Source organism: Eschscholzia californica, unplaced genomic scaffold (assembly GCF_041429995.1).
Source record: "Eschscholzia californica isolate CP2 unplaced genomic scaffold, dmEscCali1.0.p SCAF_4, whole genome shotgun sequence".
Taxonomy (NCBI): domain Eukaryota; kingdom Viridiplantae; phylum Streptophyta; class Magnoliopsida; order Ranunculales; family Papaveraceae; genus Eschscholzia; species Eschscholzia californica.
Genome location: NW_028238461.1, coordinates 20,469,148 through 20,541,236, shown reverse-complemented (window position 1 = coordinate 20,541,236; position 72,089 = coordinate 20,469,148). Strand labels below are relative to the sequence as shown.

Below are 72,089 nucleotides of genomic sequence, written 5' to 3'. Positions count from 1 at the left end.
GATTTCAGTATGAAAGGTCAGCTGCACAACATGCAAATGAAGGCAGCTCATGAAAAGGCTCAAGAATCCATTTACAACCAAAGGTCTGTTTATACATTTCTTTGTTCTCTCCTATTGGCATCTAGCTACTTTTTCATGGATCCAGTAAATGGAAATCTGATTTCGGAGGGGACTCAAAAGTATTCATAGTTTTGATTCTTCAAATCTTCCCATTCTTTCTCTTAATCTAAAATTTTGAGCTATGACTGACCGATGTTACCTGGTAGACGAATCACTTTGGTACGTGGTACGGGTACCGCTACATGGAACGCCACCATGTGAGACTGTGAGTATTAGGTACGCTAGGGGTTTACCTCTTCGGCACGCTAGAGGTATACCTCTTCGCTACGCTACTTTCTGTTGCTATACATTTTGGAATATTTTGCTACCCAAATTATGCTCTCTATGATGCATATACTACTTTCAAACATAATTTCTCTATAAAACTTAAATCTTAACTGGCTAAAAATGAAACTCTTGTTGTTAATGCTCAAACTTATAGATTCTTATAAAGAAATTGGGCTAATTAAGACAGAGAATCCCAGTACACCAAAATTTGGAGTACTGGAACACGAACCTACCCAAAAAGGGTACTCGGAATCAGGTAAGCGGTACGCGATGGGGGATAGAGTATCTGGTAACATAGCCTATAACATACCACATTTTATGTAAATAGTTGCCGCAATCTACGGTTTGATATCGTGTTGTTTATACAATGATCTTATTATTGTCCTCGCTGATTGGTTTTTCCTTAGTAGGCCACTGTGTAATAGTGGCCCACTAAGGGGACCTCTGCGGTCCATTTCGATCCAGTTGAATGATTGGACTCCCAAATTCTCAATTATTGTGCGTATGGTTCCTCCATTGAGGAGGTGATAGATTGGATGTTTAGAATTTAGATGCTTCAACCAGACCAGATTAGGTTTAAAGGTCTCCTCGCTTGACTCTCTCCTTGCTTGACCATCAATGGAACAATGCGAGGTTTGTATGTACTGTTTTCTAGCCACTCAACAAGGTCATTGTTACCCAAGGTCTGGGTTCGGCCCCACCTCCACCAAAACTTCCTCCACAATAGATCATGTTGAGGGATAATCTACTATAATCTACTATAAACCTGAGGCTCGCTTCAGGGTTTAAACTCAGTACCTAGTCTGGGACAGGTTTTGGGAACCTAAACAATGTTACCTATCAAAAGAAGGTAGTTTAGAGGTAGAATTTCTTGATATTTGCTTTCGATCTAATCTTTTGTTAAAAAATGTACTTAGAATTGGATGAACTTCTATATGTAGGAACTCGGTTGCCTTGGAGCAAGGGAGAGGGCAAGAGAGGATAATCGACCTCCATGGGTTGCACCTGAATGAAGCCATTCAGAGGCTGAGAACAGAGATGAATGTGCTGAGAAGTGCAGCAAGGAACTTCAACCAGCGGCTCGAGTTATACATCTGTGTTGGTACAGGTCATCATACCCAAGGATCTCGAACTCCAGCAAGATTGCCAGTTGCAGTAGAACAATACTTGCTTCAAGAGGAAGGACTCGACTACACCGAACCACAACCTGGGCTTCTTCGAGTTTTGATATATTGAACAAAATTAAACAAAAGAAAAGGAACCTCTGTATAAGGTACAGGAAGATTTTCCAACACAATCAAAACCCATCTATTATCACCATCACCACCCCCACCAATTAAAAGAACTGGGGAAAAAGTCGAAAAAGAGACATCTGAGGCGTGGCAGAGGATAAGCCGTTGGAAGTCAGCATCAGGTAGATTTTTGAAGCAGTTCATTTCTTTTTCGTTGTCATTTTTATGTAAGTTCTCTGTTATATTCTCTTTTCCTTAGAATGTGATCTGTTCTTTATTTCTTTCTTTTTTGAGGTAAAGTGTAAAACTAGGTATACATGATAGGGCAATTAAGAAATTCCTCTCTCAAATCAAAGGTTTAATACTTCGACCAGAAAAAGATGGCTGGTTTACAGGATACAAGAGAAGAAAGCCCTTTGTTTGATTCCTATGGTGTTTACTTTAGTGGTTCATTCTCATGGCTTGTATCTGTTTGAGTCAAACCGATCCAAAATCATTCAAATCATCAATCCTGGCAAAGCGAATTAAACATCACAAGTAGAACAAAAATAAAGTTTGATATTCAACTAGAACGGAAGTATCTCATCGAAAAACTAGAACGGAAGTATCCAGTGCTTGTGGCTGTGATGCTTTTACCTTGTGAAGCACAAAGAGCACAATGGTCACACACCTTTGCAAAGAAGAGGGACGGTAATTATAAAACCCAAAATTTTGGGGATAAAAGGAAGAAAAGGAAATTAGGCCCAAACCTGAATAATATTGTAAAAGAACTCATGTTGTAAAAGTAAAATTTTACGCTCGAAATGAAATTTTCCGTCCAAATCAACGTGAAAAAATTTTTGAAAATTTTTAAGCAAATCTCAGTTTGCTCTCAACAATTTTATAAACTTTTGAGGAAATTCGTTTTTGCTCAAAAATTGTTTTGCAAAAATGTTTCACACTTTGTCTTTTGCATTTGATTAAAACAAATTAACAGTAAATTTTGGCTAAACATTTTTCAATTTTTCTTGTGAAGAAAGAAATGGTTTCGGCATGTTTTGTTTTGCTTTCAACAGAAACTTTAAGACTAAAACATTTTTTGATTTGCCTTTTGCAAAATTCAAAATGTTATGCATATTATCGTTTGTATTTTGACAAACCCATCAACGGACAAATAATATTTTGGCTAATGCATTATATATGTTGTCAACATTGTATAACAAACTAAGGTAACTCTATATGTCGTCAACATTTTATAACAAGTCGGGACATTATTACACAAGTTATCAACATATTATAACAATACAATTATATATGTTGTGAACAATTTATAACAACATATTTATATAGTATGTTTTTAACATATAGGGGTAAAAATGAACTTATGGAAAAAATATCTTGTTAACAACATAATTATGTATGTTGTCAACATCTTGAAAATAAACTATGTAAGAAAAGGGCCCAAATACGAAAAAAACCCACTCGGGAATAATAATGTAAAAAAAAACCCAATTTTTGAACTGTTGGCAATACTTTTGAAACTGTTACAACACTATTGAAACTGTGACAACATATATAATTATGTGTGAACAAAAACAAATTTGTTCATACATTTAAAAATTGTCGAGAACAAATACAAAATTGTTGAGAGCAATCTGTGTTTTGTTCAGAAATTTTAATGAATGTTTTGTAATTTTAAATTTTGGGTTTTTTTTGCATTATTATTCCGGGTTGGGCTTCATTTGATATTTTGACCCGAATTTTGGGCCTTATAATTTTCCTCTCTTTTGAAAAGTGTTCAAAAAAGAGTCCATGGGTATAAGATCCAAAATAATGTTCAAAAAGGGTTTAATCTCCAATCTTCCAAAAACTGGGTTTTTAGTCTTTTTGCATTTTGGACCTACAAACTGGGGTTTAATAAACATTTCCGTTCGTGTCCCCCTAGATTTCCCGCTAATTTAAAATTGGGGTCAGACCAAATTTGAAACAACAACATTCTAGCGTGACTTTGGAGAATTAAATAGGAAAAACGGATATTTTCCAAAACAGATTTTTTCTCTCATCCTTTCAGATTTGGAAACCAAATCGAATCTCCCTCTTTCCGAATCAGATCAATGACCAAATTTTTCTGGGATCAATTTAACGTGATTTGGGGGTTAATATACAAAACGTATATATCACTTTCTCTCACTTAACTTTCAGATTCGAAAGAGTACATTTTCGAGATCAATTAGCGTAATTCGGGGGTTCATATACAAAACGTATATATCACTTTCTCTCACTTAACTTTCAGATTTGGAAAGAGTATATTTTCTAGGATCAAATTAGCGTGATTTGGGGGTTCATATACAAAACGTATATATCACTTTCTCTAACTTAACTTTCAGATTTGGAAAGAGTATATTTTCTAGGATCAATTTAGCGTGATTGGGGGTTAATATACAAAACGTATATATCACTTTCCCTCACTTAACTTTCAGATTTGGAAAGAGTACATTATCGAGATCAATTAGCGTGATTCGGGGGTTCATATACAAAATGTACATAACACTTTCTCTCACTTAACTTTCAGATTTGGAAAGAGTATATTTTCTAGGATCAATTTAGCGTGATTTGGGGGTTAATATACAAAACGTATATATCACTTTCTCTCACTTAACTTTCAGATTTGGAAAGAGTATATATTTTTTAGAACATTACAGCAACATTTGTTTTCGGTTTTACTCATACATAACCACACATCGAATACAAATTATGAAACAAGTTCGTACATTATGTGTTATTTATGACGAGGAAACCATCATTTGTCATGTATACAACGTAATTTATCAAATGTATATGTGTCATGTCCAATAGATTACGCATAATTTCTTTTAAATTACACATAGTTTACATTCTGTTACAAAAAAAAAACGTACAGAATCTTCTCTGGTTCAGAAATGGTGCCCATCCATTTACTCTCCATTTGCAGTCTTGAACAGGACAAACAATAGTTACACGTTTTAAATCATTTTTGATGAATTTGAAATCATGCCCTGTGTTTATACTATATTGTCGAAGAGCATATCGAAATACTTTTGCACCACCAGGAAACAACTGACCAACTTCAGTAAATATTTTAGTTTTGTGGTCTTACTTAGATTGGATGATTCTGTAGGAAATTTCATAAGTAACAGTAAAACTACAAAAAGAAAAACATTTACATTTGTCAACAAAACATATAATTTACTAGAAACGACATGTATAATGGAGTAAATTATGCATACTGTTTGTTAAACTTCATAATGTGTTGGGAGACAAACAGAACTTTAGTTTAAATCACAAAGCCATTGTTATGTGAAAAAATATGTATAATGTACAATCAATTACATATAATTTTTGGAACATTACACAATGTTTACATTCTGTTACAGTATAATTGTACGAAATCTTCAGTGGTTCAAATGTGTAAAGCGCAATAAAGTACATGCAATTTTTTGCACAATACACATTGTTTACATTCTGTTATAGTAACATTGTACGGAATCTTCTATGGTACAAATGTGTAATGTTCAATAAATGCACATACTTGCGTGTAAAGTACACATCGTTTACATTCTGTTATAAAAAAAACGTACGGAATCATCTCTGCTTCAAAAATGGTACGGTTACCGGATCCGATATCAACAAATCTTCTAAAAATCAACATCTGTAGCCTAAAACTACTGAAAAGTGACATAGTACATGGAGACAAACATAATATAATCTAAGAAAATGAATTTGTAAACACGAATTAAACATTAATTCGATAAATCGGTTATGAAGATCTTAGAGAGAGAAAATCATGAATAATGATGAACAGCAACAAGAGATTATACAGAGATGAAACCGATTCATAAATAACTTTAAAGATGATGATAAAATACATTAAAAAGAAAGATTAAACTTGTTGATCTTAACAAAGGTACGAGCCTGAATCTTTGATGATGGAAATCGAAATAAACAATGGAGTTTTCAGCTGGTCTAATGAAGATGAAGCAGATTTCGAGACTCAATAATGGAGGTTGAAAAGATGATTCGATTTTAGAGAGAGAACATTAATAGTTTCCGTTTTGGAGAAGAATGAAGACAAAATTTTTGTTAATATGATTGTGATTGGAGAGAGAAAGTAGGAGATAAAATGGAAAACGGATATTTGGAGATTTTGAAGGGTTTTTGTTTATATAGAAGGTCGATTAGGTATTATGATTTAATATTGATTCTAGTGATTTGTGTTTTCTCTAGAGATGGATACATATGGATTAGATATCCGTTTATGTTAATATTTTGGTTTATAAACCTATTTTAGGATTAGAGAGGATTAAATCTGAGTTTAAGTGCAGATTTTTGAACAATAAGCCCAAAATTTCTTCAAAAAATGAGTTTTTTTTGCATTATATTTTTTGAGTTGGTTTTTTTCCTATTAGGGTTGGGTTTTTTATGCATTCTTTCCAAAGAAAAACACATGTGCACATTTCATGACCAATATACAATAATTACTTTCAGAAATTTATCATCAATCAAACTGATAACAATTTATATAACTGATGAAAAATGAAGACGTATAAAGGTGGAACTTGATATTGTTGTCTGGTACGTCATTGCTGAGAAAACACATCAAGAATAAAAATCAAACTGTCTTTCTGCATATACTGGAACTAGTTTACACACGACAGAAGTTGGTCTTTTCAACATCTTTAAGAGAAGAACTCAATCAAAGCCGAGAAACCACTAACAGTAGTTTTACAGAGTAGAGTTCAATCTCATTTTCTAAATAAGGAAAAGTCATGGAATCTTGAAAAGAACAGGGAAGTTGATACTTTGTTTAATCACGTTCACTTATCGCGGTCAAGTGTTCGTCAATCTCATCTGTTGTTAATACTCGGAATTCTGGACTTTCTTTTCGTACAACTCCCACCTATACAATTATAAACATCATAACACATCGAGTTCATGACTGAATAATTGACCAAAAGTAACTGATAAGTAAAACAATGAATAGCTACTCACTCTTCGATTTTATTTTTAGGATAACAATACATTCTCCTAGCAAAATAAGTGGTGAGATCCAACAATTCGACAAATTTAAGTAACTAGACGTGTAAGATCATATTCGGCCTCTTAAAAGTATTCATCACATTCTAGTCTCTTTATATGAATTTCATATTCAGCCTTTTGAAAGTGATCATCCCATTCTAGCATATATATGTTTACAAACATCACAACATATCGAGTTCATGACTGATAATTAAGTAAAATAACTGATAAGTTGAACAAGAGATATATATTGTTCGATTTTATTGAGGAAAAAATCAATTCTCCGAGCAAAATATGTGGTGTGATCCAACACTTCAACACATTCCAGCAACTAGATGTGTAACGTGATCATATTCGGCCTTTTGAAAGTACATTCTAGTTCTAATAATTGCATCACTCTACCAAAAGGATTCGTATTTGACTATCGAGTTGACAAATTTTTTTTACAATTAAGCACTCAAAATCCAAGGATAGAAACAATACCTCAATTTCAGTGGCCTTGAAGTCCTCTTGTAGCACAGATTGCAGAGCTGAAATTGCAGTCTGAACAAAAAGGCGGAAATTTTAGACCATCGAATAAAAATTACCTGTTATGTGGTTGTATCGTAATAGTGTGACCAAAAATTTTGTGGACGGAGTGACAGCAATTGCTAAGAAAATATGTAATTATGTGGTTCAAGAAATCGAAGCTCACTGGAATATAGTATTGAAAAGAGATATCTACCTGTACTGTTTCTGCGTAAGAGAACTGAGGATCATTCTTCATTTTCTTCTCCAAGAAATTAATTGCCTCTTGTTCTTTCAAGCCAGCACTAGTTGCCTGTGTACAAGAGTAAGTAATTATATTGCATAATTGAATTTTTAATATAGAGAAAATTTAATTTTTTGAGTGCGGAATGATCGAGAAAGTGAAAGGGAACAGGAGGATATTAGTACTTTCCCTTTACAAAGTGTAATCATAATGCAGTACTCATTTATACAGACTACACTGCTTATAGGAGTTCAAGACTCAAGAGGAAACTTTGTGGTGATAATTCGTCTTTTAAGCTGCTCTTAGGCGAGGTGATGTACCGTGTATTCTAAGTAGACAGTGGGCTAATAAACATATTGATTCAAGAGTACAATAGAGAATGGAAATCAACGATGCAGTTCTTCTAGTGATAGATAGAAGGTTTATTATACTAAAAAACACAGAGATGAACTTCCACAACCAACCGAACTGTATTATACTGAATAAGTACCTTGTGACCGAAGAAATGGCCAGCAGGGTCGCACTTGAAAAGTTGAGGTCCATTCTCTTCATCAATTCCCAAAACCATAGCAGCTACAAAATGCCAAAATTCGACGAAAAGGAAAAATATTTGGTAAAACAATCAAATGGAAAACATGAAAAAAGAAATCATAAGTATGTGTTATCTAACAGCAACGTACCAACTCCAAGAGGTCTCATATAGGCATGCTGGGTATAGACCTGAGATTTGTCTGCAAGCCTGTATACAACAAGAATGTAAGGGTAATTTAATGGAATAGGCTTGGTAAGACATATGAAGAGCAACCAAATTACATCAAGGAGCATTGCAAACAAAATTCCTTAAGCATCTGTGTAACGAAAGATTCAAACTGACGGCTGCAAAGATGATTAAATGAGAAAGTTCACCATACCACTTGGCTAAAACATCAACAGGCATCTCGTATCCCCATTTAAACCGAAACTCGGCTGCTTGATTCCTCGCTTGTTGGACCAATGACCTTGCATCAGCTAGATATCACATGAGACGTCAGCTTTAGATATTCAACAACATTGTACATAGATGCACTCACACAAATGAACACTCTGACTTCTTCTCTTTCTTTACGGAATTTAAAAAAGAAAATGAACCTTTAATTAATTCAAACTGAAAACGGACCATTATGGACATGATTTGCTTGGTTTATGTCGAATCCTAGATATCAACTTTATAGGTGTCCAAGTATTGTTCAGAAATCCACGGTACACAGTATGGAATAAGCTACAATGATACTATATGATCATTGACTTACTTATCCAAAACAAACAGTCTCATAATCCGAATCAAGTACAGAATCAAGAAGATTAGAAGGAAACCTGTCATGCCAGTGGCCAACAAACCAAGAAACTTAGTAATAGGGAAAAGATGAGTGACGCTGGTGTGATCCAAAAGTTTGTCCTGTATCAGTTTCCAAGAACCATTGTTACCCCAAAACTGAAAATGGTGATCAAAACATACAATCATATGAAAGATTGAACATAACACTCACCGGAACCTTCTTCTGTGTAACGACGCAGACGGAATCCTTTCCTCGTACTCCAATTGAGGTAATCCCTGACCCCTTTACGGCCTTAAACGCATATTCTGTCCAATAAGTGATCCATTAAACCATTACCCACGGTACGAAACGACTAGCACATAAATTATCTAAAATTTGATTAGTACTTTTGATCAAATTGAGGCTTAAAAAGATGATACTAGCTAAGATGACATGTGAAAACCAACAAAGATATCAATTCAACTACAAAAATATTTTATAAAGGTAAAGCAAAAATGGCAATTTAGTAATTTGATATTTTGGACTTTCTTTAGGGGTTAGAGGTTATACGGGTTTTGAGTTGGTTTGAAGCGGGCGACCAGGGACGAACTAACAAAGGGTATCCTTTGTTTCCAATTTAAAACCCAAATCACCATTGATTCGAATCATATTTGAAGTTCTTCATCGATGTTTTTTTTTTAATTATTAGGGTTTTGATCAACACCATATGATATTAGGTTTGCTGATTTCATGTTCAACTTTGAGGAATTATTAGGGGTTTGAACCTCAAATTCGAATTAATTACTAAGTTGTCACTTAATCATATATATTTCTGATTTCATGCTCCAAAGATCATAATTTTTTAAGAAGTATACAGAATAAAACCAAATTAGAATTAATCGAGAAAACAATTATTTTTAGATCAAATGATGGAAGATCAAGAGAAGCTACATTCTCATCTTCGTTTGACCTAGACGGAAAGGGGAGCAGAAACCTAATTAGAATTTCATAGAAATCATAAAATTTTTGAAGCCTAAACAATTCACGGGAACCCTAGAAAACCTGATAAGTTTCAACCTAGAGGAAATGATAGAGGAGAATGCTTACCAACTTGGTAAAGTCTTCCTTCGGGAGAGAAGATTGTGATGTGACGATCATAACCAGCTCCAGTTCCACGACTCATCTTCCTTTTTTTAGGGTTTTAGTTGCTTCGTTAGAACACCTTCTTTTTTCCTCTTCAGAAGTTAACCAGTGAAATTTGGGTTTCAATGAATTGCTTGACAAGAAAAGACTCAATTACTAACATGCCCTCGTTGGGCCTTTTATCAGCCCATTTCAATTTCAGCTGAGGACGTCACGTAAAAAGTAGTTAGAGCCAACCCAATTAGCTGGGCTTTCAAATTCATATATTTGGGAGCCCATCCCCAAGTCCAGGTGCTCCAATAGGAGAGTACTCGGGTTGGGCTCCCCCAGTGGCTAAGAGCTCCTTCCAACAATCCTTTGGTTTTAGAAGATCCACCCTCCTTTGTTTTTAATTTTCTTTTTGAAGTTTTCTCGTTTTAATCTTTCTTTTTTAGTTTTTCATCAATTCTTTTTGTTCTTTTTTGAATTTGAACCAAATATTTTTGTAGTGGAAAATCCACTTGTTTATTGAATTTGGGTCGGGAGTCCTTCATTGGGGAGTCTCTATTGTGGTCTTAGGCAATTCCTAGATTAGTAGATTAGGCTACGAATTCATCCAATGCTAAATGATAGGATTCTCAATTTATTCACTGGCACTATCACTTCATAACGAAACAAAAGGCTAACTAATCTTATATAGTAAGGGAGGATGGTGTGTTTTTCAGAATATACCTTCATCTTCAATAACTAAGATTACATGATGAGACATGAAAATGTCCCATCTGAATCTCTTAATTCAGGTTAGTTAGTCCAGTTAGAGCGGTTACTCTGATCATTTGTTTGATTTTCCTTCTCAGGTGTCTTTTACGGAGTTCGGTGTGGAAAACAGTTAAAATCGGGAGAAAGACACACATGAGGGGCAGTTTGGTCATTTGCTGATTTTGGAAATTTTGATACTCGAATGAAAGAAGAGTCTGTGACGAGTTCGCAGGCGAAAACAGAAGTCAAATCGGAGTCAAGACGAGGAAACTAGAGCGGCTCAAAGTCCGAGTCAAATCAGTTGACTAAAATTCAACATATACTATCAGAGACACATGCATGGCACGCTACAGGGAGGTGAATCTGACGGCTTGTATTATTTTCGGGCTATCCTCGGTTACTGAAGGGTGAACTCCTGGTTATCCAGTGGGGGGTGTAATCCCATGCACCCGAGCTCATCACTGCACCTAAATAGGTTAGATTGCGACTTTGTTTTCTCTATAACAGAAACAAGAGAGTATCATGGAGATCTGATTTTGACTTGAAAAAGGGATTAGCTGGCTGAAGATATTTGCTAAGAGATAAGACCGAGAGAGAGAAAGTGAGTGGAATTCGAATTTAAAAACCGAGAGGAGGAGGAGATAGAGATGCTGGCGAGTTTATCTCGGAATTGGTTAGAGGAGAGATTTTGATTGGTTTTATTTTGGTCTATAAAACAGAAGAGAAGCAGAGAGAGAGGATGAATCAGATTTTGGAGATAGAACAGTAGAGAGAGAGAGGTTTTGGGAGAACAACAGTAGAGAGAAGTTTTTAAGCTCTGATCATTATATTTTTCTTTTTTCGATTGTATTCTCTTTATTTGTGAGAGATAGAGAGATTACAGAGAGAGATGAGAGAAAGATTGTAGAGGGATATCACGGTTTAGAGTTTTTTAAACAGAGTTCATCATATCTCGGTTTGATTAGTTTCTTTTCTGTTTATCTTGATTTGTTTTCTTTTTCTTGGTGAGAGAGAGAGATTACAGAGAGAGAGAGAGAGATTAAATAAGAGATAAAGAAAGAAACAGGAGGTTAGAGAGAGAAAGAAAGTTGAAGAAGATGATAAAATAGTTTTCTCACGGAGAATCCATTTCCAGGAAGACGAGAATCGTTTTCCCAGAGGGTGCTTTTGGCAGAATTCTGTGAAAAACAGAAGAAAATCACTTCTTTAAGGCTCTGTTTGGCTGCAAAATCAGTAAGAAACTCAATTTTTCTACTTTTCTCCCACATTCTATATAGTTAAACTTCCATCCTTTATCATGAGAAACTAATTTTTCCATCTAGGGTTTAGATGAAGTCTATAACGAGAATTTTATCAATTCAATTTATATGCAAGTCAATTAATTTTTAGATTAAATCTTCATATCTTTTAAAGTCCTTATTGTTTTTCATGACAACATCTTCCGGATTCTAGAGCGTTCATGTGATAGAACCCGAGTAAAACACAGAACTTAGTTGACTAAGGCAAATACATTGTCTTTAGGATTGTCACGTGGGCAGATTCGAAAACCCTAGGTTCCCCTTTTCTGAATATCAACTTATTTGTTTTCTTTTGAGTTTATTTGCTATTTTTTATTTGCTTGAATCAAATTACCATTACTCAACTTTTGAAATCATCATAGTTTTAAGATTAGAATTGAGTTTGACTTAGTCTCTGAGGAACCAACCGGTCTTACCGAGAAATTACAACTTGACACCCGTGCACTTGCGGGTGAAGACCTATTTAGGAAACTTTTTAGGCCCATCATTACACCTACCAAACTTATTTTCAAGGATTGAGGTTATGTTATTTTCGGGGTTTACGAATTCGATTCTTGACAGTCAATTAATCTCACACTATAAAATTATATGAAGATGAAAATGAAAAACTTATCTTGTTTGAGCGAGGCGAGTGGTCACTCTTTCCTTAAGACAATCATGTCCGCGCAATGGTGCTAACAGTTTATGGACAGTTGTCTCCCAAGATACAACAATCGCGTCATATAGAAAAAAACACTATAATTCTATATACTCCATCGAACTATCGAGTTACTATGCTCTCATACACGACTCTAGACAACTCAATTTTTGTCTTCAGAATACTTGATCAAAAGTTGTCCAAGAAGTTATCTCTGGAAGAGAAATCAACTCGAGTATTTATAGAGTTAATTGTGACTCTACAAAATCCACAAGATGCCTCTCCATAGGGTTGTGACTTCCCCTAACTTGTGACTTTTCACAAGTACCTATTTGATATAATTTCACTCAAATAAATAACTTATTTATACAAGAAATAATTTTCAAACAGATTATACTTTCCAAACTTATGTTCAATAATGATTGAGATTATACCACCCAAACATATCTTCAAGTGTTGAGACTTTACTTCTCAAACTTAACTCTAAGAGTTGAGACTATATAACTGTTTGTGTCCACCGGATATGGGTTATACTCTCGTATTTCTAGAAAAAAAGAAAATAAGAGTCATTGACTGAGGCACATCCTGGTTGTGATGGTTGTCCCTTTTATTTTATTTTTCCAGCATAATTAGGAGACCATTAGTAATAGCATATATCAGGTGATCACTCATTTATTCACTCATGGAAATATGTGTTGCTCACAAAAATCATAAACACTCTTTTTATTCCCTAAAATCATGAAAATATCCACTAATACTTGCTGATTATAAACATGAAAATATCAGGTGATCACTAGAATTTTGGCAGATATATTTAAATACACCTAAGATCACTTTACTTCACCTTTCAATCTGATTTTACACCTGGTAGGCATATAGTAGATAATGTAGTTTACGATTGCTGATGTCGAAAAATGACCTTCCATTAAATCAGCATGAAACCGGGACTTGATGCGCGCATGACAGCGTCCGTTATGATCGAATATTCTGTTGAGATGACTAAGATTCCTTCTTCCTGCTCCTCACTCCTGCTTCTGGTTCCTGGTGTTGTTCGTGCTCCTAGCTCATGTTCTTGGGGCAAAAACTTACAAAGGGTTCGAAAACCGCTCTAACGCTCAAGACAGTCAAGATGTTCTTTGCAGTAAAAGATTGAATATTTATTGAACCTTTTGGGGACGAGTTAGGGTAACTCAGTGTGAAGTGCTTGTGTTCAGCTTGTCTTGTGGAAGACGACAGGGGGCCCTTTTATAGGCTGAAGTAGATCGACTGTGATTAGACGGTCTAGATGAGGCGGTTGTGATCCATCGGTAAGGGAAGTGCCCCACTGTTCGTGGTTAGGAACTCCCTAGTAGTTATCTCGTATTTAGGATAAATAGAAGTTCCTAAGTTCAAGGATCCTTCGTAAATATCCTGCCGAGGTGATAGAGCTTTTAGGAGATGTTTCCTCCTTTGAGACTCTAGGAGGCAAGCTTGCTTAAACACTTAAGATCTTTAACCGACTGAGATCATTTAAGGAGATCCCGGAATTGAGTCAGTAAGCTGTTGGTGCGCTTCTTCCTTCCCAGTTTAGGGCGTGAGACATCGGTGATTACAGGAAAATGTCACATTTGGAGAGCCTAACTTAGACTAATTAGTCCTTTTCGAGTGTTATCAATAATATTTTATGTGTTTTTCATGTTAGGTACTTATTTTGGAGTTAGACATGAAAATCGAAATAAAGGGGACGAATTGTCACTATCATTTCATGTGCCGAAAACAAGAGAAAAATACTTCAAGCAAATCAAATGACAAGAGGAATTAATGACGAGTCCGACGGTGAAAACGGAATTCAATTCGGAGTTCGGACGAAGAAATTGTGAAAGATAGAAGCCAAGGTCTTTTCTTGAAGGCACCCCCCTTTTGGTTCTAATTATAGAGGCTAGATTAAGGTACTCCCTTGGTCTCTAATTCAAAGCCCAACATCTAAGCCCAAGTTCAAGAATACCCAAAGAAGAAGGATGGATTAGAGATTTTATGGGCACCCTCTTTTTATGGATCAAAGTCAACAAAGTCTAAAGAAATTGACTAAGTCTTGACCTAGGGTTTTAGTAGTAGAAAGTTACTATTCATCTTTTTCATCATTCATCAACCAAGCACCAAGCAAGAGAGAGAGAGAGAAATGAGGCAAAAAAGGGTTAGGGTTCTTCAAGACCAAGAGTTTTTGGGTTTTGGTAGGAGAGAGAGCAAGAGAGAAGGAGAAGTGTCGGCCACGCAAGGCCGGCCACGCTTGGCCGGCAGCAGCTCGGGCTGCATGGAGCAGCTCGGGCTGCTCGGGAGAGCAACAGCAGTAGCACTCGCCAGCAAACTCGGGACGGCAGCAGCACGGACCGGCGCGACCAGCAGCATGTACAGCACACCAGGAGCTGCTCCGAGTTCCAGCAAGCCTTCACGGAGCTGCTGCTCGCTTCACGGGAAGCTACCAAGATGCGGCTGCAGAAGCTTCCATGCACGGGACGCCTAAGCACGGTACGGGACAGCAAGCACGGGACTCCTAGCAGCCACACAGACGTGCACAAATAGCTCGGGTTGCGGCTGCGATGGTGCGGGATGCAACCTTTGGCCCGGATCTGATTTTCTTGGCCGGAATTTAGGGATTTGACCGGATTTTTCCACCTTCTTTGGCCGGACTTTTCATGATCTTCCGGCAACCTTTTTTATCTGAAACCTTAGGCCTTTTGCTCCCCATGTCTTGATCTAGCTTCCCATGTGGTTTGATTTGGTTTTGGGTTAGAAATTGTAGAGAGAGAAAGCTAGGGTTTAGCTTTAATAGAGGTTGAGTTCTAAATGGAGAAGATGATGGTGGTCGCTATGGGGAACCCAGAAATTTGCTAAGGGGAGATCGGCTGCAATTAAAGACTAATATTTTCCGACGAACTTAGCCTCGCACCACATCGAAAAAGGGGGATTCTCTCATCATTTTCTTTTCATTTCTTATTCAATCACCATGTTTAGCTAACTTTAGTGTGTCGATAATATGAGATGAAATGTGATAAATTTGTGATTGTGTTTAATATGATTTGATGTTTTGATTATAAATTGATGTTCATTTATTTCGATTATCATTTTGATCGTATTTTCATGTGTCTTGTCAAGCACTTCACATAGTTAATAGACGAAACGAAGTATTCGATATCGATCGTAGTCTAAGTCATATTTTCATGTGTCTTGTCATGCACTTCACATAGTTAGGCGACTAGACGACACTTTCAATGACTCGAGATTAACCGATTTAGACGTTTGTTTGACTAGGTATGATCTCCGGATATACGTAGTACTTATATACATCTACTTTAGGAGTCGAATATCGATTGTACTTCGACACATTGAATCGGACTACACATAGTCGTAGGTTTATCATTATGGATTCCCGGACTTCGACACCTCTCTCACTTATTTGTTGCCCTAATCGAGACTTACCGTCTCCCGACTCTTGTTTCCTCAGACACTTCTCTCAAATCTCTCTCGCCTATTTACATTAGATTATCTAGTCTTTACTTGTTTTCTTCTCTTATTCCTTATTCATATCAAAACCCCCATTTATCCTTGTTTCCTTTCCTTTTTAGTCTAAGTTAGTATTTGACATCTAAACCGAGGGATAAGACCCTTCGATATCCAAACTACCTTCCTATCCTTGGATCGATCCCGGCTTTGCCGGATTACTACTTGATACTTCCGCTTGGGTTTGCAACCTTTTTGGGTGCATCAAGTTTTTGGCGTCGCTGCCGGGGATAGGTTTACTAGTTTGGACATCGTTTGTTTGTTTTGTTCATTAGTTTAGTGTTGTTTGCTTACTTCGACGTTCTTGTTTTCTTTGTTTTTTGTAGTTTCTTACTTTTATTTCTTTTTTAGGTACCGTTTTATAAGAAAAGAGCCAAAAGTGACATAGGGGGGAAAGAAAATGAACGAATCGAGAGGCTAAAGAAGAAAGGCGAACGAAACTAAAGGAACACTCGATAGTATCTCATTTTCTCTCATCCTTTTTACTTGTGTGTGATTGTTTAGTTCCATTAGTGTTAGTCTCCATTTTATGATTGTGTGTTAGTATCCTTAAACATTGTGTGATCATGGTAAGTTGGTCATTTGATGAGAATGACCTTATGCTAATCCTTTCCAACACTAGTCGACCATCTACAAGTCATCAGGACTACTCAAATTTATATAGGAATGTTACGACTAGTGATAGGAATAGGCGAGTTGAGTCTGACCGACGTAGGATGACCATGGGTGAATATCGACGAATGTATGGAGTCGGTCAGACTCGTCATGAACATGGTTTTAGGGATTATGAGCATGAGGGTAATCAACCCCGTAAGAGTCTTCGAGACTATCGACAAGAATTTGGGATGACCACACCTTCATGTATGAATTTGTCATTTGATGAGGACCGTAGTTCTATTAGTATTGATCGACCACGTCGAAGTCTTCGTGACTATCGACAAGCATATATGAACGGTTCACTTAGTGATGACAATTCCCGACTCGATGGTTCCACTCAAAGAGTCGAGTCTATGTATATACATGAAGGTAGTGAAGAAAGGACCTTGGAGACCATTAACCGGTTTGTGCTATTTGTGCAAGCTTAGACCATTTGACCGAGTATTGTCCCATGATTCGTGTTCCGCGAGAGTCTTCGTCTAGTTATACTCATGTGCCTTATTACGAGGAGATGTCTGAAGACACTCTTCAAGCAATTTTAGAGTACCAAACTAGATTCAATCGAGATATAAAAGAGATCACGGAATGGATTCTCAATATTGTTGATAGAATTAAGTCGGAGCCTATCATCGACGAGGAAGGGGTTTGCACACCCCAAACTCAAGAGGAGACTATGAATGATGGTGAGGGTAATACACCTGACTCTAGTCTTAAGTTAAATGTCGAAGAAGTTCCTGATAGACCTTTTGAGATGGAATTGACCGATGACCCTTGTTGCTCACTCCCTCGACCATTGTCATCTCACCATGATCAGACTACATTAGATTGTAATGTTCAGGATGATAGCTCTATGAGCAAACTTAGGAATCACACAATGTTGAACTTTCCAATCTTTAGCACTTGTGATTACTTAGATGAGTTATGTAGAAGTGAAGGTGTTGCAACCAACTTTGAGGCTCCAGATGCCTTTAAGGGTGTCGATAATATAGTAGTTGAAGAGATAGCGGATAGCTTGTTGGATTATTTACCTAAGATAATTATGGACCTTGACTAGGTCCCCGAGCCTATTGCCCAACCCTTAGAGTCTAGTTCGACCTACTACATGATCTCAGACTTGATCGTTGACCCCTTCAGGGACACTTCGGACGTCTTCCCTAGCATGTCTAGGGACTTAGTGGATATTCTATCCATTAAGCTTGATGACTTCTTGCCTTCGACGGACCTCCTCCCACTTCACTTATATGTCGACCACGTGTGTATGGTCGTTTGGAAGACAACATCTGATGTGCGTGTATCTTCTTACACTACCAGTTGATCCTCTTACACATAACCACTTGTGTATGAAAAATGGATATTTGTCTTTATCTTGCCTCTCACGTCACAGTTGTTCTTTTCTGGCAAATCTGAGCTTGAATCTCTTTATTTTGCGTCTTTGACCAGAGCAGGGCTCAGGTGTCGCTGACTTTGATCCACCTTCCCTCTTGTCTTGAGGCAGAATTAGGCTGAAGGTGCCGAGCTGTTTCCTGGAGACCTCCTTCCGTTGTTTTGACACCAAATCAGACCTGCTTCTGATTCACTTTTTCACTCACCTTTAGGCACCCCAAAGTTCAAGGTTCCTTGAACGCCCATGCCGACCTCCCATATCAGGGCTCAAGTGGCAGAGTTTGTTGGGACCCACATCCCTGATGGCTTTAACAAGGGTATGTTGATATGCATTCTTGGTCGATTTGTAGACCTCTTGACTTGGTCAGAGCTGACCAATATTTCGCTTATTACGAGTCCTTCACTCTTTCGCTGAAATAAGAGAAGTTAGGGAGTCTAAGCACTTGTGGTAATCTATATGTCAAGGTTAATTTGAGTAGTTTGGGCCCTCAAAATGGACTTTAGTAGTTTTGCCGCTTTTAAAAAAAAATATATTTTCTTGAAATTTTGAAATATTTAGCTATTTAAGAAGGTTGCTTGTTACATATGGAGATAGGGTGGAAAAATCAATTTTCCAGTGGTTGATGGGAATAAAAAGGTGAGAAAACTGATTCCTGTTAGGAAAAAAAGGTTAAAATTTGGTAAAATATTTTACCACAAAATAGGTGGGAAAGTCGTTTTCCTACCCTTCCCAAAATGAATTTTCTCTCCTCCTGCACAACTCTCCCTCCCCGCAATCTCTGCGTCTTCTTATCTTCGCTCTTTCGATCTCCAAAATACCTATCTCTCTCTCTCTCTCTCTCTCTCTCTCTCTCTCCGTGCAACCTCTAATTCTTCCCAAAACCATAGTTGAATCGAAAATATTGATGAACAGAGATCACTGTTGTTTTCTATGGAAACCAGCAGCAATTACATGTAAATAAAGACATTCAAAATCATGAATCAAGATTCTAAAGCCTCCATGATCCCTAAATCATGATTCCAACAATTACATGTAAACAGAGATCACTGTCGTCAAGAATCTTTCTCAAAATCTTGATTCATCTAATCAAAAGAACTTCCAATTTCAAAATCCAGAAAGCTTGATTTATCTCTCCTTTCTTCCAAGATCCCTAAAGCTTCCATGATGTTGAACTCTAGAAAGAGTTTGAGATGTAGATAAAGATAAATCAAGCTCCAAAATTAAGGAAGTATATGTAGATAAATCAAGCTATAGGGACCTTCGCAGAAGTAGATTGATTTATCTACATCAACATCTTGAATTGTCCCTCAAGTTTCCATGATCCCTAACGCTTCAAGCTTGATTCGTCCCTTGATTTTCAAGTAAATCAAAATAAATTCTACTTCCATGATCCTTAAAGCTTCCATTGTGTATTTGTGTTGAAGCAAATCAAAAGAGGGAGACAAATGAGAAAGAGGGAAATAGACGAGAGAGAGGGGGAAATAGAAGAGAGAGAGGAAGAGATTTTGGGATTTAATTTCAAAACTTATAAAGGGGCCCAACGTTATCTCAATCCACGCCCCCTTCCACGTATACAAAAGTGCCAACAACAACAATGTTAGGCGCCCTTAGATACTCCCCTCAAATTTTCTCAAGGCCTGTCAAACACGAAAATTTGACTTTGATAAGAAAATTTTGGTTTTCTTTGTTGGAATCGACTTTCCAGCAGGAGCTTTTTTTGCCCTTTTGACAAGGTTCCCTTTGTCGAAACAACTCAAATAATGTACCGTTGCGTTTGTCTCGTCGAGAGCTTGAATTTCAAGCTTTGGTTTGCTCAAAACCGATTCCATATGAATAAGATATTAACTTTCGAAGTTTGGGTTTAAATATGGAAATATGTGAAATATTTAAGGAAAGCCCCATATCAGGTAAGTTAAAGGAATATGTAGGGTTTATAATAAGCTGCTCTCCCATACTATAGTATGAATGAAATAAAGGTCCAACGATTTGCAAACCGCGCACGCGTTTGGGCGAATGGGAGTTTAGGGCGCATTGGGCGCTTTAGAGGCGCCCGCACGCACTTTGCACTTGCGCATAGCCTCTAGGAGCACAGAAGCCTTTATTTTTATTTTAATACCAAAGGAAATCCGACAGACAAGATTAAATCTACATCCGACGGACCAGATTAAACCCGTGGATCAGTACCTCCTTTCTTCAAGAGAGTTGTGACTTTTCCCCCAAATGTGAGGGTTGTGACTTTTCCCTCCAAATGTGACTGTTTGTTAACAGTCACCTCTCACCTTTAAATAAGCCATGAAACCAGACTTCAAGATTCACTTCGAATTAAGAGAGTTTAAGGCATTCAAGAGTTTTCAATACTTACTGACGTTCGAAAGAGTTTTCAGATCCAAGTACCTCCGATCCGAAAAGGTAATCTGTTGTATCCTGGGAGACAAATCGCCTATACTATTGGTGCAAAAAACAGGGCGAATTATTGTCTTAAGGAAAGAGATCACTCGCCTCGGTTCTAACTAATATAATTTCGGTTCTTTATCCTCTTTCTTATTTTATTAATTAAAGATACAATTTGTATCTGAAATTTAAGACCAGAGTACTAGTTCTTTAATTCATTCAGTTCATCAATAAAAGTACAACAGTTTTTCTACTCTTCTTGAGTTCTCAATTTTTCCAAGTTTCTAGATATAGATCTAAAGTTTTTCTAAGTTTTCGTTGCATTAATTTTATAAGTAAGTCATAGCAAAAAAGAAACCAGTGAACAAGTCCAACCTGAAAAAGTGTAATTTCTAACTCCAAAATTTATATTAGGACTAATTTCGTTCTTGTGACATATCCTAAATCGATTGGACTATTTTGACAAGCTTTATAAGAGAATCTAACGATAACTAAAAGTAAATGTTCTTTCTCTTACGGGAGATTTGTTGTTTGGGACTCCTTTCGTATAATTTACTTGTTGTTGGGCTCCCTTTCTCGAGTTTTCCATTTTGGACTCCTTTTTTCAATAAAAAAATTTAAGTATAACAGTTCCAGAAAGGAAAATACTATTTTATCCTCTACTTAATCCAACCTAAGTAAGTAACCCACGACGAGTTCACTAATCCCACGAGCTAACCGTCTAGTAGCAAGGTTGTTATGATGGGTGGAGCCACCACTTATGGTGGTGGTGGTGACCATGACGATGACGTTGGTGGAAGGGAAGGTGGCGGTGATGGATGGGGTGGTGGTGGCCAAATTGAAACGAACTGTTGAAAAATCTATGAACTGTTAGATTAAAACACACAATTACGTAGAAATGTTTGTAGACAAAAATGAGTAATCTGTTTTTTGTTACATTTCTACTTAAACTATCAGGGATCTTAGATTCATAGATTCATGAATTTGATTGATCTATTTGTGTTCCATTTCCACTACATTTCTACTTTAGATTATCAGTTAATTAAAATCAGACCTTCAAAATCTAGAACATTTGCTTCTCTCCTCAGACTCTAAATAAAAAAACCTACATTGAAGATAGGGAGAGAAACCAATTTTGTTTGTTACTTCTCCTCGAGATTAAGCCGAGAATATAAAGTGAAAAAGATATTCGATAAACTTCTTCGTGTTTTTTCATTACAGTAAAATAACTTCTTTATGAGATTGATTATGTAACTAGGAAATGTGAATGAATAGTTTCAAGAGAAAAGTTGTGGAAGAGAATAACATTGCTTTTTTCCTCTTCTCGGACACCATTGTCTTTGTTTTTCGTGATTAACCCACCTTATCTAGTCTTTGAATTGATTTTCCTAACGTCAATTCAGGTGATTAAGTGATTTGGGTTTGTGAAGAAGGAGATGAGTTAAATAAATTATGGGGCCCAAAATACGATATTGATTGTATAAGGGGAAACTGTGAATTGTTTAAAGTATAACTTTAGAGACGAAATATTCCTGAGTGATTCCATCAAAAGGGCGTCCAAAATGCAACACTAGAAAAAGAGAGTCCAAACAACAAACCTATTATACGAAAAGGTGTCCAAACAACAAACCTTCCATCCAGGGCCGTGTTTGAGGGGGGGGGGGGCGTGTCCGCCATGGCCCCCCACCTCAAAAGGGCCAACTTCCTATAAAAGGACCACAGTTAACTTTATATACTATATATTGTTGGAATCGGAGCCAATTTCAGATCGGTTCAAGTCGTCAAACTCAGAAACGAAGCATTCCATTGCGTTCGTCTCGTCGAGCTCTTAAGTTTAGAGCTAAGAATCACTCAAATCCGATTCCGGATGAATGAGATATTCAAGTCTGAAGTTTGATCGATGTTTGGTTGATTCAGGGACTAAGTCGCAATAAGGAAAAGTTGGTTTAGGGACCATTTACGCAAAGCGAACACGGCCAGATCTGATGACAGGTGTTCGCTCTGCGCAAATGCGCAAGATCCAGCAGATCTGGTTAAGCCTGTGTTGGGCACGGAGTGGGACATCTCCGAACCTCAATCCAACGGTTGTTTTCCTTCAGATGTCGGGCTAGTTTTGGGATACCTCTTGTGATCTAACGGAGGGCGTTTTCTCCGCGCTTTTGAGCAAGATCTAATGGTTCAAATCTCAACCGACAGGATCTGTTGGTAAAGAAGTGACCCGTCACTTTATTTCTCAACAGATGCGTCCCTAAACCCAACAGAAGTGTCCCTTATGAATGCATCTATTCGAAACCTATTTATAGGACCCAAATCAACTCCAAATTTCAATCCGTTTTTTCCAGAGCATCAAGCATTGTTAGAAGATCATATTAGAGAGTCTAAGATAAATATTTAGCAGAGTTTTCAAGGAGTTTCATAAGAAATAAGTTTGGTCCATTTGCATAAGTCAGAGATTAGTATACTTTCAAGTTCGACTACTTTCTGATTCGAAGTACCATTGAATCGAAAGGTAATCATTGTATCCTGGGAGACAAATGCCGGTAACTGTTTGGTACTATACAGGGCGTCAATTGTCTTAAGGAAAGAGGAATACCTCGCCTCGATTAAAAATCTTCTTCTTCTTATCCTCTGATTTTTTTTTCTTTTTCTTTTTAGTCTATCTGATTTCTTAATCAAATACATTCTGATTTTCCAACTCAGAAGTGTGTTGACTTTTTAAAGTAATAAATCAGTAAACACAGAAGGATACAATTCCTCTTTCCGATCTTAAATCGATAGTGAGATTCGACTACGAATCATCTGTTCTGGATAACAGACATTATCGGTTAGAAATACGAAAGATACTGAGTTGTTTTATTCCTTAGTTTTTCTCCATTAATTTGGAAAGAAAGTGTTTTTGATTAATTTACAAATAAAATCAAAGTAGTAACCAGTTTCACCAGTGATTCGGTTATAGACTCGCTGAGTCAACTCGTTGAATCGGTACACCGAAACCAACAATCTAAGACAATTGATTACTTCGGTATACTGAACTAATTTTCTGTGTCAGACAGAAATAAAAATGGCAACAACTGGTGAAGCCACAATGAAAAGTGTTGGTCTTGCCCATGCCGAAAAACCAGAGAAGTTTAAGAGCATCGATTTTAAGCGATGGGCACAGAAGATGATGTTTTATCTAACCACTCTAGGGTTAGCAAAATATCTGACTGAAGACCAACCGATCCTTCGAGAATATGGAGATATCCAACATACTTCGGCTGTAGAGGCCTGGAAACATAATAATTTTTTATGTAAGAATTACATTCTGAATTCGTTGGATGATGGGCTTTATAATGTGTATTGTGTGATTGATAGTGCAAAAGAATTGTGGAACACACTACACAATAAATATAAAGTCGAAACTGCAGGAATGAAGAAATTTATCGTTGGAAGATTTCTGGACTTTAAAATGGTTGACTTTAAACCAGTCATAACCCATGTTCAAGAATTCCAAATAATTCTTCAGGAATTAAAGGTTGAATCATTAGTAACAAATGAAGCCTTTCAAGTCCGAGCAATGATTGAAAAATTGCCTCCGGGTTGGAAAGACTTCAAGAATTACCTTCATCATACAAATAAAGATATGAGCCTTGAAGAACTCATCCTCAAACTACGACTAGAAGAGGATAGTCGTACTGCAGAGAAGAAGACAGAGAAGTCTTCAAATGCTCCAAAAGTACGTCATCGAAGGGGGGCCAAAACTAAAGAGGAAACCTCGGGTCGTGAAGTGGGCTCAGGAAAGCCGACGAAGAAGAGTTTCGACGGCAACTGCTTCAACTGTGGCAAGAAGGGACATCTTGCCAAAGATTGTCGTTCTAAAAATGACAAGATCAACAAGAGAAAGAAAGCTAAGCATCAGGCTTCTCTTGTTGAAGATGAAGATGCCCAGAACCTGTGTGCAATGGTTACTGGAATCGAAGATGTGGCTGAAAAGTTTCAGAATATGAACCTGTGTGCGGTTATTTCTGAAGTTAACCTAGTTGGAAATTCGAAAGAATAGTGGATCGACACTGGGGCCACGAGGCACGTTTGTGCAGATAGAGCCATGTTCTCCACTTATACCAAACTTGAAGAAGGCGAGACACTGTTTATGGGAAACGCCGCAACAAGTCAAGTTCAGGGTAAAGGGAAAGTGATCCTGAAGTTCACTTCAAGAAAAGAAGTGACCCTAAATGACGTCTTGCATGCACCAGACATTCGTAAGAATCTCATGTCTGGATCTCTCCTTAGCAAGAACGGATTCAAACTTGTATTTGTTTCCGATAATTTTGTTTTATCCAAAAATGGGATGTATGTGGGAAAAGGGTACTTATGTGGGGTGCTCTTTAAATTGAATGTTGCAACTGTAACTTCAAATATTATTAATAAAGAAAAAACATTAGCTTATGTTGTTGATTCTTGTAATATTTGGCATGAGAGACTAGGTGATGTTCATTATAACTCTTTGAGAAAGTTAATGCACATGGACTTAATCCCAAAGTTTGATATTAATTCTTCGGAAAAATGTCAAACGTGTGTAGAGTCTAAATTGACAAAGACTCCTTTTCATTCTGTGGAAAGAAGTACAGAACCATTAGAGTTAATTCACAGTGACATATGTGATTTAAAAATGATTCAGACTAGAGGAGGTAAAAAGTATTTTATCACCTTCATAGACGATAGTACAAGGTACTGTCACGTTTACTTGCTAAGAAGTAAAGATGAAGCAGTAGAGAAATTCAAAATCTATAAGAATGAAGTTGAAAATCAACTTAATCGAAAAATTAAGATTTTGAGAAGTGATAGAGGCGGAAAGTATGAATCCCCTTTCGCTGAAATTTGTGCCGAAAGTGGCATCATTCATCAGACTACTGTTCCTTATACACCTCAATAAAATGGTGTAGCAGAGCGAAAGAATCGAACTCTGAAAGAGATGATGAATGCGTATTACTCAGTTCTGGATTACCTCAGAACTTGTGGGGGGAGGCAATATTGTCGGCCAACTACTTATTAAATAAGTCACCTCACAAGAAAACAGGTAAGATCCCTTATGAGTTATGGAACAGCAGAAAACCATCCTTTAAATTCATTAAAGTGTGGGGGTGTCTAGCCAAAGTCCTGGTGCCTTTACCTAAACGGGTCAAAATAGGACCAAGGACAATAGACTGTTTTTCGTTGGATATGCAGAAAACAGTAGTGCATACAGATTCTTGGTTCACAAGTCTGATACAGAAGATATACATGTGAATACAATCTTAGAATCACGGGACGCCGAATTCTTTGAAAATATATTTCCATGTAAATCTATATCAGAGGAAAAATCTCTTAAAAGAGTCAGAAACGAAGAAAATACAGAAATCTCTAAAAGAGATAAAAGTCTAGTAGAGGACAAGTCGGAAGAGCCTCGAAAGAGTAAAAGGGCAAGGGTAGAAAAAACCTTTGGTCCTGATTTCTAACCTACATGTTAGAAAGTGAGCCTCTAACATATAAAGAAGCTATGTCAACTCCAGAAACTCCTTTTTGGAAAGAGGCAGTGAACAGTGAGATTGAGTCCATTATGAATAACCACACATGGGAGTTAGTAGATCTCCCGATAGGTTGCAAACCTTTAGGTTGCAAATGGATCTTCAAAAAGAAATTGAAGACGGATGGATCAATCGACAAGTATAAAGCCAGACTTGTGGCTCAAGGATTCAGACAGAGAGAAGGTCTAGATTATTTCGACACTTACTCTCCTGTTACTCGAATCACGTCAATAAGATTGCTAATTGCGATAACATCTATCCACAATCTAGAAATACATCAGATGGATGTAAAGACAACTTTCTTAACTGGACAACTGGAAGAAGAGATCTATATGACTCAACCAGAAGGGTTTGTGATACCCGGCCAAGAGAAGAAAGTGTGTAAGTTAGTAAAGTCGTTTTATGGTTTAAAGCAGGCTCCTAAGCAGTGGCACTTGAAATTTGATCAAGCAATGTTATCAAATGGGTTCAAAATAAATGAGTGTGACAAGTGCGTCTACACTAAGGTCACTGCTAAAGGATGTGTAATCCTATGTCTGTACGTAGATGGCATGCTTATTATGGGAGATAATATAGATGTCATAAAAACAACTAAGCAAATGTTGTCGAAGAATTTCGACATGAAAGACTTAGGTAGGGCTGAAGTCATTCTCGAAATAAAAATCTCTAGAAGTTCTTCTGGGATAAAATTATCTCAGACTCACTACGTTGAGAAAATTCTAGAAAAATTCAGCAAGAATGATATGAGTTTAGCTCGGACGCCGATACATCCGACCGTACATTTGATGAAAAATCGTAGTCAAGGAGGAAACCAGTTAAGGTACTCACAGATAATTGGAAGTCTAATGTACTTGATGAATTGTACACGTCCAGACATAGCCTATTCTGTTAGCAAATTGAGTAGGTTTACTAGCAATCCAAGTAAAGAACATTGGACGGCTATAGTAAGGGTACTCAGGTATTTGAGACAGACAAAAGAGTATAGACTATTATATACCAAATATCCAGAAGTATTAGAGGGATATGCGGATGCCAACTGGATCTCAGATACTGATGATACCAAGTCAACCAGTGGATACGTATTCACACTAGGTGGGGCTGCCATATCATGGAAATCCTTTAAGCAAACATGCATAGCTCGATCGACAATGGATTCCGAATTCATTGCTCTGGATAAAGCAGGAGAAGAGGCAGAGTGGCTGCGACACTTCCTGGAGGACATTCCTTTATGGACTAAGCCGGTGCCTGCAATAAAAATACACTGCGATAATAAGGCAACTATTGCAAGAGCACATAGTAAAATGTATAATGGTAAGTCACGACATATTCGTCGACGACATAACACCGTAAAGCAATTACTCTCAGAAGGAGTCATAACAGTAGATTATGTCAAATCTAAGGATAACCTAGCGGATCCATTTACAAAAGGGTTACCTAGAGAGTTAGTAATTGCTTCATCAAGAGGAATGGGACTTTTGCCTAAAGTAAATGAGTAAAGTCATAACGGAAACCCAACCTATGTGACTGGAGATCCCAAGATGTAGGTTCAACGGGAACACAGAAGTTATATACTGACTCGAACGGAACACTGAAAGAGATTTATCTCTTACCCATTCCTAGGATGACATCAGTGTTGTCTGCAATGAGAGGTTAAGCGTTAAGCTTTTTATGAATCCGGAAACTTAGAACTTGAGTCTAACGTGAGGTATAGCAGGATACGTTATTACGGATAACCTATATGTGTGCGAACTGATGCCGGTTCTATGAGAAGGTCGTAATGGCCGACTTCTCTAGAGCACACATGAAAACCAGGTTGTTCAGGGCCGAAATGAACACAACCGAGAACTTTTGAAAGTAAGGAACTAGCTGTGTGATAGTTACTCGTTGGTTTACAACTCATGGAACCCAGTTTAAGACATAGTTCACTAAGGTCTTTGTAAACCCGATGGCTACTCACTACGGAAGATTCAAAGCCGCAAGCTATCTATCCCGATGCAGCGAAATTTCACCTCTAACCTTTGTCAATGTGTCAGTCTAGTAAGTCTGCATGATAGGAAATCTCGAATATTCATTCATGTGGGGATTGTTGGAACCGGAGCCGATTTTGGATCGGTTCAAGTCGTCAAACTCATAAACGAATCATACCATTGTGTTCGTCTCGTCGAGCTCTTAAGTTTAGATCCAAGAATCACTCAAATCCGATTCCGGATGAATGAGATATTCAAGTTTGAAGTTTGATCGATTTTTGGTTAATTTAGGGACTAAATCGCAATAAGGAAAAGTTGGTTTGGGGGCCATTTACGCAAAGGAAACACGTCCAGATCGGACGGAACGCATTCACTCCGCGCAAATGCACCAGATCCAACGGATCGCATTAAGCCTGTGTCGGGCACGAGGTGGGATCATCCCGAAACCCCATCCAACGGCGGATCTCCTTAAGATTTCGGTATGGTTTCGGTATAAGTCCATCAGATCAAACGGAGGGCGTTTTTTTCGCGCTTTTGAGCGAGATCTGACAGTCAAAATCTTAGCCGACAGTAACTGTTGGAACTAAGTGATCTGTCACCTCTTTCTTCCAACAGATGCGTCTCTAACCCCCAACAGAAGTGTTCCTTATGAATGCATCTATTCGAAACCTATTTATAGGACCCAAATCAACTCCAAATTTCAATCTGTTTTTTTCCAGAGCATCAAGCATTGTTAGAAGATCATATTAGAGAGTCTAAGATAAATATTTAGCAGAGTTTTTAAGGAGTTTCATAAGCAAGAAGTTTGGTCCATTTGTATAAGTAAGAGGTTAGTATACTTTCAAGTTCGACTGCTTTCTGATTCGAAGTACCATTGAATCGAAAGGTAATCGTTGTATCCTGGGAGACAAACGTCGGTAACTGTTTGGTACTATACAGGGTGTCAATTGTCTTAAGGAAAGAGGAATACCTCGCCTCGATTAAAAATCTTCTTCTTCTTCTTATCCTCTGATTTTTTTTCTTTTTCTTTTTAGTCTATCTGATTTCTTAATCAAAGACATTCTGATTTTCCAACTCAGAAGTGTGTTGACTTTTTAAAGTAATAAATCAGTAAACACAGAAGGATACAATTCCTCTTTCCGATCTTAAATCGATAGTGAGATTCGACTACGAATCATTTGTTCTGGATAACAGACATTATCGGTTAGAAATACGAAAGATATTGAGTTGTTTTATTCCTTAGTTTTTCTCCATTAATTTGGAAAGAAAGTGTTTTTGATTAATTTACAAATAAAATCAAAGTAGTAACCAGTTTCACCAGTGATTCGGTTATAGACTCGCTGAGTCAACTCATTGAATTGGTACACCGAAACCAACAGTTTCATAAGCAAGAAGTTTGGTCCATTTGCATAAGTCAGAGGTTAGTATACTTTCAAGTTCGACTGCTTTCTGATTCAAAGTACCATTGAATCGAAAGGTAATCGTTATATCCTGGGAGACAAACGCCAGTAACTGTTTGGTACTATACAAGGCGTCAATTGTCTTAAGGAAAGAGGAATACCACGCCTCGGTTAAAAATCTTCTTCTTCTTATCCTCCGATTTTTTCTTTTTAGTCTATCTGATTTCTTCATCAAAGACATTCTGATTTTCCAACTCAGAAGTGTGTTGACTTTTTAAAGTAATAAATCAGTAAACACAGAATGATACAATTCCTCTTTTCGATCTTAAATCGATAGTGAGATTCCACTACGAATCATCTGTTCTAGATAACAGACATTATCGGTTAGAAATACGAAAGATATTGAGTTGTTTTATTCCTTAGTTTTTCTCCATTAATTTGGAAAGAAAGTGTTTTTGATTAATTTACAAATAAAATCAAAGTAGTAACCAGTTTCACCAGGGATTCGGTTATAGACTCGCTGAGTCAACTCGTTGAATCGGTACACCAAAACCAACATACACACCCACTTAATCATCTAACGACTATTAACTCCGCTGGGAACGGTGATGGGCGTATGTGCAATGACTCGGATTCAAGTCCCGGGTGCCACACATAATTTTTGAAGTGTTTTTTTATAAATAGAAAGTTAAGTGTGTTTTTCACACAAAAAAATAATAATACATAAATACACATGTGAAGTATCTATGATTTTGATCATCTTACGTTTTGTTCAATTTTTTGCTCGTAATTTATTTTTGTACGAAAGACCTGCAATTAAATTTCGTCCAGGACCTCAAATTCGCAACCACGCCTCTGCTCCCGTCTCTTGCGTGAAAGACTCCAACTTTCTTGGCCGCTTTGGACATCGTACGAGTTAGGACCAGCCCTGTAAAACACATTGGCGCTCCTGAAATCGTATGGCCAGCCAGCAGTGAATATGTGATATGTCACGTCTCACACTTTTCAAGTTAGAACAATTGTTTGTAAATTACTTTAGTAGCCAATGAAAGACGCGCTTTAGGTCAAACTAGAAAAAAGTGAAGTGCTGATTCGTGGAGCATTAGGGTTCACAATTCTCATGCCTACTTTTAGAAAGATTTTCCCTTTTTAGTATGGTCTCATTCAAGTTGATTAACAAAAGATTTGGCTTGGAAATAGTGAGACCCCAAACCCTAGATTGAGAAAAGTAGGGTATTAGATTAGGTAAAAATTAGGTCACATGGATTACTTAGTTGGTTTTGATATGATAAAAATGTAGTATCTTGATTTAAGTGAGACCACCTTTACACCTGTTTTTTGCTTCTTGGCTATGCATGCATCTCAAGATGCATGGAGAGAAGTTCTAGGGCAAAAGAAAAGGATGAAAATGTGAGATTGAGATTTAAATTTTGATTGGAGAATGAAGAGTATTATATTAGCCTTTTATTATCCTATAACATCTTTGATAAGGAAGAAACTACTAGTCCCTTGCTTATATGTGCATGGAAACTATCACATTGTTTCTAGAATTTCTCATACTGGCTTAATAACTTTGTTTATGTGTGCTTGTAAGACAAGCATAAAATAGTTTTTGGCAATTAATTGGTTGGCTTTGTACTTCACTAAAAAATTTTAAGCACATGTTGACCAAAGATTGATCTAGAATGCTCTCTTGGATGAGCTATATCACAATTTGCTACATTGTTCCATAGTTAAGTTAACTTTTGATAATTTATAAATAATTATGTTCATCAAATTGAAAAATCATTTGTGACATTTCAAACTACATTTCAAATCGTACGTATCTCATTTGTTTTCACAACTATTACAAAGTCAGTGCAATCTGCTAAGTAGTCACTTCAGAATTTTCAATAACATCATCTTGACAAGTATAGTCCACTAATTTTGTGTATTCTTTTTCGACAAAATAAAGGCTCAAAAAGTCATCCCTTTCATGCATGTTATTAATACATTAAGAAGATACGGGTTGAATTGATTATACACATTAACTGTCGCAACCACGATACTTGAGATCCTTAAAAGTCCTATAAAGATCTAAAAAATTATTCTAAAGGGTCTTAAACTCTATCTAAAATCACATTTAATTAATCTTAGAAATAAATAACTTTACATTAACACTCCAACCATTGGCTTCTCGAATCTAAAGAAATGATCAAACCACTCAACCACTTCCATATTATAACAATACATAGTACTATATTTCATTTTTCTCAAAAACAAATTTATGTTAGAGTGGGACATTGTATCAAATATTGTTGAGAAAAGAGGTGATTTTATTGGATAAAATCATAGTAATATTTGACTCATCATTTCTTAGCCGGCGTGGAAAAGATTTGGCCAAGTATGGTAATGGACCAATGGTATTACCCTAAACAAGGTTACAAGGGTTTGGTAAAAGAGAAAGCATAGTCAAAATTAATGATGCAGGCAACTAAAAGAAGTTGAACTACCAAAGTCAACATCTATTCCAATGTGATGATTTGATTCATTTTGTTTAGAGAGAAGAGAGAGAGTGTGTGTGAAAGTCAACCCGACCCCTTCGGCGCACGTGTTGAAGAATCTGACACTAATCCATGTACTCCCACCACATATTTGTCGTGACACATGGCATTCTTCCTTTTTCTTCCCCACTTGCATAATTACCCACTTGCTCTATGCTGACATGGCAAGACCACATGTGATTGGACAATTTCACATGCTTTTGTTTTTCTCCCATGTAATTTATTTCTCGATATTGGATTTAGATAACATTCATAGTCATATATATCGTCCTTCTAATTCTTTATCATTATTTGTTATTGTCACTTATATTTTATCGATAAATCGACATAGACTTATTATAATAGGTTCAGACTCTTAATTAGCTAAAGGTTTACTTCATTGATTCTCTTTTTCTACTTCATAGAACTTTAGAAATTAAGCCCAATTTTTGGATTCATTTAGTTACTTGGATCATTTATTGTTAATTAGTAGTCTTTGTAACCAAATTATCGTTTTAGATTTTTCTTTTGTTGAAATTATCTTTTTAGATGTTGGTTGATAAATAATTATAAATAATACAACTTGTACCAACTGACTCAGATGTATTTTCATGGAACTCCGACTTCTACAGAATTAAAAGTAGAAGAGACGGAAATGAGATTTCAAGATGTGAAAATAATACACTAAGACATTACAATATAATAAAGTTCGATTATGCTCAGACAAGATTATCTAAATGGCTTAATTGGCATTTGAATTTGCAGTTAACCCGAATTGCAAATCCCATGATTAGATATTTAATTAGGATTTTGTTTGGAACAAAGTACAAAATACTGTGACACTTAATTAGATTCAATAAGGATTTTGTTTGGAACCAATGGTTTACTCTTTCATTAGATTAATGTAGATATACCTACTCACCTGCCACCTGAAGTACATGATCTTGTCACATCTTGTTTAATTTCAAACCTTCATAACCAAATAGTAATTTTATTTACATTACTTCCCTTACCCGATAGATATATCAAACTAACTTCAAGTTTGACGCGAGAAATGAATGTGATTACGAGTGAAACAAGAAATTAGTGTATAGTTTGGTCATGAATAAAATTGGTCTAAATTAATTGTGTTTGTAGATTATTTGATTGACGATCTTGGCGAAAAGAGAATCGCAATGGCACCCATCATAGTTTGCTATGTAATATGCAAAAGATCTAAAGTTCAGTTCATTAAAAAAAAGAGTTATTTCTGTGACCAGCTTCTTTTTTGGCTTGTTATTTTTTGTAAATTTAAATTTATCCCCTTTTGTAACTTCGTCAGTTAACTTTATTGTTTAACTTTTTTGATGTCATAGCTACCCTTCTTGTACAAATATTTCCAGAATAAAATTAAATAAAAAATATTAATCTACCTCATCTCACCCACTTAACCACATTTCACCTCCACCTCACATCTCTCTCCACTTCACATCTCTCTCCACCTCACATCTATCTCCACTGAATCTCTCTCTACCTCACCTCTATCTTCTTCGGCGGAGTGTTTAGAGAGAGAAAGAAGAAATAATTTTTTTTTGTTTGTTTTTTATAATTGAAGGTTGCCAGCTAGAAAATTGGATTAAAGAAAAAAAAATAAGAGGAAACCAATCAAATTAAACATAAATACATCAAAGACAAAACTAAAAAATTAGATAACGATCAGGGTCCAAAATGGAAGTTGGGCACAATTAAGGGCCCAAATAGCAAATGGGTCACAAATTAAGGTTACCAAAATTGGAGTCAAGTACAATTAAGGGCCAAAATAGCATATTGGTCACAATTAGGGTAAAAGGAAGTTAACCCTCCTTTACATTCCCATTTTAAGTAAACCCAAAAATTTATGTTCCATCTTAATTAATGATCCTATACATGGTTTCCAATATTTATAGTACTCATACAGAACAGAGATGAGACATTACAAAATCTATGGTTTCACAAATATATTGTTTAATCTTTTGTGTTCCTTTTAGAGTTGGCTACAATTTAACTTGGAGAGAGAGAGAGAGAGAGAGAGAGAAGAACACTTCAATATGAGTACAAGATACATGTATATTGTATTATATATATATATACATAGAGGGAGAGACAGAGAATTTTAGAATGAAGAAAAGACATGTATAGAGAGTACTGTTTGTGTTGAGGAATGAGAGTACTGAAGCTGGCCAAAGTGAGAGGGCGGTGGGGGGAAGTGAGTTCCAGGAGATGGTCCGGTGAGTAAGAGACATACCCATGGGAAGGTGGGTTGTTTTTCCAATCCTGCCCATACTTACTCTTGTGGGTCCCTTATAATTCTTAACTTAACCCTAGCTCCTCACTCCATCTTTTGCTGCCCCTTCTGCCCGTCTCATTTCACTATGTTACCAGGGTAGTGTTGGGTGGATTGCAGATAAATTTGATAGGTTAAAATATCATTTCCTGGAGATAAATTTGAGAGATATAATCTTAACCTTTGAAGATGGTTGTCCAAACGATTAATAGTGTTGACATAAACTACAAAACCTTCAAGGTACGAGATTTGAATCTCAGATTACGTAGAATCCATAGTTATTGAATTTGAGTTATTAAATTGTATAAATAATAAATTTGTCTCATCTTGATGTATCAAGGCCATGTAATGACTAATGTAGATAGTAGTCTATTTCTAAAAAAACCTTTAAAGATGAAATCTTTGCCATTGAAAAGGAATATTTATTTGAAAAAGATACTATCCTCTCTTATTATATAGATTAGGAACTAACAGACATTTTTTATCAGTATTGTTCTTTTTATGATCAAATTGAGAAAAAAACCATTTATAGTTTCATTGCGACTAGCAATAATGGCTATTAATTGTACTTACGATTAGCAATAATGGCAGTACTAGTAGTGTTTAATTTGGCCAAAGTATAAGATCACATTTGAAGTTACTTTTTATAGGAGTTTTTTTTTTTTTTTGTTGAAATCTTATAGGAGTTGTTAATGATTCCGGTTGATACGTTCAAAGTTGAAAAAGAATAACAACTTTACTTTTATTACAAGGTAAAATGTCCATTTTACCTTTTTCAAATAGCAAGAAAGATTTCCTAATAAAGAAGCAAAAATAGAAATGAGAAAGCAGAGAAGTTTTTGAACGGGCTCTTCATTAATTCTTCTAAAGAAAAAAAAATGAGAGTGAAAATTGGAATCCTACACTTAATTGAAGGTTTATTTGAAGCTGGTGTCTAAGCCTAGTAAGGGTACTCTTCGGAAGATATGATATATAACTGTAAATTTTGTAACAACTAAAAATTTAAGTTAGACTGAGTTGTCGTTTATTTGTTTGTAATAGAAGTTCTTTTGCTTTAATAAAGTACAAAAAAATCATCAAGAATATATTTGACAATTCTCAAAAAAAAAAAAAAAATATTTGACAAAATAGTTGTTTATCACTAAAGAAAAGATAACAAAATTTATTATTATTTTTTATTTCTCATGGAAACACTTGATTTAATATAATTTATTTGTAATTTTTTAAACAATATTTTTCTTTATAACTTTTTTTTATGATTACTGTTGTGACAAATGCGGCGGTGATAGTTGTGGTGGTCGAGATCGTGGCGGCAGAAGCAGTAGCCGTTTTGGAGCCTTGGAGCTACATTGATAGAGACGTGAAGGTAGCTGGTGGTGGCAGTTGTGATGAAGGTACGGGGGCGGTGGTGACAATGGTGATGGTGGTTGAAGTGTGGTAGCGGTGGTTGAAGTGTAGTAGTGGGTGTGTGAGATGGAGATGCGGTGGTTGTGGTGGTGATGATGGTGGTATGTTGTGGAGGTTTCTGTTGGGATGTTTTTTTTTGTTGAAAGCAAATGCATTAAACTTAAGAGTCTATTACAAGATTCAAATTAGAAAAACATACATAACCGTAAACAAATAAAAACAACAAAATTACATAATTTAGGAATTGCATAATATCGCTTCGATTAGTGGAGCTTCCTTCATTCTGTAGCTTATAATCCTGCCAACTCTGCAAGAGGATGATATGTAATGTGGTCTTGAGAGTCCTTCCGGTTGACTGAAAGATGAAACTAGTACCGAACTTTCTGTAACATTGAAGATGGGTTAAACAAACATCCAAAGTTTCAGAACGAAACGAGGATGTCTGTAAGGTGGAATGAAAAGAAGATTTCGAGTTATCCCGCCAGTATTCTCCATATACAGAGACCATATCCGCTCGAGTTCCACAAATTAGAATCTAATCAGACACTTGGTAAATGGGATCGTCGTTATAGCCCGAGTATAAATACCCTGCTAATCCGACAAATGTTCGCAAATGAATTGCGAAGAGAGGTGGAAGTGAACATGTTACGGAATTTGGATAAGAAGTTAAATCTATTCGTAAATCAAACACAAAAGTAATCGACAGAGATTGAGCTGAGAGATGAGAAACAAAAGGTGGGCTATGAAGATGGACAAAACTATGTGAATCATAGTGCCTTCCTGGGTCGAAAGTAAGTTAATATTAATATTAAACCTCTTATAAGGCAATCGATACAAACTCATGAGCCACAAGGTTAATCTATGGATCCAAATTAGTAAAGTAAAAAATCGTGTATTTGTTGATGTTAAGCAACTGAATTTTAAAATTAAAAGCAGAAATATAAATTTTAAAAGAAGTCAATTTCTACTAGCGAAATAAAAAAATTTGTGTTATCAGACTATTTTCTTTACTTAAATAAGTGAACATCGTTTATGTGTTAGCAAACGACACCTAAAACCTAAATTAAAAATAATTATAAATTTGTATTTATTTGAAAAGGCCATAATTTTGCGAAAGTAGTTTACCAAGTTAAGGCATGTAACTAATTTCCTTTGCTTAAAAACAACAAGACTAACCGATCACATTTATTTGGGGCATGTAATCTCGCCACACATCTAAAAATTGATCTAATCCTCATTTGAGCATTTCTCGCTTAGCCAATACATCCACCTCCGAAGAGTCTAAGCATTAGAGCATCTCCATTGCAAAACTCACAAAGAACTCTAATTGATGTATGTGTCAAGTCTCAATTGAGATTGTCTTTCTAATATTGTTAAACTGAGTGTTTCTTATTCAAGAGTTACTCCAATGCAAGACTAATAACACTCTAATAGTTATAAATTTTACACATACATTTACTAGGAAAAACAGTTGAAAGAGGAATACTTGCTATCAGTTCTAAAATTAAATTTAGAGTAAGATACTCAAAAAAAAAAATAGAATTTATAATTAAGACATCTTCAAAGTAAATGCTTCCACATCATTTAAGATCTCATTTGAATTTTGAATTGAAAATGCTCTTTTTAAAAGAAGAGTTTTAAAGTTTCATGTGATAAGAAATTAAGGTTGAGTCTTGCACCGGAGATGCTCTTAGTTGTAGGTCATGAAAACTGTATGAACTTGGTAATCTTTTTTTAGTACAATTTGGTAAGTCAAAAATATATAGTATGAGTTGATTAAATGGGAAAACTTTCACACACTTTCGGGCAACTCGGGCAACTCTAAATCCAAGTCTAACCCAAACTAGGGTTAACTGCATGAAAACAAAATACATATAAAAAAGTGATTTTTTTATTATAACTATTTTAAATTAATTAAATTAAATTAAATTACAAAGATAACGTAATGGGTTAAATTAGTAGACAATTAAACATAGTAGTTGAAAAGAAGAGATCACATTTAGAGATAAAAATATATATAGAGAGAGAGAGAGATTGTTAGGTTGAAAATGATACTAGTGTTTTGGAACTTGAACCAATAACAACTACTACACTCTTCTTTCTTTCCCATAGAATTCCTCAAAACTCTCTTTCACTATTTATTAACACTTTGGAGGTTTTAAATTTTAGGGTTTTATTAGAACTTCCAATATAAGAATTTTTTAGTTCCACCATTACTACATTTTCCCATCTCTTTCTTGTATACATATCCTTTTTTCGAAGAGTTTGGTTTTAATTTCACTGTCAAGATCTTATTATACTATCATCATACAACTCAAATTTATTCTTGAAGAGGTTCCACATCAACTTGAATCTGTAAAGATGAAGGTAAGACCATGAGAAAGAGTTTTATAGAAATTGAGAAATTTGCATGAAATTATTGGTTTGCTTTTAATAGTAAGGTTCTGAGTTATGGTGTTGGGTGATTTATGGATTGATTTTATTTCATGCAGATCTTTGGTTGGATGCAAAGTAAGCTCACTGCAAAACAAAACCCTAAGAAGCCAATTACTCCCATTGGGACTTCTATTAATAGTAAGTAGTTTCATTTAAATATTATATTTATTTTCTTTTAATTGGTTAATTAGTTTACTTAATATGTACTCATTTTGTTATTATATTGTATTTTCTTAATTTGGCTTTTCAATTGTCGAAAAGATAGTTGACATCTTACTCGATTTAGTAGTTATTTGTTGATGCAATTACTTTGCAAAGGTAAACTAAACGACATTTTGTTGTACGACTGTAGATGGAGGTTAATCGAGCATTACAATAATTTCCTTTGTTCTAAGTGAGCTAGAAAATTATATCTTTTTTCCTTTTTTTTAGTAAAAAATATATTATTCTCAATTATATGAGACTTACAAAATTAGATAATTGCAGAGGTTAAGGATAAATTAATGATTTTATACAAATCCCTAGGGTTTGGGAAATAGAAAAACATTCCTAGTTTCTTACAAAAATAGAAAAAGGTACTACTCCAATGAAAACGAAAATGAGTTTAATTTTCTTTAAATATTCCTAGTGCTTCTTCATTTGTCTTTCACAATTTTATTTTCTTTAGTATATTATATATACTTATATATGATTATTTTTTCTAAATAATGTTTTCTACATGATTATAGATAAAACTACGAGGGAATCTTGCAAAGAAGAATTCAATGATTGGCCTAATGCATTCCTAGCAATTGGAACATTCGGTAATAACAGTAACAATGTAAATGAAAATTCGGAAATTACACGAGATGATGACAATTATATACACGACGAAGAGATCACATCACCGTCGGAAGATCATTTAGATTTTACGGCCGAAGAAATTGGAAAAGTACAAAAAGAATTAACAAAATTACTATCCCGCAAACAAACCGAAAGCCAAAGGAGAAATGGAAACAGTCTTCCTCTGGATAAATTTCTAAATTGTCCATCAAGTTTGGAGGTTGATAGAACAATTTGTAATACAAGTTCAGAAGATTTGGAGGTAGATAAAGAATTAATTGCAGATCTTCGACGGAGTATAAGCGTAGTATTAGGGAAAGGAAGAGACATTAACGTTGATGGTAGCAATAAAGCTATCAAGAAAAAATCGATATCGTTTCTTCTTAAAAAGATGTTTGTTTGCTCGAGTGGTTTCGCTCCTACTCCGAGTTTGAGAGATCAAATGCAACTTCCAGAGTCCAGGATGGAGAAGGTATTTATATGATACATTCATCTATATATATGGGAGAGAGAACTTGTTTGAATGCATGTAGGTGTTTACTAGATAACACCAAGTAAAACCTAATGTTTCTAACTCTAATTCACCTTCAACAGCTTCTTAGAGCAATACTGCACAAAAAGATTCAACCTAGAAGCTCAGGAGCAACTTCAACATCAAAGAAATATTTGCAGGACAATAGACATGTTTTAAAGAAAGAAATAGAAGAAGATAGAGGAAACCATGGATCATCTAAATGGGACAAGACGGATTCCGAATGTAAGTTCATGCTTGCTTTTTTTTTCGTTCGGTTATAAGAACTCAATACATATATATGAATACATAAATGATATAATTAATGGGTTTATAATGATTTTGCATTGCAGATATTGTATTAGAAATATAAACTTGGGCTATAATTTACCTCAAATTGTGAAAATATATGGTACATGGTAAGTTCTCTTTTTTGCAACATACAATTATTTAGCGACAGTTTATTCTTTTATAAATTAATTAATTGACTATTACTGAAAATACTATGACTAATTAAGATTACACATGTTATAATTTTGCAGATCTAGAGAGAAAAGGCAATACATCTACTGTTCTACCTTTGCGATTATTCAATTATTGTGTTTAAGACTTTTCAAGAACTCAAATTGAGAAAATTTTCACCTTAGTGAGGTGACATTAGAAATTTACGATCATAAAATCAATAAAATTAGGATTTCTTGATTAAGTTATTGAATTAATGGAGAAAAAAGCAAAGTGGGGTATGAATACGCGACAATTACAATAACATCTTTTTCGGAAGACATTTTTTACTCGCGTACACATGAGTGTAGGTGTGTGCATCTGTAAGCGTCGTGTTGTTCTATTCCTTTTTTTTGCAAACAATATTGAATATTGTTTGTTACTTTTTGGATTCGCGCGGGTTCATTTTTCTTTGGCCATATAATGTAAGGAATTGTACTCTTGGAATAAGCTAGCAAGTTAGTTTTCCTCATCATCAGTCTCATTTTCTTCCACGGCTATATAAATGTGTGTCTACTCTTGCTAGCTTAATGTTTCAATAAAAAGACAATAAGTCCTCTCTCTCTCTTCATTTTTCGCCGTCCAGTTGATCACAAGGGATGACTGAGTATCTTAACTTTACACTACAGTTCTTGAAAACTGTGGCTATATATGTGGGAGTGCTACAAGGATAAAATCCTTGACTTAATGACTCATTTTCACTCAAGACAAAATTTTTAAAAGTTTGACTTTGATATGGACCATTCTTTTACCTGTGTGACTCATCGAGTCAAAGATTTTGTCAAATATCCTTTGTACAGTTAGCATTTCTCATATGTAAGTGTCTGTATTTGTATTACCATATATATATATATATATATTACCATATATATATATATATATATATATATTCATTCGACATGGTAAAAAAGGGGTAGGAGAAGATAAAAACTTATACTACTATTTTTCAGCAAGAAATTAACCAAGTTGAACAAATCTATGTTCACTTATTTCTTCAAAATCAATTAGATCCAGCCTTGAATTATGCCGTTGACTTGGTTTCATACTGTGGCAAGATAGCTATAATTCATGGACATTTTCAGCTAGTGATAGTGAATCTTAAGATTGAGTAACTAATCTAATTCGAATGTAAAGGGTAAGAGCATCTCCAATGCAACACTGAATGTTACAACTTTGAGTGTCGCATAGAGTTTTAGAGTTCTTCCCTAAAAACTTTCTCCAATGCAACTCTCAATTTAGATCTCTAAGAAGATGTGGAAGTAGTGAAATAGAGATATCTCAAGAAGACACTATATTTCTACAGTGTCTTCTTGAGATATCTCTAATTCTCAAACTCATCAATATTTGAATTTAAACCAATATAAATCAAGCCTTCTATACTATGTTTAAAATAACTAATTATTTCGTTACAAAAATTTATAAAAATAATTATGTCACGTAAGTAAATCAAACATATTTAGAATTTTGCATTGGATACGCAAAGAAATTAAGGATTCCTATCGGTTGAGAGTCTCAATCGGAATTTGACACAAAGGACAAATAGAGATTTTCTTTAGTTTTTCCTACTTTAAAGGATAAAATGAAAACTTCACTCCTTCTTAAAGGAATATAAGTAATGACCAATATATATATGGAAAGTTTGATAGAGACCTCCATTCTTCTAATAGGACACTCCCCCTCTCATTCAGTTTGACCTAACGGGCGTTTAGGTCACGGTTACAGTCACCCAAACCCTTCTCCCTTATTTTGATAATCCATCTTGTTCCTTCACATTGTCAATAACAAAAATTAAAAAATAGTTAAGCTATCTCTTTTTGAATTGTAAAAAAAAAAGGTTTTAGGCTCGTCAGTCCAGAACCTTGTCTTCCCCCAATCTACGATAAACGGACTTCCAAATCTCTCAAGCTTGGTCTCTACTACTTAAGATAGATCTACAACACCATACACATCGACAAATGATCGACATCGACCAAAATTATCGGTTCTGAATTAGGTTCTTCTTCACCCACCGAACCCATAGCGTTTTTGATAGTTACTATCTCCCATATATGACGAAAAATCATCGCATTATTAGATGTTTCAGTATCCCTTACTCCCAGTTGGAATGAGAATTTGAGGGTCGATGTCAAACTTTACAAGAGCCCCTCTTGCATGATAACATAAAATAAATAAAAATATTTTATATATCAATAAATAAAAGTTTAACATTATTCAATAATATAATTATTAAATTGTTGACGAAACGAAACCCGTTGTATGAGATTTCTGAATGATCGCTTCAATTATTTTTGAAACTTCTTTGATATGCGAGCAGTATTGCAGCTAAGTAATTAGATTCTTAGATGATCAAATTAAACATGATGAATGTTAGTGATAATAGGCGAAACATGTTGTGAATTAATTTCTATCTCGCGAATTAGTGCTCTTAAGGAATCATCTCAGAACAATTTCCCTTCGGAATCACCTAATACATATTTTCTTCCTTAATAGCTAATGAAACGGTTAGAAAGTTACAATTTAAAAATTAATTATAACGTTATAAAAATAATTACAGAATTATTAATCCTGGTATCTTTTTTCTCTTGAGTAATAAGAATATATTTTACTTTATCCCAAAGTTCAAATATTTTTAGAAATATAACAAATATAACAAACTAAATGTGATGATAGAACCCATGACGTTTGATTCTTAAAATTACAATTTAATAACTTTGTTAAGTCAAACTTAATTTGGGATATTTTAACTTCAAACAAGAATACAACAAATTATAAGCCCCCACTGTGAAACTAAAAGAGGGAAGAAGAAATACAATTAAAATATAACCAAGAGATAAAGACAAGAAGAACTAGATTGTATTCTTATGTTTGTAAAGAATTTCTCTACTTTGGTACTTTGATCCATTGATACATATTATTCACTAGCAAGGAACCCCTTTATATAGGCCTCTTTGATGAGTTACATAACCAATAGAGAGTCACAAAACAATGGTGATTGAATACAAAGTAATGGTGGAGACTTATGGTGGTGAGAGTTACAAAGTGTGGTGGTCATCCACCATAAATAAAATATCTATAACACTCCCCCTGGATGTCCACCACATCAGAAATTTGCCTCACTAAAACCTTACTCGGAAAATCCAATGGGACAAAACCATAATTAAGGAAAAAGAGTACAAATTCTTTTTATTTGTTCATCTTTGATGCTCACATAATATGTCTCATTAAAACCTTGTTAGGAAAAAACCTGTGAGAAAAAATCTTAACAAAAGAAAAAGAGTACAGTATGAAAATGCAGTATAAAGTGTCTTCATAAACTTGTTCCCCCTCTGAAAGGTCAAGGCATTGTTCAACTTTGTACCGCCATCTTCCTCTTGGTATATATACACGAACATATAATAAGTAGCATTTTACATTTCAAGTTGCATTCATATAATGCTTTAAAGTTTATGCATACTTTAGATTGAATCTTGTTAAATCCTTCAGGGATATCAATTGAAGTCGCTCTTTAGTGATCTTTATTTGTGTATTATGTACATCAGTAAGATAACTATAACATTGTGAAATTGATGTACTTATCACATTTCATTGTACAATCCACTTGACACACATAAGAGGTGTTTAAATTCATCATTTGATAACTATTTTTCTAAAATAAAGTTGTCTCGCCAAAACCTTGTAAAGAAAATCCAATCAGACAAAACCTGAACGAAAGAAAAAGAGTAGAACTTGATTGACATTTCATATCATATTCTCTCTGATAAAGTATGAATGATTGTTGTTTTCTGAAACCACATTACAATACATGTAATGTATTGTATACTATATTAGGATTTTTTGGACCTGAATTTCTATGACATATGATAAATTGAGACAATATGAGTTTCTTTAAAATTTGGAGCCTTTTAGTATTTCAAAATATGTTCATTTCCAAGATTTTTTTTACTCGAGTAATCTTTTTCAATACTCTACTCTCAAGCTTTAATAAACTCTACAGGAGCCACAATAAGATTTATCAATACTTCATAACTCCACTCAAGAACTTTTTTAATTCATATAGAGAATTTATAAATGGACGTTAAACCCTTTATAGACTAAATGAGTTTTCATTTCTTACATACATCTACTTTATTACCTTCGTAGTAATTCTCAGTTGGTACTTCAACATCAAGTCTCAAGACTTAATTAAAAAGACATATGTAACGAATTATTTTGTCAAAATTTGTCCAATTACTTATAGTAATTTAGTTTCAGCAAAAAAAAAAATATAGTAATTTAGGATCAATATGCTCTCTGTAGCTACTATTTTCAGAATTACATCGCGCGAAATGATTTATTTGATTTCTCAAATTTCCGCAGCATACATATAGTTCAATGATCTCATATATGTGCCTTTGTAAAAGGTCGATATCTCTTTTTAGACATATGTATCCTCATCTGGAGATGTTATTAAGAATATGAATCACATTTATTTCTAATTTTATAGCTTCTTCAGGAGGATTCTTTCATAAAAAAAATCCTTCAGGGTCTACGAGTAGATGCTACTTAGCTCTAATCATTTTCCACGACTTTTATCCGTATATGAGTACATTACACTTTAAAAAGTAATAATATTTGCCGCTAGCAAATTCTCTGTATTTTGATTCCAAGTGAGAGAAATTTGATCATTTTCAAGTATTTTACGACATTAAATATAGTACTTCCTCCCCCTAATGTCGATAGATTTTCTTCTTATTTGTGCACGCATACTTCAAGGACGTGACAAAGACGATCGAAAATTCAATTGCTTCAGGCAAATTTTGATTTCTATTTTCATATCAAATGATCTGTTGGACCAAAATTGCTGCCTAATAACAACTTTAGGTGTGAGCAATTTGTTCTAATATTACAACTTCAGTTGTGATTGTTTTCTATTAAAATTCATCCTCACTTTCTCTTTCGGGATACAACTTCAGGTGTAATATGAAAGCGGATATCATCACCGTCCAAAGACGCGAAAAAAATATCATCATCACTTGAATATATATCCAAATTTCCACTTAATATATGATGAGAAAATTTTGCAATATAAGTGCAACCAAGATTGTGATATCTTATTTTCCGTTTTTTTCACAAAAATTGGTCGCCTTACACGATGAAGAATTTTTTCATTTGATTAGACTATATCTTGATATATTAAAATGATATTTCCAATTTTGTAACTCCATATGCAAATCTGCACCTGGTGTCGTATTTTTCTTACAAAAAGTTCAATTGCAATCTCTTAAGAATAAACGGAAACTAATTTCAATACTAAAATTATCGATATTTGCCATTCTCCAGGAATTCGTAGATAAACTTTTTTTTTCAAGGGTTTACCCTTTTTGGTGATAATTAACTAACTCATATGATATATATATGTTCATCCTTAGAGATTATTCACTCTAGTAATTCTTTTAGAATTAGGTTATTTCCCGAAAGGCCCCCTACTTGTGACAAGCAACCCGCGTAGTCCCCTACTTTATCAAAAATACCCAGATCACCCCACTTCATCACCTCTCCGTGCCACCTCATCTCTCTGGTCAACTCATCATCTACTCTGATAAGGTCGCCGACCGGTCAAAATTTTCGGCTATCTTCATCCTTAAAATTTTTTTTCTTTCTCTCCAGCTCACCTCTCTCTTCTCAGGCGACCTTCAAACACCAAAAAAGAAAAAAAAATCTCTTCTCTCTAAACACTCCGACAAAGGGGTTTCCCTTTGCTGGAGGTCTGGTTTACCAGATCTGGTACTTTTCAAACAGACCATTAAAGGTCTGGTTCGAACAGACCTTCAATGGTCTGTTCGATAGACTAAGGTCTGGTTCACCACTTCAAAGGTCTATTCCATAGACCTTCAAAGATCTGTTCGATAGACTTTCAAAGGTCAGTTAGAACCAAACCTCCGGCGAAGGGAAACCTCTTCGCCGGAGTATTTAAAGTGAGGGAGCTAAGAGAATTTTTTTTTGGTGTTTGAAGAGCCTGAGAAGAGATAGGTGAGGTGGAGAGAGAGAGAAAAAAAAATAAACAAAATTTAAGCATGAGAGTCGCCGGAAATTTAAGCCGGTCGGCGACCTTATCGGAGAAGATGTTGAGTTGGCGTGATAGATGACGTGGCAGAGAGAGGTGATGAGATTGAGGAGAGAGAGTTAACGGATATTTAATGGAACAGGGAAAAAGGGGCCGTCTGGGTATTTTTAAAGTAGGGGGCTACGCGAGACGCTGGTCACAAAGTAGGGGTCTTTCGAAAAATAACCTAATTTTCTAAATTTCAAGAAGTATTTGGAGTTTGGTAATCTCATATAAAAATAGATGCTTCAATTTGATTGTCACCAAAATCTGATGGTTAAATATGAGATATCCATCCTCCTTGAGATTTATTTCTTAAAAATATTAATGGTTATGTATCTGATAAACTTTTATTCAATTTACACTTGCATAAAAAACTAAAAATGAGTTATGAGAGTAATGGCAATTTATTTTGGAGGTATAACTTACCTCGACCTTATCGTAGACTGGATTGCATTAACATTCATATTAGTTTGCAATACTAACCCTTTCGCCATTATCATCAAGTTAATTCTTATGTCATTTTGATATAGTTTATTATGTCTCAACAAACATAAAACCAGTGGTTAGAAATAAATAGGAATAATGAGAAAATTTGAATATACGACAAATAAATATCCAAATATGTTTTGACTTCCCAATAAGAGTCGAACAAACTTACTAATATTTTATTTGTTTATACTTTGCTCAAGGAGATGGATAATATTTTCTCCCTTTTGATCATAGAGCAATTCATGTTGATAATGTGTTGTGAAAAATAAATGAGGGAAGAAGAAATACAATTAAAATCTAACAAGAGATAAAGACAACAAGAACTAGATTGTATTCTTATGTTTGTAGAGAATTTCTCTACTTTGGTACTTTGTTACTTTGATACATTGATACATGTTATTCATTAACAAGGAACCCCTTTATATAGGCTTCTTAATGAGTCACACTATAATAGTCTCTGAATACGAAATAACGGTGGAGACTTATGATGGTGAGAGTTACAAAGTGTGGTGATCATCCACCACAAATCAAATATTTATAACAGCACCAAGAATATCTGATTGGTTCTAGGTTTTTTTTTGTTGCCAATGATTTGTTCCCGTTAAAACAAATTAAAAGAAGTTGGAAACTGTTAATGTCGAACCCGAGACAGGCATAACACACTTTGTTTGTGTTACTTTTTTCTCCGGATGCCCTGTACACGGCCCTGCTCCGAGTCCACCTTCAACCTTGGAAAGGCAAATGTCTCCTACCATATATAGGCATTCTCTCCGCTCATTCTGTACAAGAAATTACTTTTACAATATTATTATGATGCTCCACCAGTGCCAACCAGCTCAATAACTGGGATGGGATTGTGCTGGGGCTCACACCGGGAGAGCTTACACAACCCTTCAAACTATGCTTCGAGACTTAGTTGGCACTTTTTCAATTACCAATTATGAAATGGACAAAAATGGGAAAACTTGATGCTGATTTGGAAACTTTAGAGTGCACCCAATTCAGAACTTGTCCCAAATACTAAACCCATGTTACCAAATACATTTCTTGACTAATCCAATTCCAAAGCTCAACTTGTTGGATAATTAACTATAAGATCTTTAAACACTAAACTAAGAAGAACTATACGCCCAGGATAACCAACAGTAGCATGGCAGTGTATCCCTTACAGAAGGGACATGCTTACCACGTAACACTAAACTAAGAAGGTAATAGCCCTATCGTTAGGCTGGTCTAAGTCCTCGATATAAGCTAAAAGAAAAGGACGAATATCTATAAAGAAGATAAAAAGTTATTCAATTCATATACAAACCCAATTAATACGTAGGTTATAACGCTGGGGGGAAAACGGAAGAGCATTGAAGACACAAAAACATTGAAGACACAGATACATAATGGAAATGAAAGAAATAAGATCAATTAGGGAAGTCTGAACAAAACCATTACTTGTAACTCATCTTCCCTGTGACATTCCCTTCATAAACCCCTGCAATGAGCTTCCTATCCCCGCCCCAACCGCTTCTGCCAAATACTTCGCCTGCAAAAAACATAAAAACATACCAGCTCTTTTCACGCCTCTCCAGGAGTTATAGTCCGGAGAAACAGAATCAGATATTAACACGAATTCAGAATATATTACCTCCTGAACTGTCTTCCCTAAATCAAATGCATCTTTCACTCGGTTCTTCAAGAAAGCCCATGTGTCACGAAAATCTGCGATCGCCGTTGTACAGATATAGCTATATTAAACTATTTGAACCTAATTGAAACAAGATTTAACGAAAATCTGCCAAGCCATCAAGGGCCATCTCCTATGATTGGAAGGAGTTCCCCAAATCTATGGGGTTTGGACACTTCACCATTATTCTCTTGATACAAGTACATACCACAGACTGAAAGGCTACTCTCTAGATCCAAAAGCAGAACAAACCACAAGAGAGGCAATTTAATCAGGGTCTCAGCTCTTAGCACAAGCTTTCCAACTCAGACCCACAAGTAGGCACAAAAGTAGGTCATTTGACAAGTCTATGCAATGGCCATCTCACCCAATTTCAAAATGGCTTCACCCGGGCACGCCTAATTCAAGGACCGGGCCTTGCCATCTTGAGACCAAGTCCTGATCATGACTGCTTAACTTTATACTGAAAATTGACCTTCAGCCTTACATCATTGGACCCAACGAAACATGACCTTTTATCAGAAATAATTTCCTTGGATCAAACAAATAAAAATTGTGGCATAGTACCAACCTGGTGAATTATCTGTCAGCATGTAAACTTCAACAGCTGAATAGATTCCTCCAAGGACTGTACGCTTCAAATACCAATCAATATCAGAAGCTTGATCACCAGAAGCATGCAAAATTTCATCTATCAGTACTGCCCGCTGTTTGAAACTGGTTGGAATATTCACTGGTTGGGCCTGTAAAGGAACACCAGAAAAGGAGTAACTAAAAAAGTACATAACTCTACGAACTATAAAGGCATATGAATGGCTACCGGGTCAGTGAGATACCTGGATACTGAGAGCTTGAGCCCATTTTGATACATATGGTGCCTGCATTTCTAGGCGTATCTGGATTAGTTTTGCAATGCGATCACTGTGAGCGAGTGTTTTCAAATCCTCTCCTGACTCGATTCTGTCTATCAGTTTTTGCAGGCAATCGTCCATGAAAAACTGAGTATAAGGAGATGAAAAGAAAACCATTTATTGACCTCAAATTAGAACATAACTTCATAAAGGAAGAACCTGCAGAGACTATGCGCAATATAAATGGAAGTGCTTGATTTCCATCAACAGAAATATAAAATCAACATCTTCCTCTTTCCCCCTATCTTTGATTTAAGGGGAAAAACCAAAACTATCTGAACAGATCCGAACCAACTGGACCAACTCCAGCAAACTGCTGAGAGCACTTTGTGTGTCTTAATGAGTTACTTTTACCATTTCGGAGATCAAATTGTTTAAAAGGTTTGTAATAAAGACGTTAAAGTGGCTCAAGTAACAAATAATGTCATCAAATCTGTTAATTAGTTGCGAATTTAAATAATGAATTGCTCCATTAGCCACTAAAAAAAAAACAAAGAACGCTACCGGAATTGAACTATCCTGTTACCGTCAAGCCAACTAACACCATGATATATGAAAATATAGTATCTGAAACTAAAGTAGTTTTAGACTTTGAGTCTGAAAATGGAGGGCCACTAAACATGAAACATGGTTTTCCCCAAGAGAATAATATATAACAAAATTGTAAGGTACTTGAAGGATCATACGCATATATTAGGATTGCTAGTGGTGTTCCTTCAATAACTGTACTGTACATCATTTTTCATCACTAGATTTAGCTCGTCATGATTGCGCAACGATTTCAGATTCAAAACATGTTATACTGAATCTGAATCAGATTGGCCTAATTAAGTATCGGAGATATTGAGTAGTGACTCCACCCCTTTAACTAAAAAATATCAGACACAATTTACATATACTGAATTAGTGTTGGACACCAAATTTGGAAGAGGAACCTATGACTATATTTGTATTTGTCAAAATAAACATAATACGGGCACTACTACCAAGACAATTGAAACCTATGTACCTCCACAAGGGCAGCTTCTTTCCTTGGAAAAGCTCCAACAATAGAGGGAGAAACCCCAACCTCCTTGGCTCCTTGAATTATAGCAGTTTCACTCCATCCCAATCGAACCTAAAACGAACAACAAAGTTCATGAAAAAAAGGAACGAAAATGTCCGAATCGACACAATTACAACATTCTTGAAAATGGATTAATAATAATAATAATAATAAATGACACCAAATTGAGCTATTATAGCTCTTAAATTGGTTAACACAACAAACAAACCAAAAGAAAATTTTACTCAACCAAAAAAACAGATCACTGAGATCCTCAAACCTAAAAAATAATGAATCCATAAATTAAACAATATATTTAATCCCAAAAGAAAAATCAGAACTAATTCCCCACTAATAACACATAACAAAAATCTGATTTTTCAACAAAAATATGTCACAATAATTATCAAAACAAAGTAAAACCAATATTCCAAAACCACCAAATAAATCAAATTAATCAACGAAATCGGAAAACGAAGGAAAAATGGTAAAGAGATAAATGAATTAGAAGAACAAACCACATGAGGAAGAGCAGCTTGAAGAACACGAGCTTGTTCATCTTGGTATTCAACTCTATGTCGACGTTGTTGATGATCTTCTCTTGAACTCTGTCTCTCATAACGATTGATCTCTTCTACTGCTTCTTTTGCTGTCTGTGCTGTTTCAAATTCTGAAGCATTTGGTGTTTCGGAGGCTAGGGTTTGTTGTTGTGGATTTTCGGGAGAAGGGATGATTTTTGGGGGAGGTACAGGTAAAGGAATTGAATCTGTTAAGAAACGGGAAGTGATGGTGGTCTGAGGAAGAACGAGGCGGCGATTTATGTTATTACGGTGACTCTGGAGGAGGAGCAACCGCTTCACTACCGACCGATACATATTTTTCTGTCTTGATATTTTGTCGAGTTCCCAGAGAGTGGAAATTATGTGTGATAAAGTTAGGGAGGTGGGATTAGATGCCTTCTTTTACATCCACGTATACACTACTAGTCCAGTCCACGTGTCTGTAACATCCACTTTCACGCATTTGGCTTCGCGGAGGGCGTATAGTCAGTCCCTCGGACAATGAGGTAGATCATAAATGATAGTATGCCCCGCCAATAGAGTCCATGGGTATATATACCAAAATCATTTTCATAATAGGTATATAGATCAATCTTCCCAAAATATGGACATTTAGTCCTTTTACAATAAGGGCATAAATAACTCATACTTTATTGATAAATACCCTCCATGTCCCTCGTCTAAAAAATCCGGGGTTTTTAAATTTCGGAATGAATCCGGAAAGTTTCCCAAACCAGGGGGCGTGATTTGGGGGAGATATTTAGGTTATAAACTGAAAAGATTTAATAGGAATTAACGGATCAAGGATATTTTCCAAAACAGATTTTTCAAAACAGATTTGGAAAACGGATATTTTCCAAAACAGATTTTCTCTCTTGTCCTTTCAGATTTGGAAACCAAATCTATATATCACTTTCTCTCACTTAATTTTCAGATTTGGATGAGTATATTTTCTGAGATCAATTAGCGTGATTTGGGGGTTAATATTCAAAACATATATATCAACTTTCTCTCACTTAACTTTCGTTTTTTACTCATACATAAACACACATCGAATACAAATTATGAAACAAGTTCGTAAATTATGTGTTATTTATGACGAGGAAACCATTATTTGTCATGTATACAACGTAATTTATCATATGTGTGTGTGTCATCCATTATGTACCATTGAATACTTAGATTATTTTCTGACATAAATTACTTGTTTTTTACGCGTACATGTCCATTGTGTACCATAAATTATAGTAACTTGTTAGGAAATGTAAATCTGAAATCATGTTTTTTGTTATAAAGTATGTGATTTATCATAAATTATGTATACTGTATAGTAAATAACACAACCTTTGTACGACTGAAACGAAATTTTATTGAACAATAATCTGTGTTTTATTGTAAATGAAAAGAACATAGTAGACTAGGTAACTTAAAAACAAACTCCGTCAGAATGTTGCCCGAGCTCTCGATCCTTACTGTCTTTGGTCTTCCAGGTTTACGGCGAATCAAACATGGTAGTGTTTTTGACTCTTCATTAAATGTACATGGTTCATCGAAGTTAGGGGCAGGGTTTATATGTTCCTTGTAAGTCTTCACGTAAGACTCCGTTGTCCAAACTAGGGGTGAGCAGCGGTCGGTTTTTTTCGGTTTTTGTTCGAGCCGGAGCCGAACCAATAAGTGGCGGTTCGACTAAATCATCGGCCGAAGTCGAGCCGATCATTCGGCCGACCGACAAGGTTCGGCCCGGTTTGGTTCGGCTCGGTTGAGTTCGGTTGATCGGTTTAACCGAACACAATTTAGAGAAAATGACAAACTAATGTTAATCATTTCACTGGATATGCGGAAAATAAAAATTAAGAGTCTACCGTACTTTTCCACCATTACATATACGGAAAATAAAAATTCATAGTACTTTTCCACCATTACAAAAAAAAAGTAGAAGCGCGAATGCAATATCTACATTTTTAAGTTACTAACTAAGAATGACTTGTGGTACATAGAACATTAATGAAGACTTACCTTTAAAAACCTTTCAATCAAATTGAATAGGTTGTGTGGTTCACGAAGCCGACAACAACAACTAGGAAAGAAGACAAATTTAGACTTGGAAGATTTGATTTGGTTTTCTTAATTTTTTTCCTTATTGACAAAATTATTATTTCCTCTTTCCAAAGAATTCGGTCGGTTCGGTTTGGGCGGTTTCTAGAAACCCAAGCCGAGGCCAAACCAAGTCGATTTGGGTTGTTCGGTTTTTCGGCCGAACCGAGTCGAACGGTGATCGGTTCGGTCCAAAAACCGATCGATGCGGTTCGACTTGGTTTGGTTTGGCCGATTGGTTCGGTTTTTGCTCACCCCTAGTCCAAACAGGATCATAGAAACAATCTTCTTCATCGTAATTTATACTTCTATAGTTTATGTGATGATTCTGTAAGAAATTCCATCAGTGCTGGTTTACTACAAGAAAAAAAAACATATTTATTAGTTAAAAAAAATTTATAATCAAATTTACATACATTAATAATGAAACATTTAATAAAAAACAAATGAGATGGATCATACATAACAGGTACAGATCAATAAATTATGTATAATGTATGGAAAAGTACAATTGTTTATTAGGTTAAGAGAAGTTTTATATGCTTGTCATGACCACTGTTCTGGTAAAAAAAGGACGTGTAATGTTGGATAAATTTTTCATACTTTACGCACCTTTGTTCATTAATACTATCATCTTATGTGAAATGTATGCAAATTGTATCAGAAAGTATGGTAATTTATCGTAAAGTAACTGTAATTTTTATTCTGTTACAATAATCAGAAAGGATAAACATCAATATATTATTAGCAAATTGTATCAGAAAACATGGAAAGTTATCGTAAAGTACCTGTACTTTATATTCTGTTAAAGGAATAAGTGTGGATAATTACAAAGATCAAGAACTGTACGGACAGATAATTCTGATCAACAAAAAAAAAAAAGGATTTAACGTAGATCTGAAGAAATATACAATGAACATTGGAAGGAGAAATAACATACTAACATTGAACACATCATTAAATAAGAAATAAACATCAAAGATCTTAAAGAGTTACGAAAGTTTTAGAGAGAGAAAATATAAATCTTCCATTCGAAGGTAGTTAAGATGGAAACAGATCTTATGTAGTTGGATCACAAATGTAATATGTTCAATAATAGAGCATCGTAATCTGATAATGGAAAAAAAGAATCATCATTAGATCTTAACAATGATGTTAATACAAAACTGAAAATTTTAAACCTTATAAAAGATGAATGATTTTCGAGCAATCTAATGAAGATGAAAGAAAAGTTCTGAGATTAATGGAGGTTTAACAACTAGTTCGAGTTTAAAAGAGAGGAAATAAAAAATTTCCGTTACAGAATATAATGAAGGTAAGATTACTTTGAATAGAAATGTGATTGGAGAGAGAATGAGGAAGATAAAAAAGGAAAAGAGATATGCTAAGATTTTTATGGTTAATTGGTTACATTAGATAAGGAAGGTTATATTCGGTATTAAGAAAGATTAAGTATTATAGAGATTTGTGTTTTCTCTCTAGATGGACCCAAATGGACTAGATATCCATTTAGATTATTATTTTGGTTTTCAATCTCTTTATTGGATTAGAGAGAATTAAAAGTCCTATTAGGGACCGTTTTTTGGGCTATAAGCTCAAAAATTCCGGCCAATATCCCAGCCGAGGTACTTGGACGAATTTATGTCGCATGGTTTTTGTGGAAAGCACGCAACAAATATACGTTCGAGAATATAATTCCTGATAATTATAAAACCATTCAAGAAGCTCAAGTCTGTATACAGAATTTTCGGAATCCATATTTAATTTGGACCAAGTTGAAGATGAAAGACCTCAAGCTCATATCAAATTCTGGGTACCACCAAACCTAGGCAAGTTAAAAGTTAACTTTGATGCTGCATATACGAACGTAAAAACTACTGTTGCTGCGGTATGTAGAAATGATAAAGGAGAATTTGTAATGGCATTAACTGCTAGCTACTCATCTTCCTCGGCGATGGATGCAGAAACAAGAGCTGCCAAATTGGCAACAACCCTAGCACTGCAACTTATTGATTATGAATGTATAATAGAGGGTGATGCCATGACAGTTATAAATGCATGCTCGAAGGACTTAGAAGAGGTGTCATGGAGAATAAAACCGATCGTTTTGGAAATTCAAACAGATATACTAAAGCTTCGGAAAGTTGATTTTTCATATTGTCCTAGGGAAGCTAATATGGTAGCTCATTTGCTAGCAAAGTATACTGTTAACTTAAATCTGGATCAAACTATGGAGATTTATCAAACTCCTAATTGCATTGTAAGTCAGTTGGTGACAGATTTTGCCAACATTATTTCTTGCTCTAGTAACTAATAAATTTCAGGCAAAGGACTTAGTTCATCAAAAAAAAAAAGGTACTTGGACGGGCAGGATCTAGTGAGAGAAAGCCTAACCCTTTCTCTCACTAGATCTCAACCGACCAAGTAACTCCGGCCTGGATTCGGGCGGACATGTTGTTTCACCTTTAATCTGATGGGAAATTTTATATGAAATGCCTTTTATTTTTAATGGCAGAAGAAGAAGTCTTATTTTTTAAACCTTAATTTTTCTTTGTTGAATTGGTTTTGTAATCTCTTAATTTTAGATGATAATAGGCTTTAAGACAATATATCTAAGTTTCATGTTTATCTATGATAGCTATCCAAACCATTTGATGTAAATGTACATGTTCCCAATGTAATGTCAAAAAAACATTTAGATTTAATTCAACCATATAACAAATATTTCATTTAAGTTTCGAAATCTAAGTACAGATCAAAACCAACCAATTGTGGCTAATCAAATACACAAACAAAAGCTCTCTTTCATGGTTCCAAAGTTCACAAACATATCAGCCCTGCAAATCGCAATATCTAGTAACAACATGGTCACTATTCCGGGCAGCTCGCATTGTCTCTTACTCTCTTGTGCTTGAATCCTCAGAAGACCGGTCAAGAAGCTCAATCGAAACAGGTACAAAACCTCAAAAGCTCAATCGGAACAGGTACAAAATCCCAAAAGCTCAATCGAAACAGGTATAGAACCCCAAAGCTACATTTGGACTACTCATTGAAAATCAATTACTTGGAAGACACAAATTTCTTAGAGACATCTGATTTCAGTTTGCATCCAAAGGATACAGCTTTGTGCACTAACCCATCAATTTCTTCCTCCTTTTTCTCGTAAATGACGAAGGCTGTGAAGGCAAGGGGAATTCCTGCATTCAATTAACAAGAGGGATTAGTCTCTTAACCGTTGAATAGGAGTATATCCTATCTAACATGCACACAAGTTCGCTTTTCGGTTTCAGCGTATCCAACAGGAACATCCGTCATGAAAGACATACTGAAAAGAGTAAATCACAAAAGTACAAGAGAAAAGTGGGTCGGTCATTGATTAACAATTTCGAAACCAGTACTTGGACAGGACTACAAACGTGGTGGACGAGAATGAGAGAAAGAACGACATGAAACAAGAGATTTGACAGTTACCTATTAAAAATATGGTTTGAATTGGTGTTGATCCGAGGAAGCTCAGGAACAATAGAAAGATGCATACCTGTATGATTCAATAGTAGATTAAAACATATTAGTACTACCAATAAGAGTAGCGTACATAATTCGTAAAGCTATATGAATCATGCTCGATTTTGTTGAGCAAGGTCAACATTAGCCAAGATGAAGTCAATATGCAATTAGCAAGTGCTTCATCAAGTATGATGACCTCAAGTGATCGCTTAGTTGATCACCACCACCATCAAGTAGTAGGATATTATGACTCAAGTTCTGACAGCATCATCAAGTAGCATGACATTGACAGTATCGAGTTGTTGCATTCTGACAGTGGATAGAAAGTTCTAGAGAATCCTAATCGTATACTACCATCTAATTTATCATTGAAAAAGAATAGAAAATAAGACATACAAGGAGGCAAAGTAAAAAACAAGTGATGAATACCTTGACAAATAGTGTCAAGTCCTTTCCCTTGCAAAGTGATTGTAAATCGTTGACAGCAGAGTTCCATACAGACCCAGCCATGATAGCAATCTGATTACACCTTTCCTGAGGTAAGTGGAAACTCGTAGGAGAAATTTTCTCGATGGTATAGCCAAATCTGTAGACGGAGATATCGAAGTTCTTAGTCGTATTCATAAATCATAATGATAAGTGTGATAACGCAGTCACCTTGCCCAAGCTTAAAACTGTGATCTAACAATAAGCTATATAACTTTAAGTGCATAGATGGGCCATTTTTGGCGGACTATTTTCACATATTAGATCGTAAGTTCGTAATTACTCAATAGTTCCATTCGTTCATGCTGACACTAAAAGAAACATATTCATGGTCGTAAAATATGACTGCAAATGTTTTGTATTAACATTTTGGAAATGATAAAACTTAAAAGTGTGGCACAAATACTAATGATTATTAACTTTCTGATAACAAGAAAAACCATTATAACCTTTTGCATTGAAATGAAGTATCATTGGAAGTCGTAAAACGAATAAGGTTAATATGGTCAAAGAACAGGAAAAGTGGTTGGTATGACGGCCTTTTTTTTAATCCAAAAGGACATGTTTATCTAAAGGTCAAAACTGTTAACACACAAGCAGAAGAATTCTTTTTGAGGATATACAGTGACCTTTATCAACCCAATAAGCATGTCAGCTGAGCAATATGATTCACTCTTTCATGACAAGTGACGAAATCTAAACATAGGAGTAATTTAAGCTGTAAATAACGAAAGTGGGATTACATTTTGGTAGGTAGAAGGCCGTGAACGAACAAGAAGAGTGTTGTCACCATCAGAAGCTTCGAAATGGCAGTGATGAGTGTGTAACCTGAGGCAATGAAGTAATAGTAGAAAGCGACCAACACAATGAGACTCGAAATTGTCCGCTTTTTATCTTTCCAGAGAAGTGTGTCGGCAACTGCAAAATTACAATAGTCAAAAACTCGTCAGTTATCTGTATAAATAAATGGGAGTAAATAAGGGCATACTTTCATACCCTTTCCACCTCCAAGGAACAAGTGAGATTTAGATGGCCCTTCTCGCTTAGGTTGATGCTCGGCTCTCAAATGTTGGTAGGAGTCAATTGTCCTCTTCAGACCTTCCTACATTTGTAAGTATAAAGAAATTCAATTAAACTAGCAATAAACTCGATCCACCAACAAGCGCACGATCATTAAGAACTAATCACGATCTACTTTCTAAAGCCAATACCCAAAACAATGATCAGGTATTTTACTGGTGATTTTCTGTTTGTCGCCTCAAAAATAGAAGACAACAACTTCCCTTTTGTGTGATCTTGAGGAGAGGTCGATCTCGAAGGTATCCAAACATTAGAGACCTACATGAGTCAGCGCTTACGACCAGTGCGATGCCGAAATGTGACACTAACTATCTGTAGAGGCTAGATGCTATTCTCCTCTTTGGTAAATCTTGTGTACGTAGGTGTGTGTGTGTGTCTGTGTCTGTGTGTGTGTGTGTGTATAATTGTATATATATCTGTGTGTTGTGCTTCTTGAATGTAAATAGAGACAAGGAATCTCGTGCAGAAACATACCTGAAGTGAAACAATAGGTGTGTAGAAGATCCGGTCCTTCGCTTTTGAGCAATTGAAAGTTCTGCTGCATGAGAGAAGTCTAATTCTTGATGGTGTCAGTTGTGGCACACGCATCCCATAGGGGCCTAGCACCTTATATACTAGCTCTACCAAATGTGCAATTGGCATCATAACAGGAGCAGGAATCTTGATACTCGGTCTGCAAACACGAAAGAGTTATATACTAGACCATATTATGGTGTACTAATTAACAATATTACTCTCTTCTTGCAACCATAATTTCAGAAAAACTATTCAGCACAAAAAACAACTTTAGCAGGTAGTACAATATTACCTTTCATAGCCAAGGCCTTCCAGGATAAGTGACATAAACTCCCAAAATTTTATTGGTTCTGTATTGGTTATAAAGAAGGCCTGCAAAAGCATCATGATTATGTACGGATATAAGAGAGTTAAGAACTTGGATCGACCCGTGCACTAGTCTTCATATATGTGAATTTAACATTTGAGTTTGCAGATTGAAGAACATTTCTTTTCATTTTTTTGCAGATTGAAGAACATTTCTTTTCATTTTTTAAATCTAAGAAGAGAAGGTGAAAAACAACGCGTAAAGGGATATAAAACATATTCCCAAATCCGGTACTTCCCTAGATAATTATATATATATATATATATATATATATAACACAGAACTTACTGCTGATCCGGTGACCCCAGTATCCCAATTATTATTCTTACATGATATCTAATGAATACACTTAATGGGATTTTGTACCTGTCCTGCAGCTCTCTCCGCAAGAGCACCTTCTGAAGCTAGAGCTTTCTCAGCACATACATGGGCATGAGCAACGTTTTCTACGTACGTGAAATCATACATGTTATTGCCATCACCGATAATGAACTGATGAAAATAAAAATAAAAATTAGTGAAGTCAAAGATTACATTAGACAAGTGACCGCAAGCCTTGACAAGTAAGATATAAACATATGTGTGTGTGTGTGTGTGTGTGTGTGTGTGTGTGTGTGTGTGTGTGTGTGTGTGTGTGTGTGTGTGTGTGTGTGTGTGTGTGTGTGTGTGTGTGTGTGTGTGTGTGTGTGTGTGTGTGTGTGTGTGTGTGTGTGTGTGTGACACAATATTACAAGCTTAAAACATACTCTTACCTTAGACTTTCCAGCTCTTGCAGCAGTTACCAAAGAGGGAACCAACAACCTATCACCAGGACCAAAAATGCTACTAGGGCGTATGCAGCATGTTAGAAGCCCATCCCTTCCATTTGCCTTTAATACTAACCCCTCTCCTTCAGCTTTAGTTGCTGAATAAGAATCATTGTGCTGAAGAGGTGGTAAAAGACCCAACAAAAGAAAAAGAACAACGGGAGTTTGTGATTAAAACAATATAGAGGTGCTAGAATAGGAGAATAATAACTAACAAGGACACAAAAGATAGCCATCTTAACTACAAGAATGAGACATCCTGCCTAACAAATTTCTCACCCAAGAAAATAATCAAAATAGACAACCATGGACAAGATTTAGCCATGATATTTAAGAATATCTGAAAGATTTAACAAAACATCCGATCAAATTAGTGAGAGTGAGATCTTTATCAGATAAGACTCCTTTTGGCATAACGATTCTTCCTAGAATGAGGTTATTGTCACAACAACTAACATACGTAGAGAAAGAATCTACAGTTGAAGTCTCCCACTCAACTGCTTTCTGTTTAAGAAACAAAAATCAATTTGGACACTGGCCTTTTTGCCGTGCTCCTTTATACCAAACAAGGGAACTTGATGTGTATGAGTCTGTAACTAGACGTCAATGATATAAAGGTATAATCTTAACGAGGCAAACCTTAGGTGGATACTGCAGCGATTCATCTCCGTTAAATATTCCATGAACTCCATCAAAGACCACACTGGGGGAGCTAGTATAGATGAGTCTCTTCACTTTGCACTCAATACAAGCATCTATAACATTCTTAGTTCCTGCACAACCACCATATTCATTAAGCAGTATAAAACCATAGTCAGAGAAGCAAAGTGCTTATGGACCGTCGTTAACTACTTGGTTATTATTTGGGCAACTTCAAACACTTCACCTACTACATTGACCGAATAATGGAGCTGCTGATTGTTGATCGATGAGTCTGGGGCAGCCATGTGGAAGACAACCTCGGCTCCTTCAAATGCTGCAGGACAGAAATAACATGCGTGAGAAGATTATACATTAAAAGACAATACACGTTAATTACTTTGACAGTCGCACAACCCACTCATCTGCTTCAACCAGTCAAGATAGTATACAATGCAATGAATACATCAATAACATGTCAATGAATATACCAATATTACGTTATTTTAGAGAATGTCGAGACCTTTAATCACTTGGGCCTTGTCTCGAAGATCTGCGGACACATATTCAGCTCCACCCAAACGAAGAGCTTCACCAAGAATTCCTTCTTCCTCGTACGGTTCAAGTTTGATTGAAGGGCCCAAGTCAGCAACTCGGACCACCCATTGCCGAGATTCAATGAGCATTTCCACCAAATGCCGGGCCGCAAAACCCCTTCCCCCAGTCACTACGCAACATTTTTCTTCCCTTGACATTATTATATTCAACAACTCTTCTACTCTGCAAATCCATCAAAGAAGAGCGAAACGTAAATTATTAATCAGAAGACGAAATACACTTAAAAGATTATCCCAGTCTAATAATCACAGCAACCAAATTCTAAATGAAAAGGTAGGAATTCTGAATCAAAATGAGATATCAGCTTGGTTATGCTAAAAAAAACATGTATTTAACCAGAAATTAAAACTTGATAAAAAAAACAAATCTGTATTTGAAACATTATTAATGACCTAAATAGATTAAACATTGTTAAAATAAATTACTAAATAACTGTAAGATCTAATTATACAATGATAAATTAAAATACTCAATAAATGTGAAATATATTCAATTCTCAACAAAATTAAGCAAATCAAGCGTTTCCTAACATTTCAATATCAAGATACATCATTAATTTATAATCAATTCTTAACTCAATTAGATTAGATGAATACTTGAAATCTAAGCATATGAAAGTCTTTAATATCGAAAAGTGACCAAAACTCTACATTTTGATCGTTCCTCTGAAAACCTAATTCTAGAGAGAGAAACTTATTACTAACCTCTTCTTTCTCTATCCTTTCAATTCAATTGACCTTCACCGTTAAAGGATCTAAACGAGAATGCCCCCACAGACAAGAGAGAGAGATCTAGAGAGAGAGAGAAACTACGGTGGTTTTCGTTACGTTGTTAACCTTGAATCCGGTTAATCGGGTTTTTAACCGGGTACAGATGGGTCGGTTCGGATTAAGTAGATCTGGAGCACTGACAGGAGATTCCAAAATGGGTGACTAGACTAGAAGGGTATAGTAGTAGAATTTTCACAGAGATGTGTCAGACTGTCAGTAGTTTTTGGTATCAATCTGACTTGCCCTACTAAGAAACATTAGACTTGGAAAAATAGATTCCCAATTTCATTTCACAGCTATATTGTAATCGATAATATTTTTGTTCAACAAAAGAAAAAATCTGACGTGCCCTATGTTGCTATCTATGGGTGGTAGTGAGGGGAGATGGTGTGGTGGGTGTTTATTTGAGTGTTATTGACGCGTACGTTAAAGCAAATTTTAGGAGAGGAGACGCTTATAACACTTAATATAATACCCATCTATGACAACGTACAAAAATCTTTAATTGAACCCAAATCGGTTCGTTGTTTTGTTATTTTCTTCTATTACATATTATGTGAATGGAGTTAGGAAAAAATGGTATGTGTGAATTCATGATAAGAAAAATCGGTTAGTTATTTTCATGTAGTCTCGCAAATTTTTTATCGCTACTATCATTTCCAAAATCCAGTTTTGGTATCACTCAATTCCTTTGAAAGACTCCTTATCATTTTCAAACTAGTCACACTGTCAATTGTCAAGAGCTCCTATTGATATTTAATTGAGCTATAGGTTGAGCTCAGCATGCTTAATGTGCTAATAATATCACTTCTTATGCATAGTTAGTGATTATAACCAAACGATAGCACATTACATTTCAGTCGTGGGGGTTTACTATAAACTTCACTGGATAAGTCAATCGCTGAGTTCCCATGGAGCGAGCTTTGGTGACTTAGTAGCACATCAAACTTCGTGTTCTCTTCTTCTCCGTTCTTGTTTTCCATCGTCTTCTTGTTTTTCTTCTCCTTGCTTTCAAACATGGTCAGAGGTGATTGAGTGCTTTTAGCCATTCTCCTTCCAAGCCTGGTCCAACTCATAATGGTGGATTGTGACAATACATTTTGGGCTTTTAAAACTTGGCCAACCGCTAATCCATTCTTACACTTTCTAAACGATTCTTTTTTAAACATTTTGAACTTATCAAAAACCACGTTTTTGGAAACCATTTCATTTTTTAAGATAGTTTTCCGAGATCCCGTATTTGCCATTAAAAAAATCTTCACATGCTTCTTCTGTTTTTTTTAGAGAAGGCAAATTTTTTATTTTCTTCTCTTAAAATACAAAAAAAGGTGATTCGCAAAGAGTTTGTCAAGTTGTTTGCGTATCCGTGAGTCAGGGCCGAGTGGTCACAGTTATACTAACTCAATTATTGTTGGAAATATAGGGTTGGATCAATGAAATTATTCCAAACACTTCCCAAGGACACTTCCCAAGGATTTACCACATCTACCATCTTCCTGCACTGAAGAAGACAATATTGGAGAAGCAGAAAATCGACTTCGATATTTAGTTGAAGATGAATCCTTCTTAGTAGTTGTGTGTTTTTCTCTTCTGGTTAGGTCTTATTTATAGACCAAGTAAACCCTATTAGGGTTTCCCAGAAAACGTGGAGAAGATTAAGGAAGTCGTGAGATTTGAGGTTATCTGTTACTTGTTCGAAACAAATAATAGAGTTTTAGAAATAATAAATACCAAAAAGTATTTATTTTATTCTAAATTCCCCCAAACTCCAGAACTCCCAAACCTGACCCGACCCGCTTTGGTCAGACCGACTATTCTCCTCAAGTGGGACTATCGGACGTAACGGCTTTGGAAGCCATTTATCCAACAATTTTTTTTTTTTTTTTTTGAGATTGGAATCTTAAATCATAACATTTGACTAACATTTTACATCATGACTCGATCCCGCAATTTCATAGTTTTAAGAAGGAAAGTCCAAACCACTGCGCTAAAAGGCGGTTGCCAACTAATCCAATTAATTGAAAAATATGGATGGATCACTAACTCCACGAATTTCCCTTCGGATTCCTTCAAAGTCTAGAAGAAAGGAGCATTGAGAGAAGTGCCTCCATCCATAAACCTGCTTTGACATTGGTTGGTCATTATCATCTTGGACCACTTAAAATATGGGTTGTGTTTGATAAGAACTCAGGGAAAGGGAAAAAAATAGAGAAAAATTTACTCGGAGAAAATTTTTCATCAAGAAACATTTACCCTATAGACACTTTTCATTTTTCCAATGTTTGATTCATTAAGAGAAAAAAAATCTATTTTCTCAATTTCTGTTGCTCGGTTCGCCTAGGTAAGTAAGTTTTTACAGAGTATATTAATTTAGAGAGTATATTAATTTAGAGAGACTTCATAAAAAAAAAAAAAAAAAAATTTAGAGAGAGAGAGAAAGGAAGCAAAATACAACTTAGATAAAGAACACAAACTAATAAGAACACAAACTAATAACAATGACGTATACACATAAAATTCGGTATGTATATATCAATTTGGTATGGCCTCATCATGGTTGATCAACCTCTTCTCGTGGTATTACCATCTTATCAATACCATCTTATCTCTAGGTGGTATTACCATCTGAAATCAAACTTACAGAGTCCAACAATTGGAGGCAAATTTGCAAGTTTAGCATAACTAATTCCCTTAAAAATCAGAAACAAGAAATGGGTATCAATCATTTGATCAGAAACAACAAAAAAGAGTTGAGGTTTGAAAGGAAAAGTAATGTGAAGAAGATCAATATGTAGGATTATTTTAAATTTATATACTTGTGGTATAGCTAAACTTGCAATAGTGAGACCTGAAATTAGATCAGATTTCGATGAGTTAAAACTACAAGTAGGACTCCATTGAAGTATGGGGAAGAAGAATTAATGTATCTCTTCCTAAATCTTATCAATACCGTCTTATCTCTTGGTTGATTTCCTTGGTGTTTCACTGTTAAATTTCTGCCACTAAAACACTGGATGAGAGTTCATTAAAATTGGTATTTGGATGAACAAAGAATTGGTAGAAAATTAATTAGAAAGAACATACAAACCCCTCTCTCTATCTATATGTAAGACTGTATCTTCATGTGAAAGAAAAGAATTTGGGGGTTTTTGGAGTGGGAAGTAAGGTATATCATTAAATAATGATTGCTTTCTCTTGGGAGATGTATTGGAACCAGAGGCATGAAGCTGAAGACTAGAGAGAGAAAGTAGTGAAAGGGAGAAAGTAGTGAGAGAGATGAAAGACGTAAGCAGTAAAGGGAAAAGGGGGCAGATTTCTCTTTAAAGAAACTCATTCCCTGGTAAGAGCTGAGTCAAAAGTTTCTCTACTTTTAGGGAAATTTTGGAAAAACTGGTCACGTGACCAACAATTTATTTTTCTCTATTTTGTTAACCAAACACTTGTAAAATTCTATTTTAGAGAAAAAATTTCTATTTTCTCTGGGAAACTCGCCTATCAAACAAACCCTATGGTTGCCAATAATCCCTTCAATTGAAATTAATTTGGAAGTCAATTTTCTTTTCCTTCTTATAAATGAAATGGACAGATCAACCTATTGTTATCCAATTTTGAACTTTGATTATTGGAAAACAAGTACTGCTTTCTTCTTCTTTTTTTGATGAAGGTGTAATGCTTTATTCTTATAAAACGTTTACTTAATAGTTCGTTAGTCAAAGACGAACATCATATGAAAACAAAAAGAACCTAAAAATAACATATTTATTACAAGAGAAACTAAATTAAGCCCAAAAACAATTACCAAGATTTTAGATTCTATCTCTAATTAAAAGACTATAAGTTTTTTTTTTATTAAAAGACTATAGTTATTCTCATTTTTTTCTGGTATTCCACAAGACGATCCTTCCACAATTGCTTGGTGTTCCTGGACGGCTGGACCGTGTTCTTTCAAAAATGAGGTGGGACGTGGGCGGACCCATTAAGAGGAGGTTTGAAGATTTTAATTTTTTTATTTTAGAAATTGACTACGATCTAATTCAAATTCTTACAAGAACGGACTTGTAACTCAACTAAACTCTGGCGTAAAGCCCAACAACATTGTTTATACTTTAATAACTCAAGTTCAGTAAACCATAGATAGAATCCACCTCCTCTCAGAATCGAACATGGGATCCCCATGGGTTTGAAGTTTATGTCAACATTATCTACCACTTCGGCTACCGAATGTTTACAGAATTTTAATTTTTTGTTACACAAGAATTATAGGAATCGGTAAGGTAGTACCGGTTTTGAGTTTAAGAGGGAGGACAAGAATAACCCTTCCCAGTTATTATTAACCCAACATCCTCATTAGATCTTCAATTTTTCAACAACTTTTGTTCTTCAAAATCCAATTTTCATGAAGGTGTGATAAGCACAATAACATCCTAAGTCAAACCGATAATGAAATAAGTCTAAAGCCCAACAACATGAAGTGGTCTAAAGCCTGACAAACTTATTACGTTATTTATACCTTTAATAACTCAAATTCAATAACTATGGATTCCACCTCCTCTGAAATCGAACCCGGGACTTCCAGGATTTTGGAGTCAATGTCAACACTATCAACCACTTGAGCAACCAAGTGTTGACCTTCAAAATCCAATTAAAGATTGGTACTTTGGCCAAAAATAGAATTTTGTTTCGGTTGATTTTACTCATATTTTAAGTAATTCTTGGGCGGTTGATTTTATGTTCAAATTAAAAAAACTTAGGGTTTCAACTCCAAATAGATCTAATTAGTAAGTTATCACTTTTTTTTATTTGATGAAAATAGTAAGTTATCACTTGATCCTATATATTTTTGAATTTTAATTCGTAAGCCATTGATACCATGTCTAGCAACAAACACGATTTAGATATTCAAATTCTTGTAGTTATCTTTGTCACATGATATTTAGTTTAGATATTGGTGTTAAGTCGTTAACTTTGATTCTAGTTTTGCAAGTAATAGGTGCATCTTAAATAGTTAACTTCACCACAAAGAAGTCTTACTAACTTAATGCAGGAGTATTTCAACAAAAAAAACTTTATGTCAGGAGTAAGTCCCGAAAAACAATAGAAATTAAATGGTGCCTTTAGAATTTTGGAGTCCTACTTCTTCAACTTTGGAATATATAGTTCCTATAATATTTCTACCTTGAATTTATGTATACAACAGTGTTACGAGGAGTGATATCATATTATTTCTCGAACATAAAGCACACTACGGCCTCATTTGGTAAAGCTTAAATTTTCCGCAACTGCTTTTATTTCAGCACTTTATTTAAAGCGCTTAAAAGAAACTAATTTTGGTTGTTTGGTAATTTTCGTAGAAAGTGCTTTCTGATACGTAAAGCTAGTAAAATACATTTGGTAACAATAAGCTGAAAGTGGTTTTACCCAACCATTGATATATTGAACTAAATAAGTAATGTAAATACATGTTATTAGAAAAAAATACCAATAACGATCATATGAGTGATATAACTTAATTCTTACATTAATTTTCTAGTTTCTAATTTTTTTATTATGTTATGCTACATTAACGTATTCAACAATAAAAATAATGAATCTTTGTTTTGGAGTTACATGTATGGATTACAATAACGAACCCAAAAGGATTGGGACTTGCCTGTTTTAAGTTTTTCTTTTTTGAAATCTTTTTTAAATTTTGCCGCTAGAAAATTAGATAAATTTTAAACTTAAATACTATATTTCAAACTAATAACATATAGTTAAGAAATGCAATCAAAATTTGAGATATGTACGTTACACATGTACACAACAAATTAAATTTGGATTGGGAGCCTCCGTCATCGGGGAGCCTTTATTGAAATTGAAAAATTTAGCAACTTCTAAAATAGGATGAGAACCCTTATATGTAACTTAGATTACTTTTGAATTTACCCTCTCCTCAGTTCAACAAAAAAAAACTCACTCCTTCATATGGGAAGTACTATTTTAAAAATAATCTACATAAATTAAAATAATTAACCTGTAGATGAAATTTAACATGGAATGGAGAAAGTACAAAGATGATTAGTAATTTTGAAGGATTGATGGAAAGTTCACTGGATGGAAAGTTCAGAGTCATTAGTACATGCTAGAATAAAGACATTGAAAAGAGTGATAGCCAAAGAAAAAGAGAGAGAGAGAGAGAGTATGAATTGACCTTTTCAAGTTTCAACCAAAGAAAAAAAAAGTACCAAGAAATGTTTTCAAACTAAATGGGAGGCAAATGGATTCGAACCCGGGACTTGTATGTCCGAGGTTAACTTCCCGTCTGCTTCCCGAGAAAGTTGAATGGAGAAGCCACAATTTGTGGCTTCTGCTTTTCTGCTAAGAAAGTGCTTTTACAGCTTTTAAAAAGCTGTAAATTATTTTGCCAAACGTGGTACAAATTTAAAAGCACTTAAAAATAAGTGAAAAGCGGCTTTTTTGTAACTTTTAAGCTAAACCAAACGCGGCCTACTAACCAATGATAGTTACCACTTACCAAGTACTTCAATTGTGTGTAAGTCTTTAAGTTTTGTCACACCATTATAACTGTTCCATTTCAAAAATATCTTAAACCTACCATCACTCACTTACTATTGGTTAAAATGGATTCCACGTGAACCTTAAATTTCGATAGTTGCATTGGGTAGTTATAAAGAAACTGAAGCATGTTTTTCATGTTAGGTTTTTTAGTGTCACTCGTACATACACTGGCAGCTCGTACTAATGAATGATAGTTACAAAATACAGTCGAAAAGGTGATAGTAGCCAACTCCAATTGGTTAGACCATTTTTGCCTCACTACTTGATGAATTGAGATCGGCCAAATTACCTTTCGGCTCATGATTTCCTACGAAACTCAGGTTGTTTAGCATTCTTTTTCTGTCATATATATATAGACCGGTAGAATCTCTCAAAACTTTTCTTTTTGTTCTCTCTAAACTTTGTATAGTCATTTAGGCAGATTCCAATTCAGCAACCTAGATGTTGCACAGATTTTTTTCGAGAAAGTAAAGTATCTTTTAGTGGCCATCAATCATCATCATCAACTACCCGTGAAAACATAGGTTTTGCGTGAACCTAAAACACGAGTTGTGGCAGTTTTGAGTAAATACTATGAAAACAGAGCCTGTTTCTTTAACAAGTAATGAAGAACGTGTTTACAACTAGGCACTCTCAAATTAAAGAGGAATCATTTAAAAAGAAGGAGAAAGACTTTTGCGTAAAAAATGGGAAAAAAGAGAAAGAAAACTCAACCACCAAGAATCACGAGGAGAAATGTTTACCACACGTGCCTAAAATACGCGGTTTCTACTGCACATGGGATCCGCCTCGAAACATGTGTCTTACGATTCCGTCAACGGGCCAACTTGTATGGGGTGGGTGGGTCACTACCACCACCCAACCTACCTTTGCTTTATATATTCATTAGGGCAACTATTATTTCAACAAAAACGTTTTAATGAGTTTGGTCAAACAAGTGTTTTCTTAAGAAACTAGGGGTATCTGTTGATTGGAGTTGGATTTTTAGTTATTATATGATTTACTTATTTTATAATGTTTGAGTAATATAACCGATAAAGTTGGATGAGTTTTGACCAATATAATGTAAATGATTCAGATTTGAAAAAGAAATATCACTTTAAGTAATACAGTGATCTGGTATGTTCAAGTGACTATGACGAGGTAGTGTTGTGTTGAGATCGACAGAAAATTTTATTTGTCTCTTAGAACAATATGTAAATAAAAATTCAATTTTACCCGGATCTCAATAGATAAAAATTCAAGACAACGGCAACAAATTCAAAAACTAAAGAGATCGATATCGAACTTCTAATGTCATAATCACTAAGGCTCTAAATTACTAGATAAGTTATTCCTTGTTAATAAAAACTTTTTATCTATAGTGATACTTTCCAAGTATAGTTTTCCCATAAATGAAACTAGTACTGGTGCGAACACTGACAACCTCGTTTTGTGTATGATGGTGAGAAGTTAACCTACATTTATATCTCGAAGTTATTGAGAGCATCACAATTTCTTATTTAGTTCCTATTACCGTTTTCGACAAAAAAAAAAAGAACTGTTCCTATTACTTGAGCAGATCCAGTGCGATGCGCTAAAAAACACCCCATCAACACACACCCCTACTTATAAGAGTATGTGGTTCAAGACAACTTATACATATTTACCTCACTCGGTATGTTTTTATGCTGTTAGCTAGTTGATTCGTTAATTATTCTCCAAAACCATCGATTCTTATATGATAGAACTACCTGTACGAACTCATGAACCTGTATCCCTTACAACCTATCACAGATAGATGTTTAGTTCTCCTATCCGATTTTGCTACATGCCTTCTTTGTGATACTTATCATATCTTTTTTCTCACTTCAAGTTGTTCTTTGGATCTTTCAACAAAAAAAAATTGTTGTTTGGATGCTCACAAATGGGTAATAAGCCAATTTCCAGTACTTATTTTTTTATCTTCACGCAAATACACAAATGCATCTCTAACGTCTTAAATGTTTTGTGAATGTATAAATATATGTAAAAATAAGTTTGTTTTTTATGCAGTACTCAAAAACTAAGTTCCATGAAATAAAACAATAAAAGCCTTATAGTTATTTACGTTTTGTTTATGCAGTAAGATAACAATTTTCATACAAAAATAATTTGTCTAGTGATCAATCCAAAACACGGTGTTATTAAGAACCATCTTTCCGGTCTTATTAGATCCTAAATTTCTTATGGAAAATTTGGCCAAAACTTCTTGAAAAATTTGGATTTTGTTAAAAATTTGGACTTTTATTTTGTCTTCAGCTCCCTGAGTACTTTTTTAATTTGCAACACCTTGCGACATCTTTGCAACGCCTTGCGACATTTTTGCAACCCTTTGCGATAATTTTACAACTGCTTTACAACTGCTTTGCAACAACTTTGAATTGCCTTACAACACCTTACAACAACTTTGCAACGCCTTCAACAACTTACAACAGTTTTGCAAAGCCTTGGAACACCTTTGTAAAAAATATTGGATTTTTAATCAAGTAAAATACAAAAAATTAGTTTTTTAACAAAAAAAATACAAATTTAGATTTAGATTTTTAACAAAAAAAATACAAATTTAGATTTAGATTTTTAACAAAAAAAATACAAATTTAGATTTAGATTTTTAACGAAAAATAAATATAACTTGTCTTTTTAACTAAAATTTTTAAAAGTTAGTCTTCGGTTCAATTCCCTGTTCTTAATCTACTAGTTTCTTTTTATTTAAATTTATTAATGTTACAATCAATGAACATGTTTGTTTTCATAACGGAAAATAAATGCACTCGGCCCTAATGGTTGTGCACTCCTCCAATATTCCTGAAGTCGTCTCTTATATGCTGATAGCAGAAAAACACACAACAATTAAGTGGATTTTAGTGTGTTTCCTTCCAAAAAGATCCATATCAGTCGTTAGTCTAAATTTGAGACTTTTGTGGGTTGATTCAATATCTCCCATCTTTATTACATAGTACAGTGTTTTGCGCGTGGCGTGGGACCGGTTCTTTTGTCTTCCTTTTCTTGGGTCGGCAAGTAAAGAATCCCGGTTTCAACAAAAAAAAAAAGTAAAGAATCCCAATTCTCATCAAAAAAGTAAAGAATCCCAAGCTACGGCGTTACTTGTAACAGGAGTAAAAGAGGTCGATGTGTTACAATTTTTTTTTTCTCTTTGTGTGTTGAAATGATATATTACAAATTTACATGTGAAGTTAATGACAAAAAAAAAAAAAAAAAAACAAATTAATAAATATTAGAAAAACGATTACCATAAAATCATACCTATTCAAGTGGATGAAGTCATGAAGAATAAGTTTGAAAGCAATTTTAAAGCAATTAAATCACACGCAGAAGGACAAATAATTCAATAAAATCAATTTAGAATTACATTTTTATTTGATAATAAAGATTTGGTACTTGGTAGTATACCGACGTGATATAATAGAAGAGATATTTTGATATTGGCAGCTTATCAATTGAAAAGCTCACATTAGTCTAAATGTGAAATTCCATAGATATTTGTGAAAAGAAAAATTAGATATAGATATTTATTTTATATAAATTTGAATAAATTTTCTAGATATGAGTGTAAATTTTTTCAGACATGAACTACAAGAGTCATAACAAGACATTGATACATAATAGAAATATAATACAAATGTACATCGAAATTCATGAATCGAATGAACAATATAACAAACTGATTTTAAGACATTCTGAATATTTAAAGGTCATATATCAATCTTTAAATAAAAGCCTAAGAGATCTAAAACTCATCTAATATCTACTTATATTTTGTTTGTACCTAAGCTTAATAATCATAGGTTTCTACTTCTATGGAAACGACTTTGGGAGTTTCAAACTGCAGAATCGTTGTCCAATCACTACACGTAATAGTAGTGAACTAAAAATTACAGTAACACTAACTGAAAGATAATATTAAATATGGAAATGAATTTGTGAGCTTCGAATTGCGGAATTA

At 35.1% G+C, this 72,089-nt stretch overlaps 5 protein-coding genes across 9 annotated transcripts in view; 2 read left to right on the top strand and 3 right to left on the bottom strand.

Annotated features, from left to right (window-relative positions):
* The window catches only part of LOC147543553 (polyadenylate-binding protein-interacting protein 7-like), a 5,918-nt gene extending 3,944 nt beyond the window's left edge, over positions 1-1,974 (top strand). Inside the window, exons 5-6 of one of the 2 annotated variants that reach the window (XR_015239748.1) lie at positions 1-1,248; positions 1,329-1,974. The exon at positions 1-1,248 is cut by the window's left edge and continues 42 nt beyond it. Coding sequence is in view for 1 of the 2 variants with exons in the window: in XM_086673407.1 (XP_086529533.1) it covers positions 1-83; positions 1,329-1,623 (378 nt within the window). In the remaining variant the exon portion in view is untranslated. The remainder of the gene's footprint in view (positions 1,249-1,328) is intronic. The other variant, XM_086673407.1, reaches the window with a different exon arrangement.
* Positions 1,975-6,240: 4,266 nt separating this feature from the next.
* Positions 6,241-9,930, bottom strand: LOC147543552 (proteasome subunit alpha type-6-like). The gene is made up of 9 exons (XM_086632398.1): positions 9,807-9,930; positions 8,931-9,025; positions 8,758-8,839; positions 8,316-8,412; positions 8,085-8,143; positions 7,895-7,977; positions 7,378-7,473; positions 7,137-7,196; positions 6,241-6,534 (listed from the first exon to the last, which is right to left on the bottom strand). The coding sequence occupies exons 1-9, from the start codon at positions 9,880-9,882 to the stop codon at positions 6,442-6,444; spliced, it is 741 nt and encodes a 246-aa protein (XP_086488524.1). The 5' UTR covers positions 9,883-9,930; the 3' UTR covers positions 6,241-6,441.
* Positions 9,931-37,664: 27,734 nt separating this feature from the next.
* On the top strand, positions 37,665-40,367 carry LOC147543551 (protein NEGATIVE GRAVITROPIC RESPONSE OF ROOTS-like). The gene is made up of 6 exons (XM_086637769.1): positions 37,665-37,992; positions 38,118-38,199; positions 38,790-39,355; positions 39,478-39,640; positions 39,748-39,813; positions 39,937-40,367. Exons 1-5 carry the CDS (start codon positions 37,987-37,989, stop codon positions 39,765-39,767), a joined length of 837 nt encoding a protein of 278 aa, XP_086493895.1. The 5' UTR covers positions 37,665-37,986; the 3' UTR covers positions 39,768-39,813; positions 39,937-40,367.
* Positions 40,368-47,721: 7,354 nt separating this feature from the next.
* LOC147543550 (uncharacterized) lies at positions 47,722-51,050 on the bottom strand. Its single transcript, XM_086636227.1, has 6 exons — positions 50,622-51,050; positions 50,068-50,175; positions 48,984-49,145; positions 48,719-48,890; positions 48,109-48,182; positions 47,722-48,006 (listed from the first exon to the last, which is right to left on the bottom strand). The coding sequence occupies exons 1-6, from the start codon at positions 50,976-50,978 to the stop codon at positions 47,923-47,925; spliced, it is 957 nt and encodes a 318-aa protein (XP_086492353.1). The 5' UTR covers positions 50,979-51,050; the 3' UTR covers positions 47,722-47,922.
* Positions 51,051-55,457: 4,407 nt separating this feature from the next.
* LOC147543549 (3beta-hydroxysteroid-dehydrogenase/decarboxylase-like) lies at positions 55,458-63,123 on the bottom strand. Of its 4 annotated transcripts, none has more exons than XM_086632639.1 (13): positions 61,481-63,123; positions 60,682-60,938; positions 60,406-60,495; positions 60,159-60,292; positions 59,466-59,636; positions 59,080-59,205; positions 58,639-58,718; positions 58,305-58,503; positions 57,747-57,852; positions 57,494-57,668; positions 56,694-56,850; positions 56,229-56,295; positions 55,458-55,954 (listed from the first exon to the last, which is right to left on the bottom strand). In XM_086632639.1, exons 2-13 carry the CDS (start codon positions 60,911-60,913, stop codon positions 55,818-55,820), a joined length of 1,674 nt encoding a protein of 557 aa, XP_086488765.1. In that variant the 5' UTR covers positions 60,914-60,938; positions 61,481-63,123; the 3' UTR covers positions 55,458-55,817. The 4 variants fall into 4 exon arrangements, with proteins under 4 accessions (XP_086488765.1, XP_086488769.1, XP_086488767.1 ...); XM_086632643.1 differs by having other exon boundaries at positions 60,682-60,995; positions 61,157-61,501; XM_086632641.1 differs by having other exon boundaries at positions 61,373-61,501.
* Between the last annotated feature and the right edge of the window lie 8,966 nt (positions 63,124-72,089).

Bases quoted from the DNA above. Each gene is read 5' to 3' on its own strand.
- LOC147543552 (XM_086632398.1), bottom strand. From the start codon at position 9,882: ATGAGTCGTGGAACTGGAGCTGGTTATGATCGTCACATCACAATCTTC. The intron at 8,144-8,315 runs GTATGGTGAACT...TGTTGTATACAG, and splicing joins GTTGATGTTTTAGCCAAGTG to GCTTGCAGACAAATCTCAGG. The intron at 6,535-7,136 runs GTATTGTTTCTA...ATAATTGTATAG, and splicing joins TCAAGGCCACTGAAATTGAG to GTGGGAGTTGTACGAAAAGA.
- LOC147543551 (XM_086637769.1), top strand. The intron at 38,200-38,789 runs GTAAGTAGTTTC...ACATGATTATAG, and splicing joins CATTGGGACTTCTATTAATA to ATAAAACTACGAGGGAATCT. The intron at 39,356-39,477 runs GTATTTATATGA...CACCTTCAACAG, and splicing joins CAGAGTCCAGGATGGAGAAG to CTTCTTAGAGCAATACTGCA.
- LOC147543550 (XM_086636227.1), bottom strand. From the start codon at position 50,978: ATGTATCGGTCGGTAGTGAAGCGGTTGCTCCTCCTCCAGAGTCACCGT. The intron at 50,176-50,621 runs GTTTGTTCTTCT...TGTTCGTTTTAG, and splicing joins AAGCTGCTCTTCCTCATGTG to GTTCGATTGGGATGGAGTGA. The intron at 48,183-48,718 runs GTTGGTACTATG...CGGCGATCGCAG, and splicing joins GCTGACAGATAATTCACCAG to ATTTTCGTGACACATGGGCT.
- LOC147543549 (XM_086632639.1), bottom strand. From the start codon at position 60,913: ATGTCAAGGGAAGAAAAATGTTGCGTAGTGACTGGGGGAAGGGGTTTT. The intron at 60,293-60,405 runs GTGAAGTGTTTG...GTGGTTGTGCAG, and splicing joins TTATTCGGTCAATGTAGTAG to GAACTAAGAATGTTATAGAT. The intron at 55,955-56,228 runs GTAACTGTCAAA...AATTGAATGCAG, and splicing joins TCAAACCATATTTTTAATAG to GAATTCCCCTTGCCTTCACA.